Here is a 72,089-nt window from a genome sequence, read left to right as displayed (position 1 = left end):
TGCAACAATCCTTTGAAAGTTTTAGCAATTTATTTTCTCCTTCCCTTCTTGAAAACGCAATTGAAATCGGAACTGGAGTCCCCTTTCCAGTTCCATAGCTGAGCGCTGGTGGCCCACTGGAAAAGATGAAGGCTTTACTTCGTCAGCCATGTGTTTATGGAACACTAGCGCTTTCCCTAGATCTTCTGGTCGATAATCTCAAACATGGAGGATGCTTCTGATTCTTCACGAGGGGTTGCTCCATTAATTAATAATGTAGCTCTCCCAGGCTCTTCGCCCTCTCTTCCTGTATCAGTGACAGGCTGTAAAAGTCATCCAGTAGCCAATAAAAAGGTAGAAGCGAGAAGCGAAAAGCTCCTCCCCACTGCTCTTCCTCCTTCAGAGCGGAAAGTAGCTCAGAAACTTCCCGGGAGCGCGGAGAGGCGGGGAAGTGCCGGCGGGACGCGATCCCCGCCCGGAGCCCGGCAGTGGCGGCGCGAGCGGCGGCGGCCGGGAGACTCCGGGGCGGGGCGGGCCGGGCCCTCGCGGCGTTCCTCCTGGGAAGGTGCGGCGGCGGGCAAGTGCTAGCAGGTGAGGGGCTCGCCGGCCGGCGTCCCGGGGAACCGGGAACAAAGCGCGGCGTCGCCCCGGGGTCCGTGGCCGCCTAGCTCCGGAGCGCCTAGCTCCGAGCACGTTGCGAGTCCCCGGACCCGCGATGCGGCGCTGGAGGTGGGGGGTGGGGAGCCGCCGCACCGCCCGCCGCGGGGCGTCCGCCCCATTGTGAGGCGCCCGCAGGGCGCGCCGGGGCCGCGGCCGCCCAACCGACTAGGCACCCCGGCGGCGGGGAGGACCGGACTCGTCTGTCACACAAAAGGCAGCCGGAGCCGCTCCGGCGCTCCCCGACCTTACCGGCTTTCCTTTCCCTCCAATTTGCTAGGGACGCGGGCGGACGCGCGCAGCCGGGAGATGCTGCTGCTTCACCGAAAGCCGTTCGTGAGGCAGAAGCCGCCGGGGGACCTGCGGCTGGACGAGGAAGTTTTCTACCGTAAAGTCACCAAGGAGATCTTCCGCCACTAAGAGTAAGGCCGGCCGCGGCGCGGGCGCACGGGCAGCAGGGACGGCCTTTTGTCTGTCCGTTTCTTTCTCTCCGGGGGCCTGTGATGGATGGCCCGGCCGCCCCTACCCAGTGTGCCTAGACCGCGTGGGGCGGCTGGCGGCGGGGTCCGCCGAGGCGGGCGAGCACTCAGAGCCGCTGCGCATGCCTGGCAGGGCGGCTAGTGTTTTGATTATTATGTGATGTGAAAATGTTTCTTTCAGGTCCAATCTATTTGGCGTTCTGTAGATTTCTTATACATTTATAGCCACCTCTATTTAAGGGTAGGAAAGCTTTCTTCTAAAATTGTGTTGAAGATATTTTCTGGCCTTTTGAACTGGGAATCTTCACCCTCCCCTGTTCCTATCATTCTTAGGCTTGATCTTTTCTTGTTGTCTAGAATTTCCTGAACATTTTAGGTTAGGAGCTTTTTAAACTTTGTATTTTCTTTGAACAATGTGTCAAGATGTTTTCTGCTATCTTTCAAACCTGGGAGACAGGCAGGTTCTTGACTTCTGGGGCAGGATCTACCCCAGTTGCAGATAGAGTTTCAAACAAGAAGGATTGTGCCCCTGGTTAAGACCAATCTCTTGTATCCCTGTGTCCTGCAGACCTCCTGGGAGACAGGCAGGTTGTGGGGTGCAGAAGGGTGTCTTCCCACCAATATGTCCCAGAGAAGCAGAGTGGGAAGAAGATAGAATTCAGCAGGATAGGTAGGCCCCATGTAAGCTGTGTTGTGTAGTTGTCCAGCAGGCACTGATATTTGGGCCGAAGCCTCACTCATGTCCTCGGTTTACTACAGACCTCCTGGGAGGCATACAGGTTATAGGGTGTCACAGGGTATTGATCTGCTTATCTGGCCCAAGTATAGGAGAGGTAGACCAGAACATAGGTGCCAGCCAGAAGCCAGAAACAGTATGCCCAGGACCTGAGTGGCCACAATTGACAAGATCTCAGAGGAATTTATTTCCAGTCAACCCACAATGATGACACTCTTCATTAAATCAGAGAATTCAACAGATACAAGGGACATAGCACCCAACCAACCAATGCAACATTAAGTATCAGCACCTAGAAGTATAATCAGTCAAAAGCCAGATGCCTAGAACCCAGCCTCCCCCCAAAAATCAGTAACAGCTGTGATAATTATGTTCCCATCATAGTAAAGGAAGCCCACTGCAGTAGACTCTGAGAAATGCAATATAGCTAAAACACACAAGAAATACTTCAGAATAGTATCATGAATATATAAGAAACAAAAAGATCTCCTATAATCCTAGAAAATAAGATGGCAAGAGAAAAGCACAAGAACCCAATCAATGGAAACCAAAACAACCTGGCAGTATCAGAACCCAGTTCTTCCACAACAGCAATTATTGGATTTCCCAAAATACCAGAAAAGCAAGATTTAGACTTAAAATCATAATTCATGATGATGATTGAGATCTTCGAGGTGCAAATGAATAACTCTCTTAAATAATTACAGGAGAACCAGGATAAATCACTGAAAGAACTGCAAGAAAACACAACCAAACAGGTGAAGGAATTGAAAAAGGAAATAGAAACAAAGAAATCACAAAAGGAGACAACCCTGGATATAAAAAACCTAAGAAAGACATCAGGAGTCATAGATGCAAACATCACCAACAGACTACAAGCGAAGGAAGACAGGATCCCAGGGGCAGATGACAACATAGAAAACATAGACAAAATAGTCTGAGAAGATTCAAAAACCAAAAAGCTCCTGAGAACTAGATGGCCATGAACATACAAGAAGTCTATAGAACTCCAAATAGATTGGACCAGAAAAGAAATTCTTCCCGACACATAATAGTAAAAACACAAAAGGTTCAAAATAAAGAAAGAATAATAAAAGCAGTAAGCAAAGAAGGACAAGTAACATATGAAGGCAGACTAATCAGAATTATACCATATTCACAACAGAGAGACAATGAAACTAGAAGATCCTGGACAGACGTCTTACAGACCCTAAGAGAACACAAATGCCAGCCCAGGTTACTATATCCAGCAAAACTCTGAATTACCATAGATGGAGAGACCAAGATATTCCAGGAAAACCAAAATTTACAAAATATATGCCCACAAATCCAGCTCTACAAAGGCTAACACATGGAAAATACAGCGCAAAGAGGGAAACTACACCCTAGGAAAAGCAAGAAAATAATCATGCAAGAAAACCAAAGAAGAAAAGCACACAAAAATAAGTCAACCTCTAACAACAAAAATAATAGGAAACAACAGTCACTATTCCTTAATATCTCTTAACATCACTGGACTCAATCCCCCCCAAAAAAGACACAGACTATCAGACTGGATACATAAAGAGGATCTAGCATTTTGCTGCATAGAGGAAACCCATCTCAGACACAAAGACAGAGACTACCTCAGAGTAAAAGGCTAGGAAAAAAAAAAAAAAACTTCCAAGCAAATGGGCCTAAAAAACAAGCTAGAATAGCAATGCTAATATTGAATAAGATAGATTTTCAACCAAAAGTTATCAAAGGGGTCAGGAAGGACACTTTTTACTCATCATAGGAAAACTCTATCAAAATGAATTCTCAATCCTAAGCATGTATACTCCAAATAAAAGAGTACCCACAATCATAAAAGAAACCCTACTAAAACTCATAGCATATGTTACACCAAACACAATGATAGTGACAGACTTCAACACTCCACTCTTATCAATAGACAGATCATGGAAGCAGAAACTAAACAGACACAGTGAAACTAGCAGAGGTTATGATACAATTGAAATTAAGATACATCTACAAAACATTTCATCCAAAAACAAAAGAATATATCTTCTTCCCAGCACCTCAGGGTACCTTCTTTAAAACTGACCATATATTCGGTCACAAAACAAGCCTCAACAGATATAAGAAGATGGAAATACTCCCATGTATCCTATACGATCACAATGGACTAATGCTGGATTTTTAATAACAAGGACAACAAATCCCACATACACATGGAAGCTGAACAATGCACTACTCAATGATAACTTGGTCAATTGTGACATATTCACACAATGGAGTACTACTCATCTATCAGAAACAATGACTTTATGAAATTCCTAGGAAAATGGATGCATCTAGAGAATATCATCCTGAGTGAGGTAACCCAGCCACAAAAGAACAGACATAATATACAGTCACTGATAATTGGATACTAGCCCCAGAAAGCTCTGAACACCCCAGAAACAACTCACAGGTCATATGAAGCTAAAAAACAAAACAAAACAAAACAAAAGAACCAAAGTCCAAAAGTGAAATCCTCAGTCCTTCTTAGAAAAAAATAAATAAATGTATAGCACTTTCTCAGAGTGTGGTACACCTGAACCTTAAATCATTAATAATTCAAGAGCTAAGAATATAGCCTTGTGGCAATTTTTGGTGTTCCAAAAATCATGTTTAATCTATACACACCAAGAAAACTCTGTTTCCATGTTACTTTCTGTTCTACATGTACTTTTTGCTTATGGTAACTAGTAAGATTTCAATGCATACTATCAAACCTCTAAAAGAATTAAGTACTGACAAAAATATATTGATATAGTTTTATGCCATAATGATTTTAAAAATCTGTACATGTATCTCTTTTTAAATAAATTTGTAAGAAAAAAAAGATTAAAAAATACCTTCATGATTTTACTGTACAGTTCTGTATTAACACAGCAAAGGCTATATAATAGGATTCTAAAACTTTCAAGAGGAATAAAGAGGAATTCTTTAAAAAGGATAGTTAGAATTCTTTCAAAGAAAATTAATAGTTCTTTTTGCCAAAAGGACTGCTGTGAATGTAAGGCAAAAATACAGCCAACAATTGATCATAATCTATATAATTATCTGTTATTAACTAATTGCTTCTCCTATATTTTCTGCAAAACCCTTTGCCTCTCAGTTAACTGCAGAGGGGACTAGGATTTGCATCTCTAGAGAACAACCCAGGGAGTTTTGAGACCTCCTGTGGTGATCTTAAGGCAAGGTTTCAGTCAGTTAACATCTGACTACATTTGAAAATCATATTAAGTAAATTATCTTTATGAATTTTCTATGCCACAATCTGACTAGGATGATTGATAATCCAATTATTTGGATCATTTTCTGAAGCAACAACCACTCCCCAAAATTATAAGTCTCATTGTAAGAGCAAAAACTCCAGCTAACAAAGTATCTACAACAGTAAACATTGAGGATTCTAAGTCCCAACTTCCTGCCATTGAAGCAGCAGCAAAACAATAAAAGACCATCAGCCATTCCCTGAGGCAAAATTTTCAAAGACATCTATACCCTCAAGGGCTTTCTAAACCATAAGAGCACATACCAAAAGCTAGCCCTTACAATCATGAAGATGTAAAGGAATAATATAAAAACAATCTTTTAAATCTATAAATTTTTTGGAAAGTCATCTGAAGCAGTAAACCAGACTGTAATGTTCTCCTAAGTTCCACAGCCTCATCACCCCTTCGAAAGCCTGCAACAATCTCTATCTATTTGATGTTTTTCCTTAATTGCAAGTATGTGAGTCAAAATTCTGAGCCTGTGATCAAACTGCAAACTGCAATCAATGGAACACCATCAGTTTAACCATAATTTTTACAGTTTTTTTTGTAACATTAGAGCATAATCACAATTTTGGAAAAGCAAAACCAATTTTTTAACAGTTCAAATGATCTATTTTTTTATAAAATCAATACCAAGTTTACTACTTTCATGCCACAAAGTTCGACTGCAATTTTTATGTATGAATGCATGACAAAGGAGCTTTTAATACCTCATTATTTTAAATTGTATCTTTTAAGTCTGTTTTCTAGAAGAAGAATTACATAAAATATTATCTCAAGTTTGGGATATGTATAGAAAACCATTTCCCTAGGTTGGTTCATGCCATGTGTTGTCTAGGATGACTCCAACCAAGTTAGTAGTTTTAAACAAACTTTAGTTACCAATGTTACACATTTCTAATTATATCCAATTGCTTATAAACTAATAATCTACAACCAAGATATTCAGAGCATATTTATTTATACCTTTTAAAACCAGTTAAAACAAACATGAAGTGACCACAAGTCTTATATATTTAAACCAGATAAAATTCTCACTTTTTCTAGCTTCAATTTCAAGAAAGGAGTACCCTGTCATGTGCTGAGCTCAGTAAACACAGTTTGAGAATTTTTTTCTAGGAAAAACAGCCATCATCTCTAAACTGAGAAGCTGCTGGCACCTTTACAAGTGACATTCAGCTCTCAGCAGGTCTCTCTAGCTGAGCTAGACTACTAACTTCAGGTGCAGGGCTCTAAAGGCCTGCTTTTTATTTTCACATTTTATTATTACCCTTTTAGACACGAGTTAAAACTAATTCAAGAGGTGAGCAACCAACAGATAATGTTTTAACCATTTTTCTTTTGAACATGAAGCATGAGCCATACTCAAGCAACAAAAACACTGACAAAAAATTGATACTGTACATTTATCTTTGTTTTGTAAAATAAAGTCGTTTAAAAAAATTGATACACATGGACAGCTTGGCACCATGTGACCAACAACACATAAGAGAGAGAGAAGAGAACTAGATGTGTTAAAGGGACTCTGATTTTCTTTAAGGGACCCAGAACCAGAACCAGACATTTCTCCAGTGGGAGCCAGTCCTGACCTCCTGCTCCCCCTAGAACTCTGCAATAGTTTATGATTATTTTCCTTCTCTTTCACCATACCATCACAGACAAGGGACAAGACTGTTTTTCTGAGACCCATTTTCTCTCTCTCTTCTCCAATTAAACTACCTCTAATCTGTTTACAAAGACTTAAAAACATCTATGAGAAATATCTTGGTTCCTCTAAATCTTTAGCATAGCACATACACAAAAACATTTTACCATTACCTTTTTTTTACACTTTTGATTAAGCTCAATCACTAGTTGATCTACCAACTGTGGATTTCATTTCCAATACACCCCAATTTCTTTACGTGCTGGTCAGCCTTTGGGGTGATCCTTCAGGGTATCCTCTCTTTCCTGAATCTCGGTGGATCCTCGCTTGCACCACAAACAGCTACTCCAAATTGGGTGAAGGCCTAAGGATTTAAAAGAAAGACATGACTTGATTATTCCGTGTTACCAGAAATGCTGCTTTACTTCATTTGTGTCTTTCCTTGAAATACAGCTCTTAAGATATACACTTACAAAGGCAGTATGCAAATTTCCTAGCTGCTTGGTGGAATTGACACCCCCTGGGGTGAGTCTGTAGCATCTGGCAGTAAAAACAAAAAGAACACAGATGTGGATCAGCTTGTGACTGGGCCCATCTAAACTTGAATGGAGAGCTTGTCCTATTCCCAAAGTCTAGGCACAGGAACAGGCAGTTCAGCTAACCCTTAGCTGATGGGGGGTGGGTATGTCTCCCAACACCCACCTTCAGGAGCTGCTCACCTCCCTGGCAGAAGTAGTCCTACAGAACAGATAAAACTAGATCTATTGTTTCTACAGCTGGGGGGGGGGGTCACTTTCAATTCTGATAGGACCTTTGATCATCCTATGTTTGCTCCTAAAGTTCAGTCTTTGCATTTTGAATCGCTTAGTTGCTTTCATCAAGGAACACCTTAACACTGTGTATATAATGCTGCTCAAACAACAGTATGAGGCTGGAGAGCAAGAGGATCTTTGATTTAAAGATTGAAATAGTGGCCTAGAAAAGGAGGGGGAATTAAGGAAGTGGCAGTGAGAAATGCTCTATCCCCCACCCATGTGGAAACAATGGCCCAGTGCTCCTACCCTTCTTTGGCTTAAGTAACTTCCTTGAGCAAACAATTCCCAGGAGAATTGTAAAACGTGCTGACTGATAGCCATCTGACCCTCTAGAGAGTCCCAGTTAGGGTCCTCATGCATATGCTCACTAACCAACAGGTTTTTGTCAATGAATTTAAATTATAGCCTTGCTGATGTAACCTATGCCCCTAAAAAGTATAAAAACTGCTGTAACAGCCTTTTAGGGTCACCTCTGTCTCGTTTACAAGGTGACTCCATTGCATTAGAATTATTAAATTTCTTGCTTATTGAATTTATCTCAGTCTCTGTGTCTCTCTGTGTGTGGATGTCCTGGACTCTGGGCCCTTCAGGAACAACACTAGTAACATCAAAAACGCGTGAGAAAGTTTCCTTATCATGGTAGGCTAGTCAGAAGTTACCTAAGGATTAACATCCCCTCTAGGCTTTAATATTTTACCCAGGCCTTAAGAACTGAGAAAAATCCAGAGAATCTTAAATACATACTTTTAAAAATGTGCTCCAAAAATTAGAAAATTTAAAAGAAATGGATAATTTTCTTGACAGTTACCACTTACCAAAGTTAAATCAAGATTAGTTAAGCAATTTCAGCATACCTATAATGCTTACTGAAATAGAAGCAATAAGTAAAATTCTCTCAACTACAAATAAAAGCCCACAGGGAGATAAATGTTTTTAGTGCAGAATTCAAGTAAACATCCACAAAAGAAACAATGCCAGTGTTCAAGCTATTTCACCAAACAGAAATAGAAGGAACACTGTCTAATTATTTTATGAGACCACAGTTACTGTGATTCCTAAATCACATATAAATTCAACAACACCAAAAAAAGAGAACTACAAATCAATTCCCCTAATAAACATAAAAAATTCTCCTTAAAACACTCTCAAATCAAATCCACAAATACATTAAAAACATTATCTACCATGATCAAGTAGGCTTAATCTTAGAAATGCAGGGATAATTCAACACAAGACAACCCTTACATATTTCTCCACTGTCTCTCCTCTACCTCTACCAGACTCCAGAACCATACAGCCTTCCTTCCTAAGGAAACCAATCTCCTGCATCCTCTCTTCTACTTCCATCAGACTCCTGAACCACACTTGTAAGCTGTCCTTCCCCTACCCATCTTCCCTGTTGGCTGAAACTTCTGAGCCAAGCCAGATTGCTCTGAGATGCCTGTTGTCCCAGGGTGACCTCAATTCCCCCACTGCTTCTCCACTAGACTCCTAAACCATACAGGTAAGCTTGCCTTCCTCCACCCACTTTTCTTGCTTTCTGAGTTCTCTGGGCCAGCAAAACTTCCCTGAGCAGCCTGCCATCCCAGGGGGACCCTTATTCTGCTACATCTCCTTCACCTCCATGAGATTCCTGAACCATGCAGTTAAGTTTCTTCCCTAACCCATCTTGCCTGCTGGCTGAGCCTACTTGGGTCAACCCAAGCTGCCCTGATCAGCTTGCCATTCCAGGAGAATGTCCATTCTCCCACTGCCCCTACCCCAACTTTCATCAGTCTCAGACTCCTCAATCATATAAGTTAACTTCCCTTTTCCTATTCATCTATCCAGTTCTGAGTGAAACCCATACTCCTTCAGATCCGCACTACCACCTGACCTGAAGCCATGGTAGATTTGGAAGCCAGCCCTTCTTGCCCCACAGCCTTTCTGTCTCACAAGAGGTCTGTAACTAGGAATAGAGATGAGACTGTTCCCCCATTCCCCGCTGCTCAATCCACACACCATCTGGAAGCAATACAGAGGCCAGCAGACTTGGAATTTATACCTTCTGCCTGAGCCCCATTGTCCTTCTGGTCTGCATGTCCAACTGAACCCAAGGCCAATGAACTTGATGTGCCTGCCCCTGGACACCAAACCCAGCCTGTCTTTCAGGATGTCTGTCCTAACCAGGGACACAAATACAGAGGGGCGAAGGAGGCTTGCTCTAACCAGGTACAAAGGAGGCCTGCTTTAACCATAGTTCACAGCTCTACCTGCTTCTAAGGAGGAAAAACCTCCAGTCAAAGTTAAATCAAGATCAGGTAAACCATCTAAATATTCCTATAACCCTTAAGGAAATAGAAACAGTCATTAAAACCTCCCAAATCCTTAGTACTTATACATCTTTCAGAATACATGTTCACATGTTCATTACAAGTTCACTTGAAAATCAAATAAAAATAAATGGAAATAGTGTATAACAGACAGTGTTTCCATGCATATCCATTAGGAGTAACTATCTGGCTAAACATCTATCATCTGGCTCAGCTCCACAGGGTCACAGATGGTTTAAAACCATAACTAAGTTATTAGCGAAGTTTTGTATAGATAAACCCAGTCGATATTTTATCTTCATCCTTGCGCCTATAATAAATAGTTAGTTCTGTTTTTATGACCTTGGTTAATTGTTTTACAACTTCTTGGAATGTGCTCTGAGTAGGAAAAAGTCTAGTTACTATTTAAGAGCAATTATCTGGTAACACTTGGGAGACTGGCAAAGTTCTTATTGCAGTTTTGACTATAAAAAAAAGGACCTAATAGCAGTCCCACTATCAAAGAGCTTAATAATCACTGATATAATTTTAGGAATTTTTAATAGAATCATACAGAATCATTGTTAAGACTTAAAAAGTCATCTATTTTTCTGTACAGCATCACTACAAGACAGTACATCTTTATGGATCTGCAGAGATCTGCTCCAAAGGGGTGTTGGGGTGTTCTATCACTTAATGATTGTTATATACGTTTAATAATGACAGAAAAAGCATATTAATATATGATATATATAATTAAAGATATAAAATTGATTGTATATTTATATATATAATATCTTATACAATTTTTTAATTGAACAACTTTATTTTAAAAAACAATCACAAATGTACAGATTTTAAGCATTTTTGCATAAAAGTAGAGAAATACATTTTTGTCAGTACTTGGTTTTTTTTTAAAGGTTTGATAGTGTGCATTAAGATCTTACTAGTTACAATGATCCTAAAGTACATGTAAAACAGGATGTAACATGGTATTTGTCAAAGTTTTCTTGGTGTGTAAAGATTAAGCATAATGGTTTTTCATTTTCTTTTTTTTTTCCTTTTTTTTTTTTGTTGAACTTCATATAGTCTGTGAGTTGTTTCTGGGGTGTTCAGAGCTTTCTGGGGTTAGTATCCAATTATCAGTGACTGCATATTATGTCTGTTCTTTTGTGACTGGGTTATCTCACTCAGGATGATATTCTCTAGATGCAATTTTAATTTAATATATTAGCTTCATATTTGCCTTACTGGTTCTTCTCTGGTTGAACTAATTTTTATAGTGGGATGTTAAACTAGGCCAGAAACATCTCATATAAAATAATATAAGCCTGATAGATATTTTATGTCTACAAAAGACAAGTACAACAAAAGAATTCATACATAAACCCAAGATGAAGGAATTTATTAACTGAAATAATGTACTAGTAAACTAAAATAACATTTAATAGAAAGATAATATTTTTATTTTATTTTATTTTTTGAGCTTCATATAGTCTGTGAGTTGTCTTCTTGGGTATTCAGAGCTTTCTGAGGCTAGTATCTAATTATCAGTGACTCAGGATGATATTCTCTAGGTACATCCATTTTATTTTTTTAGGAATTTAATAAAGTCATTGTTTCTAATAGCTGAGTAGTATTCCATTGTGTATACCACAATTTATGTATCCATTCATCTACTGAAGGATGTCTGGGTTCTTTCCAGATTCTGGCTATTATAAGTAAGGCTGCCATGAACATTGTGTTGCATGTGTCCTTATTGTATGTTGGAGCATTTCTGGGTGATATGCCCAGAAGTGGAATAACTGAATCTTCAGGTAGTACTATGTCCAGTTTTCTGAGGAATCGCCAGACTGATTTCCAGAGTGGTTGTATCAGTTTACAACCCCACCAGCAGTGGAGGAGTGTTCCTCTTTCTCCACATTCTCACCAGCATCTGCTGTCATCTGAGTTTTTGACCTTATCCATTCTGACAGGTGTGAGGTAGAATCTCAGGGCTGTTTTGATTTGCATTTCCCAGATGACTAGGGATGTTGAGCATTTCCTTAAGTACTTCTCAGCCATTTGATATTCCTCAATTGAGAATTCTTTGTTTAGCTCTGTATCCCATTTTTTAAAATAGGATTGTTTGAGTCTCTAGAGTCTAACTTCTTGAGTTTTTTTATATATTGGATACTAGACCTCTATCAGATGCATGCTTGGTAAAGATCTTTTCCCAATCTTTTGGTTGTCATTTTCTTTTCTTAACAGTGCCCTTACCCTTACAGAAACTTTGCAATTTCATTAAGTCCCATTTATCGATTCTTGATCTTAGAGCACAAGCCATTGGTGTTCTGTTCAGGAAAACTTCCCCTGTGACTATGTGTTTTAAGGTTTTCTCTACTTACTCTTCCAATAGTTTCAGTGTACTTGGTTTACACTGAAGATGCACTTGCACTTGAGCTTTGTACAAGGAGATAAGAAAAAATCTATTTTCATTCTTCTGCATACTGAATGCCAGTCGAGCCAACACCATTTGTTGAAGAAGCTGCCTTTTCTCCATTGAAGGTTGAAAGCTTATTTGTCAAAAATCAAGTGAACATTTGTGTGGGAGTTCATTTCTGGATTTTCTATTCTGTTCCATTGATCAACATGCCTATCTCTGTACCAGTACCATGCAGTTTTTAACACAATTGCTTTGTAATATAGCTTGAGGTCAGGGATGGTGAGTCCCCCAGAAGATTTTTTGTTGTTGAGAATATATTTTGATATTCTAGGTTTATTGTTATTTCAGATGAATCTGCAAATTGCTCTTTCCAACTCTATGAAGAATTGAGTTGGAATTTTGATGGGGATTGCATTGAATATGTAGATTGCTTTTGGTAAGATGGCCATTTTTACAATGTTGATCCTTCAGGTCCATGAGCATGGGAGATCGTTCCATTTTCTGAGATATTCTTCAATTTCCTTCTTCAGAGATTTGAAGTTCTTGTTATACAGGTCCTTCACTTGCTTAGTTAGGGTCAAACCAAAGAATTTCATGTCAATTGTGGCTATTGTAAAGGGTATCTTTTTCCTACTTTCTTTCTCAGCATGTTTGTCTTTTGAGGAAGGCTACTGATTTGAGTTTATTTAATATCCTGCTACTTTGATGAAGTTGTTTATCAGCTATAAAAGTTCTCTGGTGGAATTTTTGAGGTCACTTACATATACTATCATGTTATCTGCAAATAATGATATTTTTACTTCTTCCTTTCCGATTTTTATCCCTTTGATTTCCTTTTGCTGACTAATTGCTCTATCCAGGACTTCCAATACTATGTTGAATAGGTAGGGGGAGAGTGGGCAGCCTTGTCTAGTCCCTGATTTTAGTGGGATTGCTTCAAGTTTCTCACTCTTTTATTTGATGTTGGCTATGGGTTTGCTGTATATTGCTTTTATTATGTTTAGGTATGGGCCTATGGATTCCTGTTCTTTCTAAGACTTTTAACATGAAGGGGTGTTGAATTTTGTCAAATGCATTCTCGACACTGAGTGAGATAATTATGTGTGTTTTTATTTTTTTTTTTTTGAGTTTGTTTATATGGTGTATTATGTTGATGGATTTCCGTATATTAAACCATCCCTGCATCCCAGGGATGAAGCTTACTTGATCATGGTGAATGATCGTTTTGATGTGTTCTTGGATTCGCTTTGCAAGAATTTTATTGAGTATTTTTGCATCAGTGTTCAGAAGGGATTTTAGTCTGAAGTTCTCTTTCCTTATAGGGTTTTTGTGGTTTAGGAATAAGAGTAATTGTGGCTTTGAAGAGCGAGTTGGGTAGTTTTCCATCTGACGCTATTTTGTGGAATAGTTTGTAGAATATTGGTATATGATCATCAATAAATGTCTGATAGAATTCTGCACTGAATCCATCTGGTCCAGGTCCAGGGTTATTTTTTTTTTTGTTTTTGTTTTTTTGTTTGTTTTTTTGTTTGTTTGGGAGACTTTTGATTGCTGCTTTTAATTCTTTAGGTGTTATGGAATTGTTTAGATGGTTTATCTGGTCCTGATTTAACTTTGGTATCTGTTATCTGTCTAGAAATTTATCCATTTCCTCCAGATTTTCCAGTTTTATTGAGTATAAGCTTTTGTAGTAGGATCTGATGATTTCGTCAGATTCCTCTTTTTCTGTTTCCCCTTTCATTTCTGATTTTGTTAATTTGGATACTCTCTCTTTGCCTTCTAGTTAGTCTAGATAAGGGTTTATTGATCTTGTTAATTTTCTCAGAGAAGCAGCTTCTGGTTTTGTTGATTATTTGTATGGTTATTTTTGTTTCTATTTAGTCAATTTCTGCTCTGAGTTTGATTATTTCCTGCTGTCTACTCCTCTTGGGTGTATCTGCTGTTTTTGTTCTAGAGCTTTCAGCTGTGCTGTAAAGTTGTTAGTGTATGCTCTCTCCAGTTTCTTTTTGGAAGAGCTCAGTGCTGTGAGTTTTTCTCTCAGTATTTCACAACTGGGTATGTTTTGCTTTCATTTTCATTAAATTCTAGAAAATCCTTATTTTTTTTCCTTTATTTCTTCTTTGACCATGGTATTGTTGAGTAGAGCATTTTTCAGTTTCCATGTGTATGTGGCCTTTTTGTTGTCTTTGTTATTATTAAAGACCAGCCTTAGTCCATGGTGATCTGATAGGATGCATGGGAATATTTCAATCTTCTTATATCTATTGAGACCTGTTTTGTGACTGACTATATGGTCAATTTTGGAAAAGATGCCATGAGGTGCTGAAAAGAAGGTGTATTCTTTTGTTTTAGGATGAAATGTTCTGTAGTTATCTATTAATTCCAGTTGTTAATTAATGCCTTTATATGCTACTCTGCTAGTTTCACTATGTCCTTGTTCAGTTGCTGCTTCCATGATTTGTCCATTGATGAGAGTGAGTTGTTGAAGTCCCCCACTACTATTGTTTGTGGTGCAATGTATGTTTTGAGCTTTAGTAGGATTTCTTTTGTGAGTATGGGTGCTCTTGAATTTGGAGCATATGTTTAGGATTTAGAATATATCCTAATAGATTTTCTTTGTAATAAAAAGTGTCCTTACTTATCTTTTTTGATAACTTTTGGTTGAAGGTATACTTTTTTCGATATTAGAATGGCTACTCAAGCCTTGTTTCTTGGGGACATTTTATTGGAACGTTTTTTCCCAGCCTTTAACTCTGAGGTATTGTCTGTCTTTGTCTCTGAGATGAGTTTCCTTTATGCAGCAAAATGCTGGATTCTGTTTATGTATTTAGTCTGAAAGTCTATGTCTCTTTATTGGGGGAACTGAGTCCATTTATGTTAACAGATATTAAGGAGTAGTGATTGTTGCTTCCTGCTATTTTTGCTGTTAGAGGTAGAATTATGTCTGTGTGTCTTTCTTCTTTTGGTTTTCTTGCTTAGTTATTTTCTTGCTTTTTCTAAGGTTTAGTTCCTCTCCTTGTGTTGGATTTTCCATCTATTATTCTTTGTAGGGCTGATTTGTGGTCAGATATTGTGAAAATTTAGTTTTGTCCTGGAATATCTTGGTCTCTTCATCTATGGTAATTGAGATTTTTGGTGGGTATAGCAGCCTGAAATGACATTTGTGTTCTCTTATGGTCTGTATGTTGTCTGTCCAAGGTCTTCTAGCTTTCATAGTCTCTGTTGAGATTTGGGTGTAATTCTGATTGTTTTGCCTTTATATGCTACATGACCTTTTCCCCTTACTGTTTTTAGTATTATTTCTATGTTTTGAACATTTGATGTTCTGACTATTATGTGTCGGGAAGAATTTCTTTCTGGTCCAATCTATTTGGAGTTCTATAGGCCTCTTTTATACTCATGGTCATCTCATTCTTAAGGGTAGGGAAGTTTTCTTCTATGACTTTGTTGAAGATATTTACTGTGCCTTTTAGTTGATATTCTTTGTCCTGTTCTATTCCTATTATCCTGAGGTTTGGTCTTCTCATTGTGTCCTGGATCTCCTGGATATTTTAGGTTAGAAGCTTTTTGGTTTTTGCATCTTCTCTAAAGGTTTTATTTATGTTTTCAGTGTTGTCTTTGGCACCTGAGATTCTCTCTTTCATCTCTTGTAGTCTGTTGGTGATGCTTGCATCTGTGACTCCTGAATTCTTTCTTAGGTTTTCCATCTCCAAGGTTGTCTTTTTTTGTGTTTTCTTTATTGTTTGTATTTCTATTTTCAATTCTTTCATCTCTTGGATTGTGTTTTTTCTGTGGTTCTTTGAGTGATTTTTTGTTTCCTCCTAACTCCAAGTTGCAAAACATGGATATTATATAAACAAATGTATTACTTGTTCACTTTTTCAAATAATTCTATGATGCCAGTGAATGTTCTATTAAATTTCTGTAAAGTCTGATAGTAAAAGAGCTTAAACCAGACTCATTATGTCTTTTTTATTATGATTTCTATGAGATATGTCTGTATCTCACTCAGTTGTTTCATCATGGGGTTTCAGATAAAAGTAAATAATACCTCTGATATGGAAAAGGCATAATAGCTCTCCCTAGTTAATGCACTTCCAACATATCTAATGATAAATACTAGATTGATATATCCAGAAATCTGGAAATTATTTTAGATATTAATAATATATTTCATTCATTTCTTGATAATCTAGACATTCATTTTCTTAATCCTTGCATATAATTACATGTCTTTTTTTTTTATATATACTTCTATTGTTCTCAAGTATCTTCAAGTATTCATCTTGCTTTTTCTGATTGCTTGTTTGCATTATATTAGGAGACATTTGGCCCTTTAGTGCTGTATCTGAGGCCTTTTTAAAATTTTCACTGTGTGCCACTTTACCAAATCTAGCAGAATATCTTCACGACAACTAATGGACATACATTCTTCTTCAAAAGGAAAAAAATGATGTCATGGTTTATTTGGGGCAATGTGAAATTGAAGAAATCTTATCCTAATGTAAAATTTAAATGATGATTTTTCTTTCTCTTCCTTTCTTATCAATTTCCCAATCAATGTCTAATGAAATAGCTGTTACTAGGGAAATTTATTATGTTACATATTTTACATACATGTAAATCAAAAATTACAATTTTATCTCTGAGTTAAGTGTGAATATTAATATATATTTAATTTTGAAGAGGGTTTTAGAGGAATAGGTGTACGCACACATGGAATAAGTCTGACCAAGAAAGAAAATAGCTGTTGTCAATGAAAATATTAAATCAGAACATATGTAGCACTTGGGGTCCAATTTTCACCTGAGTCATCCTGTAGTTTTATTGCCTAAAAGAAGTACACTAGCCTTCCATTTTCCATCTTTACCCAGAGCTGATATATCCCACAATTCTTTGTCTCCAAATCCTGCTGGAAAATAGCCAGAAGTGCTAACATACCTGAGAACAAAAGTGGGACCACCACTTCTGCTCTGAGGGACCCACCCAGAGCCCCTCAGAAAGCAGGAACATAGGAGCAGCCTTGGAAGGGATTTTTTTTTCCATTTTATTAGTCAGCAGGAGCCAAAACTGTTCCTCAGCTCTCCATACCCACATACTGCCAGGTGAGAGGTGGTCTCCCAGGTGTGCTGACACACATAAGAGGAGTTGAGACCACCACTTCTACTTAAATATCCAGCCCAAGAGGGACCAGGCCAGAGCCCTCAGGACACAGGGACCAAGAAACAGCCAGGGACAGGATCCCTTTGGTTTCTGTATATGCCCTAGTGCTGACCCTGAGCCACAGCTCTCCATAACCAAATATATCCTGGAGAGAACTGATCTCCAAGGAGTGCTGACAAACAGGCTTATAGGATGGAAAAGCTACAGTCAGAGAAATCAAGACCAACTGACACCAGAGATAACCAGATGGTGAGAGGCAAAAACATAAGCAACAGAAACCAAGGTTACTTGGCATCACCAGAACCCAGTTCTCCAAATACAGGAAGCCGTGGATATTCCAACACACTGGAAAAGCGAGATTCTGATTTAAAATCACATATTATGATAATGGTAGAGGACATTAAGGAGGACATAAATCACTCCCTTAAAGAAATACAGGAGACCACAGGTAAACAGGTAGAAGCCTTTAAATAGGAAACACAAAAATCCCTCAGAGAATGACAGGAAAAAAACCAAACAGGAGAAGGAATTGAACAAACCATACAGGTTCTAAAAATGGAAATAAAATCAATAAAAGAATCACAAAAGGAGACAAACATGGAGATAGAAAACCTAGGGAAAAGATCTGGAGTCAGACACATAAGCATCACCAAGAGAATACAAGAAGTACAGGTATCTCAGGTTCAGAAGATACAATAGAAAACAATGATGCAACAGGCAAAAAAATGCAAAATACAAAAAGCTCCCAACATAAAACATCCAGGAAATCCAGTACATAATGAGAAGATGAAACCTATGGATAATATGTATAGAAGAGAGCAAAGATTTCCAAGTAAAAAGGAGGGCCAGTAAATATCTTTAACAAAATTGTAGAAGAAAACTTTTCTAGCCTAAAGAAAGAGATGCTACAAGCAGCCTACAGAATTTCAAATAGATTGGCCCAGAAAAAACATTTCTCCAGACATATAATAGTCAAAACACCAAATGCACAAAACAAAACAAGAACAACAAAAGAATATTCAAAGAAGTAGGGTTTTCTGTAATTCTTTAATGGATGTTTGCTTTTAAACTTTAAGGGTGTCTACCTGTCTACCTGTGTTCTCTATTTCTTTAAGGGGGTTATTTATGCCCTTTCTCAAGTCCTCTATCATCATCATAAGTTGTGATTTTAAAACACAGACTAATAGGCTGGATATGTAAACAGGACCCAAAATTTGGTGGCATACAAGAAACACAACTCAGTGACAAAGACAGAAAATACCTCAGAGTAAAAGGCTGAAAAAAAATTTTCCAAGCAAATGGTCCACACACAATAATAGTTAGAGATATCAACACCCCACACTTATCAATGGACAGATCATGAAAACAGAAACTAAGCAGAGACACAGTGAAAGTAACAGATGGTATGAAGCAAATGAATTTAATAGATGTCTATAGAACCTTTCATTCTAAAACAAAAAAACATACCTTCTTCCCAGCAACTCATAGTACCTTCCCCCAAAATGACCATATAATCAAATCATAAAACAGGACTCAACAGTTATGAGAATATTAAAACAATCCCATGCATCCTATTAGATCACTATGGACAAAGGCTGGTTTTTAACAACAACCACAACAACAACAACAACAACAACAAACCAATAGAAATACCACATAGACATAGAAGCTGGAAAACCCACTAATCAATGACATCTTGGTCAAGGAAGAAATGAAGAAAATGAAGACTTTTTAGAATTTAATGAAAATGAAGGTACAACACACCCAAACTTATGAGACACAAAGAAAGCAGTGATAAGAGGAAAAATCCTGGCTCTGGGTACCTCCAAAAAGAAACTAGAGACAGCATATACTAGCAGCTTGACAGCACATCTGAAACTTCTAGCAAAGAAAGAAGCAGATGTATCCAAGAAGAGTAGAGAGCAGGAAATAAACTCAGGGCTGAAATCAACCAAGAAGAAACTAAAAGAACTATAGAATAAATCAACAAAACCAGGAACCGGTTCTTTAAGAAAATCAAGATAGATAAGCCTTTAGCTACACTAACCAGAGGACACAAAGAATGGAGTATCCAAATTAACAAAATTAGAAATTAAAAGGGAGACATAACAACAGAAAATGAGGAAGTTTAAAATAATTACCAGAACTTACTACACTAGCCTATATACAACAAAACTGGAAAATCTGGATGAAATGGAAATTTTTCTAAACAGATACCCCAAACCAATGTTAAATCAGGATCAAATAAACCATCTTAACAGTCCCACAATCCTTAAAGAAATAGAAGCAGTCATTAAAATTTCCAACCAACAAAATCCTAGGAACTGTTGGGTTTAATGAAGAATTAGTAAAGAATTCTATCAGGCCTTCATAGAAGGCCTAACACCAAACAGAAGAAACACTACCCAATTTATTCTTCAAAGACAGAAATATGTGTTTACCTAAACCACACAAAGACCCTACAAAGAAAGAGAACTTCAGACCAATTTTCCTTGTGTATATTGATGCAAAAATACTCAATAAAATTCTTGCAAACCTACTCCAAATAAACATCAGAGCAGTCATTCACCATGATCAAGGAGGCTTCATCAAAAGGATGCAAGGATGGTTCAATATACAGAAATCCATCAATTTATTCCACTATATAAACATACTCTAAGAGGAGAACAAAAGAAATGAGAAGAGGTCAGTAAGAATGAAATATCTAGGAGTGTAGCCATCACAAGAGAACCAAGAGGGTAAGAGGAGGCCCTAGTAGTGGAGACAGCCACAAGGCAAGAGAACCAAGAAGGCATGTAGACAAAATGGCTGAGTCATAAAGGGATCAGCATCAGGAGGAAGGAAGAAATTTCTGCTCTTGGGCTGAAAGGTTCCCAAAGAGGATGAGGGTGAAAGTAATTTTTTAAAAAAATTCGAGTAGTATTCCATTGTATAAATGTACCAGATTTTAAATCCATTCTTCAGTTAAGGGACATCTAGGCTGTTTTCTGTGTTTGGCTATTATAAATTTTAAAGCCACAATGAACATGATTGAGCCATTTTAGGTTTTTGTCAAATTCTTTTTCTGCATCTATTGACATGATCATTTTTTTTTTCTCTTGGAGTCCACTTGTTTTATTTTGCTTATTGGTTTAGTTGCATATTTTGAGATAATGCAAAACAGTTACCCAACCAAAAGCTTAGTTTGAAATGATCATTAAGTGTATCTGTACCACATTTCTACTATCCACTTGTCACTTGTAGAATATATAGTTTGTTTCAATTTCTTAGCCATTGTGTAGAGTAGCATGTATTTGTGGAGAAGGATAATGAGTCTTTTGGGCATATGCCAAGGAGCGGTATAGTCTAGTAGATATGTTTGTCCTTCAGAATACTATTTAATGCATATATCTACAATGATCTCACCAGTCAGCAATTCCATGAGTGAGGATTCCCATTACTCAACATCCCACAACTCAGTATTCCATTGTTGGTTGTTTTGTTAATATTTTCCATTCTAACTGGGCTATGACAGATGGACTCTTAATGTTTTGATTTGCACATATCTAATAACTGAGACAATGACTACTTTGTGAGTTATTTTTTAATATTTCTCAACATTTGAGATCTCTGTTCCAAGTCCTTTTAATTAATCTGTTTATTTATTTATTAGATTGTAATTATAGTATTTGTCTCTTATCTTTCCTCCCTATAAACTTCCTTTATAACCCCCTAACTGTCCTCCATATTCATAAGACCAATTTTTTAATGTGTGATTTGGGTCTTTTTCATTTATTTTAAAAGTTCTTTACATATTAGGAATATTACTCTTTGAGCTTCCCCTTTACCTAGCTAAGTATTTGCTTAGCTACCCCATAACCTTAAATATATTTTTATTATATATGTTTTACTTACATTTCAAATGTTATCCTCTTTCCCCATTTCTCCTAAATTACTTTTATGAAATGCTATACAGTATTAATTTTGGGCAAATGAAGTTCTATTGAAAAATGTCTTTCCATTGTGGGATATTCACCAGAGAAGACTGCTCACACATGTATTTGGCATTTAAGCTAATGGAAAGTCTTCATTCTCCACTGGTAACCACACAGGGTCTTTAGGTTCTGATGTGCAAGGGACAGGAGAGATAATCAGAGTGTAAAAAAATCTCATAAAACTTAATTGACTACCATAGATAATAAGGTTGTAATAGTGCTTCACAGTCTATTCTTCACAGTCTAGGATATCCATATTTTTAGCTGTATCTGCAAGTATCAATACTATGGTTCAACCAACTAGAACTTCGACATATTGATGATATCACAGCATGTCAGGTGACTTTACTTAAAAAGTGACATGAGGTTCCAGGATTTGTTTGCTTTTATTGATTTCAGTGTACTCTAACCAGAGGGCTCAATGTTCCTTGGTCAAAGGTAAAATATCCCATGGGCCCTTGCCCAGAATGGGATGTACTGTAATCTCATTGAATCAAATGGGTAACATTTAAGGGTTCAGTCGTAAGAGGAAGAAAACTACCAAAGCTTTGGAAAAGAGAAATATCCTAGACCTTGTTGGACAGAAGGGGAATATCCCTATTTGCTTTTGTAGAGGAGGATAGTCCAGGCATTGCACATCTCTAATTCTTCAGAGAAATCTGTAAAATTATTTTTTTTCAGTAAAATACAATTTATTTCTTTTTTGACCACTTTATTTAAAAAAACAAAGATAAATGTACAAAATTTAAGCATTTTTGCATAAAAGTATACAAATACATATTTGTCAGTGCTTTTTTTTAAAGGTTTGATAGTGTGCATTAAGATCTTACTCGTTACAATGAGCATAAAGTACATGTAAAATAGGATGTAACCTGGAATTAGTCAAAGTTTTCTTGATGTGTAAGGGTTAAGCATAATGGTTTTTTCTTTTCTTTTTCTTTTCTTGAACTTCATATAGTCTGTGAGTTGTTTCTGGGGTGTTCAGAGCTTTCTGGGGTTAGTATCCAATTATCAGTGACTGTTCTTTTGTGACTAGGTAACCTCACTCAGGATGATATTCTCTAGATGCATCCATTTTTAAAAGAATTTTGTAAAGTCATTGTTTCTGATAGCTGAGTAGTACTCCATTGTGTAAATGTACCACAATTTTTGTATCCATTCATCTACTGAAGGACATCTGGGTTCTTTCCAGCTTCTGGCTATTATAAATAGAGCTGCAATGAACATTGTGGTGCATGTGTCTTTGTTGTATGTTGGAGCTTCTCTGGGGTATATGCCCAGAAGTGGAATAACTGGGTCTTCAGGTAGTATTATATCCAATTTTCTGAGGAATCACCAGACTGATTTCCAGAGTGGTTGTACCAGTTTACAACTCCACCAACAGTGGAGAAGTGTTCCTCTTTCTCCACATCCTTGCCAGCATCTGCTGTCATCTGAATTTTTGATCTTGGCTAATCTGACTGGTGTGAGGTGGAATCTCAGGGTTGTTTTGATTTGCATTTCCCTGATGACTAATGATGTAGGGGAAATCTGTAAAATTCTTATCTCAGAGTACACTATTGGAGCTTGACTGCAATCTGAGGTTTCTTCTGACAGGTTGGTCAAAGTCCCTGAATTTGTTCCCTCCTTAAACTTACAGTAAGCCACACAGATATGAAAGTAGAAAATAGTTCAAATACAGATGGTCTTGGATCTTGGATCCAAGATGCGTTTTTTTTTAATTGACTATGAATTTGAATTCAGAGTTCTCTGCCTTTCCTTCCTTCCTTCCTTCCTTCCTTCCTTCCTTCCTTCCTTCCTTCCTTCCTTCCTTCCTTCTTTCCTTCCGTCCTTCCTTCTTCCCACCTTTTTCTTTATTTATTCCTCTCTTTCCCCCTCTCTTCTTTCCCCCTTTCTTTCTTTCTTTCTTTCTTTCTTTCTTTCTTTCTTTCTTTTTTTCTTTCTTTCTTTCTTTCTTTCTTTTCTTTCTGAGAGGGGATATTAAGGTGTATTTCTAGCCAATACAGTAATACAGTCTGAGAGAGAAGCACTTATATTTCTTAGTGGTATGGTAGACCTGAGTCAGCCATGAATAGAAAGAATACCCTTTGTGTTCTTAGTCAGAAGAGGATGAGTGTTAGAGAAAAACTCAGGGGGAACATAATCAGTTCTATAGCTTGCTTCATCAGAGAGGCACATTCCACACTCTTCATGCAAACATAAGACAACTAAAGTATTTTTATTCAAAGACAGTATGTTAGAGCAGTTCTCCACTTTTGCATATCATTAAATCAGGGGCTACTATGGTTAAAGGAAATAAGTCGAAGGACCTCTTCAAAATATATTTATTCAGGATGTCAGCCCTTTTGTAGTTGTGCATTATTTTATTTCTAAGGGGGCATATCTAAGAATTGATAGAGGTATTAACTGGAGGTAGGAATTTTTCTGGTTCTAGAATTATAGGTCTGGATACCCATTGTGACATCAGAAATTCTACTGCACATTGATTCTGAAAAGCCTGTATTGGTGGCCTTCTTGGGACCTTGAGGAGGTCTGAATTCATTTGCTTATCAATCATATATTTCAAGATCCTTTTAGAAATTGAGGGTCTGTCTGACACCCTTGTTCTGAAGTGGTAAGTGTGAAGTCCAATTGGGCAATTAGCAAATGTCTCTTGTTTCCTGATTCTTAAAGGAATGGTGTGCCTATGATTCACTGAACACTGGGAGTATCTGACACATTTTACGTTGGGGAGATACATCTTAAAATGAAATTCTCTTTAGTTCTTGGAGAAATTTCTGAGGCACACTGTTTCTAGATAGATAAGATTAAAGCCAATTAGGATATTAAGGAAGATCTGATGATTCTTGGTTCTGAATAGAAAGACTGATCTTGTCCCATATAGTAGTTTGGAAGATTTGTGGCTCTGAAGAAGTAGGTGTTAACCAATCTTGAGAATGACTGGAGTGCATTTGGCTTCCTGGTTTAGACAGAGTATTCCTGAGGTTGCCTTGAACTATTGATAATGATTTGAGCTTCACTTTGGCTTTTGGAAAGTCTGAGTATTTATGGTTTGGAAGGAATCTGGGACCAGATTGTCAGAAACACAAATTGGAGGATCCTTGAACAAAATTTGAATGTTTGAGGTATCCACAATCAGAAATTATTAAGGATCAATCTTTATAAGCAGAAAGTTTAATATTTATGTTGGGGAAAGCATCTCATGTGTAGCAGGAGAAGATTAAGAGTCAATTTGGTGTGTAAAGATTAAACACACCAAGAAAACTTTGACTATTGCCATGTTACTTTTTGTTGTATATTCACTATGCTTAATGTAACTAGTAAGTTTTCGATGCATACTATGAAACCTTTAAAAAAATCAACTACTGACAAAAATATATTTATATAGTTTTATGTAAAATGCTTTTAAAATCTGTACATTTATCTTTGTTTTTTAAAATAAAGTTGTTTAATTAAAAAAAGTTAATTTGGGAAGTAGAGAAGGCTTGAACATTTATTAACCAGTTTTCATGGGAATGTAGAACATTTATATCATGTAGGCCAGGCAGGCATCAGTGTAATAAATCTCCAACATGCTAAAAGGTTGTTCACAGCTAGATCTCCTGATTGATCAGCTGCATATATCTGAACATGAAAGACATGGCTTCTTCATTTCTTCTGACCAATTTCAGGCATATTTCCTGGGATTAGGGCTTTGCTGGCTACTCTTAGGCTCTAGGAACACAGGTACAAGGTTCCTGTTCTTTGGACAGAGCTTAGTTTATCAGAATAAGAAGAACTCGGTGCACCTTAGGTAGAGAGGAGTTGATTTGTTACCCATTAGGTCAGATAAAGTAGGTCTAGGTCCACACTCATTAGAAGAAGAACATATAATCCTGCATGAGGAAATAATTTATAGCATGTCTTTCTAGCCATATATTGTGAGCTATTCTTAATGAGAAGGAGAATACCTCTCATGATTTTAGTCAGAGGGCCCTAATAATTCCTTAGATGTGCATCTGAGGCAGCTAGAAGTGGAATGCATATCTTTGACAGATGGTTGATGAGACGAAAAAGTTCTAAACTCCCGTTGTTCATTTGGGCCACAAGATGGGAAAACATAAGGGTGGATTGCAGATTGAAAGAACTGAAACTACTATGGTAAGAGAGTGTATGACCCAGGCTCCTCTTCTGAGATAGGCTGCTTTAGTGGTTCCATTTGGCAGGCTGGTAAGATCTTGTGCCTCCTTGGGAAAAAAAGGTAATAAGAGGCATGATTAGAGGAAAAACTTCTGGGCTCTTTTGGCACAAGGAGCATCTCTGAAGTCCAGTTGGTTAATAGGATATTTAAAGGACCTTTTTTTTTTAGCCTGAAACATTGTGAGGCTGCCCCAAACAAGGAGGCATATCTAATGTCCTTTTGTTAGGACTGGGGGAGCCTAAGGCCACATTGCTTAGACTGAGAAGGTCTGATAACTCCTTTAAGGGAGAGGATAAAACTAAAGCTTTCCATTGTCAGTGGTGTCCTTTGGAGACTGTATGGGAATTAATGTGAATATTTGTGACCTCCTATGACAGAATGGAGTGGGGGACCAATGATCATACTGGAAGGATCTGCCTCTCCTTGGTAAAAGATGAAAGATTTTAGGTCTCCTACTTGGGATATTATATGTCTCAATTTTCTTTAGATAACAGGGAAGGACTTGATACTCTCTTTTGCAATTGGAACACTTGAGTCCCCATGGCAGAGGAAGCAAAGCCTTACCCTTCTTTTGTGCTAATGGAAGGCTTCTCTTCCTCTTGGACAAAAAAAATGTATGCTTTGAGTTCTCCTCAGTAGAAACATGGTGGCAGATATTCTCTTAGGACTATGTTGAAGGTTTGACACTTCCATAGGTACTGTATTCATCTGGAGATACCTTAATGCCTTCTTTATTGCAGTAGAAATTTTTATGGCTCCTTGATTTAAGGGAGCATTCCTCAGTATACTCCTGATAGAAGTAGTATGTCTGGGCTTCCCATGAGAAGAGTGGGAATGCATGAGACTCTCTTCATGAGAGAAAGTCATTCCAATGCCCTCTTCTGCTCGTCTGTAGAGATAGAAGATGCTATATTTTAGGAAGTAGCTTTTGGTTTTTTAGTTTTTGAAAGATAAAGAAATTCCATGTCCTCTTTTTAACAAAGAGGATTATTTGTAACCTCCATGTTCCGAATGGGAATTTCAGGTGTCTGCTTGGTCAAAAAGGGACTTTTTCAATTTGGTTGTCATAGATTAAGAACATCTATTGGTATCTTGGGGAGATGAGTAAAATCTGGGCCCCTTTTCATGAGAGATCCTGAGAATCTGTGGCCTCCTTTGGCAGAATCAGAAGTAGTGAGACTCCTCCTGGTCTCCGTTTTAATCCTTGAACTCATTTTGGCAGATCTGGAAACACTTCTCCTCATTTTGTAAGAATGGTAAAATTTTCAGACCTTATCTACTGATGACACAGTATTGAGGCCAGGTTGATCTGAAAGGGCGTGTCTTGATTTTGTTTTCTACAATTTAGAACGTCTGGTGCCACATTGTGGAGAGAGAGAACATATGAGAACTTATTTGTAGGTGGTACTAGATCACAAGCCTGATTTTGATGAGTTGTGGGGTGAGGCACTCCTTGGAGGATTAAAGGTAAGACTTGAGTTCATTTTAGGCCTACATGGAGGATATGAGCGTACTTTGGGCAGAAGGGATAAAATTTAAGACATTAAGTTCTAAAGGAATATTTGATATCCCTTTCAAGAAATTGGATAAGCATGAAAAAAATTCTAGAGTACTTGCAACAGATTTGGAAGTTTTGTAAACATCTTGGCCAATGGGTCTTATGTCTCTATGGCAAATTGGGAAGGAATTAGATTTCACTTTATACGAGCCTGAATTCCTAGAATATATTCAGCAGATGGTGAAGGTTTTCTAGTACCTGTAGCAGAGGATGGTGTTTCTAGAGCACCTTGGGAAGAACCTGACATTCCTATAATTCCCTCTGAAACTGACATAATTCCAAGATTCCCTGGAGCAAATGATGAATATGCTAAAGCCTCTGTGCTAAAGAATTTCCTAGATTCACATGGGAAGATGTGGATATTTCTGAACACCCTTGAAAATGTTTTGGCTGTCCTAGATATTCTTTCTGCCCAGTGGGTGGCATCATTTTTAAATGGATAGTGTATGTATTTACATTTCAAATGTTATTCCTTTTCTCCATCCTCTCCTATCCCATTTCCCTTACCCCTGCATTTATGAAGATGCTATTACTCTCACTCACCCACTCCTACCTAAACACCCTGGCATTCACCTACACTGGGGAAATGAGGACCTACACTTCAGAGGACCAAAGCCTTTTCCTCCTATTGATGCCACCCTCTGCTACGTATGCACACATTGGTTCCCCCATGTGTATTCTTGTGAGGTAGTGAAGTTTCAAGAGACACTGGTTACATATAGACAATTTGGATACACCTGCCCTGATAATAAAGAGTCCAATATCCTGAAACAGATTAAATATGTCCCAATGAATTTGAAAATTGGAGAGTGTATTGGAGAGATCTTGATGATCCTTGAATCTGTGTCATAACCACAATGATATACAGCACCATTGGCAAAATACTGAAATACCCAGAGTTTCTGGGAGAGATGGCTAAGTTCCTAGAGCCCCTGAGAAATATTCTGAAGAAGTGAATTATCTTGGGGAGAAAGTAAAACTTCTGATGTCTTTGGGGTTCACTGGAAATCTAGATACACCAGAGAATAAGGCTCACGTTTTAGAATACCTCACACGGCTGATAAATTTTCCAGAGTTTGCTGAATAGTAGATGTTTGTAGAGTAACTTGGGAAGATGGCAAGTTTGAAGTATAGCTTTGGCAGAAAGAGGCGGAGAGAGAGAGAGAGAGAGAGAGAGAGAGAGAGAGAGAGAGAGAGAGAGAGAGAGAGAGAGAGAGAGAGAGAGAGAGAGAGAGAACAACTTAAAACTTCTGGGACAAATGGGAGCTTTATTATTGGCCCAACTTGATCATAAGAAGGGCCTAGCACTTTATGGGAAGATGAGGACATTTCTAGAGCCTCATGAGAAAATAGTGAATGTCCTAGATACTTTTGTGTTGATGGTGACTGTCCCATAGCTTCTTGGGTAGAAGAAGAATTTTTTTCATACCCTCCTGAGGTGGTGACTGTCCTAAAGTCACTTCTTTATTTGAAGTAATTTTATGTCCTGCTTGATGTTATAGAGAATATTCCAGGTACCTGGTGCAGATAACATAGGTCCTAGAGCATGTTGGAAAAATATAGAGTATTTCAAGGAAATTTGTAGAGTGGCTAAAGACACTATAGAATTATATAAAGATGTAGAGTCCAAAATTGTTTTTGAGGGAGTAGTGAAAGGCCTCTAGCATCTTTAAAAGCAAAATCAAAATGTTCTGGAGCCCCTGAGGCAGATAGCATATTTGTTAAAGATGCTGAGATAGAAAGATCAGATTTGAAACCCCCTTAGGCAGATGGTAATACTTTTAATTTGCTCTGGGAAAATTGAAAAGATCTCTGAGATTCCAGGCAAGGAGACCTGAGTCCTATCTCATCCTGGGAATGTGGAAAAAGTTTTATCTGGGAAAATTTTCACAGCCCCTTAGGCAAGTGTTGATGTTTGTAGAATACCTTGTGCATACAGGGTAGGTCTCAGAGACAATGAGACAGGTTGATATACTTCTAAATTCATTTGGATATAAGGACAAGATCCTAGGCTCACTGTAACAGATGGTAACATATATAAATCTGGTGGTCAAGCATTGAAAATTCCTGAGTTGAAATGTGTACAGGTAAAATCTTCCAGATTGTCCAGTGAAGACAGACAGTATCCTCCAGGTTCTTGGACAGATAACAAAATCTCAGAATGCACGTGAACAGATAAGAGGGTTGCAAATGACCCCAGAAAATATAATACAGGTGCTAGATTCCCTTGTACAGATAAAGAAATTACAATGTGAATTTTGGAAGAAGGCATAGTTTCTGAAGAATCTGAAGTAAATGGATCTGTTTCTTGGACACTGTGGGTAGACTTCAAAATTTGGGTGTTCATTGGCAAGAAGCAGAAGGTCCTAGTTTACCTTGTATAGGTATAGGTAGATTGAAAATTCCTTCTATTAAAAGGAAGGAACAAAATGTGGTTGGAAAGATAATTAAGAAATAACTTGGGCAAATATTGAAATTTCTAAGGTGGCATGATCAGATATCACATGTCCCGGTGTAATTGTTGAAGTTTTTCTTGCATCTGGTGCAGATAGTTAATATCCTGGAGCACCATGGGGAAATGACAAAGGGTCTAGAGATCCTTGGCCAGTTAACTTATCAGAGACCCTTGGGCAGATTTTTAATTTCCTGCCATTCTTTGAGCAAGATATGTATATCTGTGAAACACTTGACTAGATGGTGAATATGCTACTGTACACTGTGTAGAAATAGACTGCATCCCTGTACTTTGTTCATGTAGGAAAGGAGTAGAAAACCCTTGGAAAGATGGAGAATTTACTAGAGACCTTTGAGTAGATTTAAGAATATATATGGGTCCTTATTTAGATAGACAGAGACCTACAGCTAATTGAGCAGGGTGTAAAGATGGTTGAATTACTTCTTCTGAGGAAGAAAGTCTCAGAGATTCAGGAGAATCTTCTGAACTTTTTTATATATCCATCATGACTGGTCTTAGATAGGAAATATTAGACTCCTGGACTGATTACAAAGGCTCTAGATACTCTTGGTGAGATGAAAAGTTGCTGCACTTTCTTAAGTAAAAGATGAATGTGTACCAGATTATAGAGGGGATGCTGGCAAAGCCCTTATAGTGGCTGAAACTGGATAAGAAAAGTCCACATTATCCTTCACACATGGCAAGTTCACCATAGTACTCTGGCTGTTTCTGTTGTCCCCAAAGTCCTATGGAATATGTTGAAGGTCCTGGAACTCTTTGGTTAAAGAACAAAAAAAGCACACATAGACAAAATTTCTTCTGCAGCCCTGGATAGTTCTTTGGCCTTCTAAGAAGATTACAAAGGTCCTAGCATCCCTGGAGTAGAAAGCATGCTACTGGGCACCTAATTCAAATGTGAAATATCCTGTGTCTGTTGGTGAAAACCTAAAGGATTCTTGAGATTTCCAGATAGATAAGAAAGGTCCAGTAACTCTTTGGAAAGACAGTGAACACTTTGCAGCTTGTTGGACAGATGGATAACATCTCATGGATCTCTGGGAATAAGTTGGACTTTTCAAAGTCTGTTGACCAGATGATACAGCTTCTCCAGTTCCTTGTTTAGATGTAAACATTTTTAACTATTTATTTATTTTATGCATATGAGTATACTGTAGCTCTATTCAGACACACACAAGAGGTCATCAGTTCTCATTATAGATGATTATGAGCTACTCTGTGGTTACTGAAAATTGTACTCTGGTCTTCCAGAAGAGCAGTCAGTCCTCTTTACCTCCAGAGTCATTTCTCCAGCTCTCTAGGTGTTGACAAGTTTTAGAGACCCTTGGGTAGATTGGGAGTGCCCCAGAATCCCTTAGGAAGATAACCAATATCCTAAAGTTCTTTGTGTAGACAAAGAAAAATCCCAGAGGTCCCTTATCAGAGGGAAAGTTGCAAAGAGTACCTGAATATTTGGAGAAGACTCCAGACATCATATATTGGGGAAAAAAACTTCCTACTGTTTGATTTGTAAACACAGAGTGTCCCTGAATTGCTTGTGCAGATATGAAATGTGCGCCCATGGTCCTGAACAGATGGAGAATCCTAGAGACACTTGTTGAGATTTGGCTATTTTTTGGAGTCTCTTCTGATAGGGAAAATCCCAGAGCCTCTTGATCATATCAAGAAGATGGTAGAGTCACTTGAGAAGAAGAATAACCCAAATGCCTTTCAAGATATCAGGAAGTGATTGAATTCACTCTTGTAGATGGAGAACTTTTGTGATTCTGAAACTGCTGAGGAAGGAGCTGTATGCAGTAGAGTCCCCTCAACAGATCAATGCCTGTGTTGAGAGGCACCTGGGATAATTACAAAAGTGCTAGATACACTTGACTAGAAGGGAATGTGGTTACACCTCCATGGGTAGAAGATAAATGTCTTCCAAGTCCTGGAAGGGATGATGTCAAAACACCTGTAGTCCCTGGAGCAGATTGAGAACATTCCATATCATCCCTCACAGATGTCAAATGACACAAGGTACTCTAGGTGTGTTTATATTGTCCCCCAAACCCTGTCCAATATGTTGAAGGTTCTAAAGAACTTTGGTTAGATAACAAACTACCTTTAAAAGAATTCCTTCTGAAACTTGGCAAGTTCGTTTGGTCGCTGACAGGGTATCAAGTTCCTAGAACCCTGGAGCATAAAGAGGATGTCCTGACCATATTCTGCATACTCTGCTGTAGACCTTAATGAGTCTTGAATTTTCTGCCTAGATAGGAATGGTCCAGTAGCTCTTGAGGAAGATAATGATGGTTGTACAGTATGTTGCGCAGATGGAGAAAATCTTAGAACTGCCTAGCAAGAAGTTGGATGTTTCAAAAAAAATTGAGCAAAGGAAATAATTTATGCAGCACCATGTTACAATGTGGACAGTTTTAGATACCCTTGGACAGATCAGGAATATTGTAAAGCCCTCTCTGATGATGATCAAGATCCTCCAGTTCTCTGTGGAGATAAAGATATTCTCAGAGGCCTTTAATCAGATGGCAAAGATGCTCTGAGAACCTGGGTATTTTCTGTAGATCCCAGAGGTTCTGTTATTGATGGCAAATGTCCTACTCTCTGTTATACAGACATGGATAATCCTAGTGTAAGGCTTGAACAGAAACAAAATGTCCTCCAGTGCCCTGACCAGATGGGGAAGATCATAAGTTTCTTGTTTAGATTTTTAACACTTTATGGGTCCCTTTTGCTTATAGGCAAGTTCCAACATCCCCTTTAATAGACAGATTTGATGTGATGCAGAAAGACCCAAATATTTACTAAGAGGTATTAATATTAAAGATCCTGAAGCAGTTTGAGAAGATTTCACACCTTACCATGCACATGGCCAATGCCCCCAAGGTACTCTGGGTGTGTTTGTCTTATCCCAATGCCCCTGTGTTATTTACTGAAGGTTCTAGATAAATTTGGATGGATGACAAAGAATTCTGTACAGGAAAATTTCCCTTTGCAGCTTTGGAAAGTTCCTTGGGTCCCTGAGAAGGTAGCTGCTAGAGCTTCTAGAGTAGGTAGGGGATACCTCTGAGCACCTGGTACAGATGAGCAATGTTCTGAATACCCTGCTGAAGATAAAATAAAATCACTTAGTATCCTTATTAGATGGAAAGGTTTGAGTATTCCTTGGGGAGGATTATGAACATTCTACAGTTTATTGGACAGACTGAGAAAACTTCAGACTCCTGAGAGGGAGTTGGGTGTTTCTAATACTTTTGAACAGATGACACAGTTATTACAGTTTTTTGTTTGGATGTATACAGTTTCATAGACCCTGTGGCAGATAGGGAAGTTACTGGAAGCCCTCGTGCAGATGACAAATATCCTAAAAATTTTTGTGCAAGTAAGGAAAATAACAGAGATACTTGGGCAGATAGAAAAGTTCCTAGATTCTAGTGGTCATTTTCTTTGTAGCTAGAGTCACTGAGGTAGAAGTTAAATGTTCATCAGTTCCCTGTGCTGTCTCAAAGTGATATAAGATGCTTTGGGGCATGTGGCAGTATCCCTGTGGTCCTTGGCACACATGGAGACATACCCAAAGTATAAGAGACAGAAGGAAAATAATGTTCTATGTACTGTGCACACTTGATGTTCCCAGAATCTTTTGGGAAGATGATGACTGCTGGGGAGACTGTTAAATTATATGGTGATGGGCCCAGTGTTTCCTGAGTAAATACGCTATGTCTGATAGATAGAAAATATGCTGGATGACTTGAGACTAATAAGACTCCTGAGATCCTTCTTCATATAGTGAATGTCCTGTAGGCCCTGAGAGAAATGGCAAAGGGCCTGTAGTTTCTTGGCCAGATGGGGAAGTATCCTGAGATTCTACTCTGCATGCTACATGCCCCAGCTTCTTTCTGAAAGATTTCCTGTGTTTTGAGACCACGAGGAATGAGCCTAAATTGTCAGTGTCTCCTGGACAGCGTTCTAAAGTTCTAAAGGCCTTTGTGTACATTTTAGAGTTGATAGGGACCCTGTGGGAGTTAGGGAAGGTTTGTGAGAGCCAAGTGCAGATATGAAAGCTTCACAGTCCCCGAGGAAAATAATACTGTTGTTTTGTTTTGATTTCACTCCTTGGGAAGATGAAAAAATTAAGGAGATGGTAAATGTTTCAAAGTGTCTTGCATAGATATATTATATATAGAATATAATTCAGAAGCCTTCTGAAAGAATTAAAATTTTCATAGGTCCTTGTTCTGATGGCAAATTTTCCAGAGTCCTAGTTTCATTGGAGGGCAGTTCCCATAGCCACTCTAAGAGACAAAGAATGTTTCTCAGCCCCTTATTAGATAGTAGTATTCCTGATACCTATGAGAAATGGAGTTGGCACTAGGGCCCCTGTATTACATGATGATGTTCTTACTGTGCCCTGTACTGATTTAAACTGTCCCAGACTATCTGATCAAAATTTTGTCCATTTTCCTTGATCAGATACCAAAAGTTCCAAGGTCCACTGTGCCAGTGGTGGCATTTCAAGAGTTCTTGCTAAAGACAAATGCCCCAGGGTAGATGGCAAATGATACCGATTCTATTCAGAAGGCATGTAAAATTGCAGTTGCCCTTGATTTGTAGGCAAAAATTGTTAAGCCTGTGGAGTAGATGGAGTATATATAACTGGTGGGGACTGTGAATCTTTTAAACCTTCTTTTTCAGATAGCATAAACTTTTGGGATCTTTGGAAAGTTGAGGAAGATTCAAAAGCCTCTGAGACAAAAGATAAAATTGGAGCAGAATGGCTAGTTCCTTTGACTCCTGTGTCAGACAGAGAAATTTCTCCATCTTCTCTCATGTTTGGCAAATGCTCAAATTTTCTGTGTTCTGATTTGATGGTTCCAAAACCCCTAGAGAAGATACCAAAATTCTTAGTTCCCCTTGGATAGATAGTGAAGGTTTCAACATTTCCCTATTCTGCTATGGATAGTTCAACAGATATTTCAGCAGTTTGCAAATGACCTAGGATATGTATTGTAAAATGGGCCCGGTTGTAACACACCTGGCACACTTGGTGCATTTTCAGCAACCCTCTAAAGGTGGCAGTGGTCTTTGAATGGCTCTGTTAAGTACTTAAGGTCTCTGAGGTCCTGAGGTAGACATTGCATGTTGGTGAGGACACTGGATTAATATTTGAATAATCCTGTAAAGCAAAATGAGAATTCACTGGGCTTTTGGGAGATGATACATTTTCTACTCTCTCTTTTTTTTTTTTGAGGACCTTTGTACTTTTACAGAAAGGGTAGAAAGCATACATTGTCATCCTTGATAATCTGTCAGTGAATCCATAATCCCTTGTCCAGATAAGGAATTTTCTAAAGACTTTTGACCAAAGGCCATAAATACTTGAGTTCTTATTTGAGAGAAAGTGTACTTCACAACCTTTAAGGCATATTCTGAATATTCTGGTGTCTCATTTGCTAATGAGGAACAACATTCTGTATGCCCTGGAGCAAATGTCAAAGCACCTGGAGTCCCTCAGAATAGATTGTGAAGGTGTCAAAGTTCTGAGTCTTTCCTTGTCATCTTGGCCAGGTTTCAAATTCCATAGTGAAGATGATGAAAGTCTGGAGCCTCTTGGGTGGATAGTAAAAGACCCAGAGACCCCAATGCAGTTATGAGAATATCTGCATACTCTGTTAAAGATAATATATGTTTAAGAGTCCATCAGTGGAACCCATAGGGAGGATTCCAGACCACCCATGGCAGTAAAATTTTCTAGAGCCTTAGAGTTATATGGCAAAGATTCAGGAGCCTTTAGAGCTGATATAAAACAACAGTGATTTCCCTGGTCAGTTGGAGAAAGTTTAGAACTCATACACTAGGTAGCAAATGTTCTAAAGCACTTTGGCCACATGGAAAATGTCTTACAGTCACTCAGAAAAAGCAGGGTTCTTCAGAGCCATTTCAGACACTTTCAAATGTTGTATAGTTCCTTGTTTTATGGTTTGCAGTTTTCAGACTATTTGAGCTAACATAGAAAGTACCTCAACCCCTTGAACAGATAGCAAATATCTCAGACTTCATGTGCAGGTAAGGAAACTCCCACGGGATCCTGGTCAGCAGCATAAGTCTTGGATACCCTGAGGTATTTGTCAAATGTACTGGAAACCCTTGAGGATGTAAGTATGTTGCCATATCCACTTCCACAGATGACAATGCCCCTTGTAACCAATGGGAACACATGGAATCTGCCATGTAACCTGGACCAGAGAGAAAGTGTACTATAGTTATCTGTGTAGATGTGAACAATTCTAAAGTCTCTTAGGCAGATAAGAATTGTTTTCACAGCCACTTGGTTAGGGCCAACATACCACCCTTCCTTCTGAAACTGATGGATTTCCCTGCTGCCATTGGGTAGATGCCATCTTATTTATAGTCCTTGACCCATACTGAGATAAATCTAGAAAATCGTGAACATTGGACAAATATGATGGAGTTTCCTGATGCCAAGTAAAAAGGTCTAGAGGCTTTGGAGCCTTTGATTAGAGTCAAAAAGCCACACAGCCTGATGGAAAAATTTCTAGAACTTCAGGTCCAGATAGCAAAGGTCCTAGTATGTCTTGTGCAGATTAAGAAGTCCCACTTTGCTTGGTAAAGTTAACAAAGTTGCTCAAAGCCTTTGAGTAGTTGGCAAAGAACCAGCAATAAATACTTTGTGTAGTTATGGAATAATACAAATATTTTTGCAAAGACATCAAAGTTCCTTTGACATAGGTAAGAATGAAAAAGTTTCCAGAGACACCTTTTTAGAGGGGACATTTCCTAAAATCCCTTGTGCTAATGGGGAAGTTCTGGACCTCTAAGTAGGTGGAGCAAATGTGCTGAATACCTCAATTAAGATGGAAAATATTCCTGACCCCCTTGAGCAGATAAAAAATGTTCTATTGTTACTTGCCTAGACTGGAAAGCTCACAGACCCTTGGGAAGTTTCGAGACATAGTTGCTTAGATGTTGGATATACTAGGGACCTAAAGGTCAATACTCTACAGCAAATGCTATGTGCTGAAAAAAATTTCAGTGCTTTGGAAAACATGGAATTTGTTAGATCCTCTTGAGCTAATGGCACAAGTCCTAAATATTTTTTGCAGATGTGGTCTTTTCCTCAAGACTTGGGCAGATAGTGAAGATTTTGTAACACTGAAGTTTTATTTGGAAAATGACAAATCAGCATGACCATGAAGAAAATATTCTGAAGCCCTTCAGAGAGCTGAAGAATTTCCTGAAGCTTTGGAAAATATTCTGATCTTACTAGACCCTTTGGGGATAGACAGAAAAGGCCCTTGAGCCCGTTGGGAAATATGCAGTGTCCATCAGGCCCTTAGGTAAATTGTTCTACAGTCACTTGGTCATATGTAAAACTTTCCAAAGCCACTTGGACAAATGTAAAAGGTGTGAGAATCCCCGGAGTAGTAGTTGGAGCTGTTGATGTTTCTTTGGTAGCAGAAGACCATGTAGACTCCTCTTCACAGAAGAGCTAAGGCTGAAACTGTCTTTCTCAGATGGGTGAGGTTTGAAGTCTCCCTCCTCAGAAGGATCAACACTCAATCTTGTTTTTTTTCTGTTGGGTCTTTGTGTGGTATAGTGATCATAATAACTTTGGCTTCACAGAATAAATTAGTAACTGTGACTTATGTTTCTATTTTTGTGGATTAGTTTGATGAATATTGGAATTAGGTCTTCTTTGAAAGTCTGGTAGGAGTCTGCACTAAAGCCATCTGGCCCTGGCCTTTTGCTTTTGTTCTTGTTAGGAGGTTTTTAATGACTGCTTTTATTTCTTTGGGGGATATGGACTGTTTATGCTGTTTATCTCATCTTGATTTAACTTTGGTACATGGTTTTTGTCTAGAAAATCATCCATTTCATCTAGATTTTCATGTCTTGTTCAGAATAGGCTTTTATAGTAAGTTCTGAGGAGTTTTTGAAATTTTTAAGTTTCTGTTGTTCTGTCTCCCATTTCATTTCTGATGTTGTTAATTTGTATACTATCTCTGTGCCCTCTAGTAAATTTGGCTATGTATTTATCTTGTTGATTTTCTCAAGTTATACATGGGACTATTTAAATGTCTTGTATCTGTTGAGGCTTGTTTTGTGGCTGACTATATGGTCAATTTTGGAGGAGGTTCCATGATGCGCTGAGAAGAAGTTATATTCTCTCGTTTTGCTGTGAAATGTTCTGTAAATATTTGTTAAATCCATTTGCTTCATAACTGCTGTTTCACTGTGTGTATGTATAATTTCTGTTTCAATGCCCTGTCTAATGGTGAGATTGGATTGTTCAAGTAGCCCACTATTACTGTGTGAGATTCAATGTGTATTTCAAGCTCTAGTAATGTTCTTTACAAATAATGATGCCCTTGAGTTTGCGGCACAGATATTAAGAACTGAGACTTCTTCTTGGTACATGTTTTCCTTTGATGATTATAAAGTATCCTTCCAACCTTGTTTGATAACTTTTGGTTGGCAGTTTATTTTATTGGATAATTGAGTGGCTACTCAAGCTTGTTTCTTGGGACCATTGTTTTGAAATTTTTTCCAGCCCTTTACTTCAAGGTAGTGACTGTATTTTTCACTGACATGTGTTTATTATATGCAGCAAAATTCTGGATCCTCTTTATGTATACAGTCTGGTAGTCTGTGTCTTTTTTATTGTGGAATTGATATTACAGACAGATGATTGTTAGTTCCTGTTATTTTCATTGTTGGAGGTGGTATTGTGTGTGTGTGTGTGTGTGTGTGTGTGTGTGTTGTGATTCTCTTCTTTTGGTTTTGTTGTGAGATGTTTAATTTCTCCTGTTTACTTGAGTTTAGTTACCCTCCTTGGATTGGCATTTTCCTTCCAGCATCCTCTGTATGGCTGGATTAATAAAAAAGACATTGTTTAAATCTATTTTTTGTCATGATGTATTTTTGTTTCTTCTCTCCATATTGTGATTGAGAGTTTTGCCAGGTATAGAACCCTTGGGTTGGCATTTGTGTTCTCTTAGAGTCTGGATGACATCTGTTCAGGATCTTCTGCTTTTAGTGTCTGTTGAGAAGTTTGTTATAATTCTGATTGGTCTGCTTTAATATGTTACTTGGCCCCTTTCTCTTATAGCTTTTAATATTCTTTCTTTGGTCTGTGAATTTATCTTTTGACTATTATGTGATGAGAGGGTTTTCTTTTCTGGTATAATTTAGTTGGTGTTCTGTAAGCTTTTTTTTTTTTTTTTTTTACATTTATGGTCATCTCTGTCTTTAGTTTGGGGAAGTTTTATTCTATGATCTTGTAGAAGATATTTTCTGGATCTTTGAACTGGGAATCTTCAGTATCTTTTGTTCCTATCATTATTAGGTTTGATCTTTTCATCGTGTCCTGAATATCCTGGATGTTTTATGTTAGGGACTTTTTGCACTTTGTATTTACTTTGACTGTTGAGTCAATATCTTTTATGCCTGAGATTCCCTTTTTTATCTCTTGTATCCTGTTGTTCATACTTGCATCTTTAACTCCTGATCTGTTTCCTAGGTTACCCATTTCCAGAGTTACACATATTTGTGATTTGTTTATGCTTTCTATTTCCATTTTTCTGTCTTTGCCCAATTCCTTCACCTGTTTGACTGTGGGGTTTTTTTTTTAAGGGCTTCTACCTGTTTGCCTGTGGGTTTTTTTTTTTTTTTTTTAACCTCTTTACAGGAGTTCTTTATATCCGCTTTAAAGGCATCTATCATCTTAATGAGATAGGATTTTAGATCAGAATCTTGCTTTTCATGTGTGTTAGGTCATGAAAGGCTTGCAGTGGTGGAAGTACTGGCTTCTGATGGTACCAAGTTATATTGGCTTCTTTCTGTAGCTTATCTTCTTGGACTAGCCTCTCACCATATGGTTATGTCTGGTGGTAACTAACCTGGGCATCTTGGACTGGAGCCTTTCCCACTTTGGCAGCAGGTAGAGCTCTGTGATCTGTGTTAAAGCAGGCCTCCTCAGGGGCAGGCAATAATGTCTCTTGTTAGGGACGCCTCCTATAACCCTGGTTAGAGCAGGCATCTTCCCTCCTGGGAGACAGTATGTGGGGTGTGGGAGCACTGATCTTCCCTGGGCACAGTTGCAGACAGAAAGAAAATGGGCTCTGGTAGGTAGAGCAGATAGGTGTCACATCCACTGGGCTCTGTGGAAGTCCCATCTAGGGCAGATTTTTTGTTTGTGTTTGTTTTGTTTGGTTTGGTTTGGTCGGTTCTACCCGAAGTCTCTGAGACATCATGTATCCAGATCCTGACCATCTTGGCAGTGTGGGACATGGGCTCACTCTTATATCTTGGGTTTGAATTTAGACTAGTCATTGGGTGACCACTCCCATGATTTCTAAGATACCATTGTCTCAAAATATCTTGAACAAGTTGTGAGCCATAGGTTTTGTGGCTGTCTTGGTATAGCAGATTCAACTTTGGGAGCCTAACCTGGTTACAGAAGATAGCTGGTTCAGGCTCCATACCCTCCATCATTAGGAGTCTAAGCTAACATTACCATCATATGTTCCAGGAAATTTCCACTGTACTAGATTTTAAAACATCTCCCTAAATACTCAATATGCTAGTGTCTCCCCCATACTCTTCCTCCTTCACTCGCTCCCCCACCTGATCCCTTCTGTTCCAATTACCAAATGGTTGGAGTCCATCCATAAAATTTACTCTTCTCACAGAGATACATGGGTCCCCCATAGACCGCTCTTCTTTATTTAACTTGACTTGGACAATGATGTGTAGTGTGATTATCCTTTACTTTACAGCTAATATCCACTTATAAATAAGTATATATTATGATATTCTTTTTGGGCAAAAGTTTCCTCATTACCAGTGGTTTTCTATAGTCCCATTTTTGACTCTAATTTTATGATGCCATTTTTATAAGAGCTAAGTAATACTGCGGTGTGTAGATGTACCATATTTTCTGTATCCATTTTGATTGAATGAAATCTAGGTTGATTCCAGTTATTACTCATGATTAACAAAGCTACTATAAACATAGCTGAGCAAATGTCCTTATGATAGGATGGGGTGTCCTTTGGATATACAGCTAAGAGTGATATAGCTGGATCTTGAGGTAGACAGACTCACCATTTTATGAGGAACCTTCATATTAATTTTCATAGTGGCTTTAAATTTTGCATTCCCCTTGCTCCACATTGTGTTCCCCTTGATCCACATTCTTGACAGCATAAACTGTAATTTGTTTGATTGATATTAGCCAGACTGACAAGTATAAGATGGAATCTTAAAGTAATCTTGATTTGCATTTACCTGATGGCTAAAACTGTTGCACATTTTGTTAAGTATTATTTCTCAGACATTTGAGAATGTTCTAATGAAAAATTTTTCTTAAATCTGTACCCCATTTCTTTTTTTAATTACTCTTTTCTCTCTCTTAAAACTTTATTTTTTAAAAACTGGAGGGGCCATAGGTTCCCTTTTTGATGACCTTTGGTTAATTGTTTTACAACCCCTTAGAATGTGCTCTGAGTAGGAGAAAGTCTGGTTACAATCTAAGAGCAGTTAACTGGTGTTACTTGGGAGACTGGCAGAGTTCTCATTGCAGTTTTGGCTCTCAGAACTGACCTAATGGCAGTCTCACTATAATAGAGCTTAACAATCAGTTATAAGTTTAGAAATTCTTATAGGATCATTCTTAAGACTTAAGTTATTTATATGTCTATATAGCATCATTACAAGACAGTACATCTTCATAGATCTGCAGAGATCTATTCCAAAGGGGTATGTTATAATTTGATGATTGTTATATGTGTTTAATAATAACGGGAAAAGCCTATTAATAGCAGGGATCTTTCCTAAAATGAATCCCTTACAGCCTCGCTGAATAAGGACGAACCAGTCGCAGACTATATAATAATTCGAGGCTGACCATCTCAGGATGATCACGGGCTAGTTATTAGGTTGTTCCATTATGGCTCCGACAATTTCCTACTTTCTCCTTTTTTTTTTTTTTTTGGATTCTGTGTATCAATCCATTCAAGACTATATTCTATTCAAGACATGGTTTCATGAGTTTTGTAACTTTCACTATTTATAGTCTTCTATAAAGTTAATTTTACTTCTTTTCCTTTCAGAATAAAAGCAATGAGAATATAAACTATGCTATATATGTACTGCCATGTCATAGTTTGCTAAACAATGTGAATCTCATAAGAGATTTGTTTGAGAGTTATATCAATAAGAGCATAACATGGAATGAGAAGTTGAATTTATTAAATTACTAATTTAAAAAAAATTATAATAATAGATTCCCTTTTATTCCTTCCACCTCAAGACATGAACATAGATTACGAGCAAGGATTTGGAGCCCCCTGTCTAAAATGCAAAGAGAACTGTACAGGGTTTGAACTACACTACTGGAAGAAAATATGCCGTAACTGCAAATGTGGTCAAGAAGAGCATGGCATACACCTGAGCAATGATGAGAACAGGAAAGTGGTGAGATTCTTTGAAGACACCAAGTACACCACCCTGACTGCCAAGCTGAAATCAGATGAAACTCCCACGGACAGAAACAATGTTACGATAACGACCAATCCTGTTGATGCCGTGATACCCTCTATCAACACTGTAGCCTATGAATGGGCTCTCCCAGTTTCAGAGGAGGCACAGTACCTACAAAACCAGCTGAAGAGGCAGCTCCCTGAACACGACCAGGACCCTTCTCAGTGCTATGAGTTGTCTCCCAAAGAGGTGAAGGAGATGGAGAAGTTTGTGAAGAAATATAAGACCGAGGCTCTAGGAGTGGGAGACATAAAGCTTCCCTCTGAGATGAATGCTCAACGTTACAAGGCACACAACCCTACCGGAATCAGAAACACCCTAGGAGCAGTGGATTCCAAGAATGAGTTTGTGGAGCCTAAGAAGACCCAATATTCCTGTTACTGCTGCAAACAGACCGTAAAGGAAGGAGACCCAGCCATCTTTGCTGAAAGGGCAGGCTATGATAAACTCTGGCACCCGACTTGTTTTAACTGCAGCACCTGTGGGGAACTCCTGGTCCAAATGATTTACTTCTGGAAGAATGGGAAGCTATACTGTGGCAGACATTACTGCGAGAGTGAGAAGCCCCGCTGTGCTGGTTGTGATGAGCTCATATTCAGCAATGAATATACCCAAGCAGAAAACAAGAATTGGCATCTGAAACACTTCTGCTGCTTTGATTGCAACAACATTTTGGCAGGAAATATATATGTGATGGTCAGTGACAATCCTGTATGCAAGCCCTGCTACATAAAGAATTATGCTGTGGTGTGTCAAGGATGCCACAATCCCATCGACCCGGAAGAGCAGAGAGTGGTGTACAATAACTTCAGCTGGCATGCGTCCACAGAGTGCTTCCTATGCTCCTGCTGCAGCAAGTGTATTATCAAGAAGGAGTTTATACCTGTAGAAGAGATGGTTTTCTGTTCTGTGGAGTGTAAGAAGATGGTGTCCTAAAATATGTGTACCAAGTAGTATGGATCCACAGCTGTCTACAGTGGCCTGCATCTCATGATGAATTTCAATTTCAAATAAAAGAATAAACAAACTACATAGAAAATCAGATAGTTTTGTCCATTTTTTTGTCTTTTCTTGGACACTTCTTTATTTTCATTTCAAATGTTATCCCGTTTCCAGGTCTTGCCCCCAGAAACCTTCTGTCCTCTCCCCTTCTCCCTGCTTCTTTGAGGGTGCTACTACCTTCTGCATTCCTGTCCTTGCATTCTCCTACACAGGGGCATTAAGCCTTTGAAGGACCAAGGGCCTCTTCTCCCATTGATGTCTGACAAGGCCTTCTTCTGCTACATATGTGGCTTAAGGCATAGGTTCCTCCAGGTGTACTCTTTGGTTGGTGGTTTAGTTATTGGGAGCTCTGGGGGATTTAGTTAGTTGATATTGTTGTCTTTCCTGTGGGGTTACAAACACCCTCAGCTTCTTCAGTCCTTTCTCTAACCCCTCCTTTGGGAAATCCGATTTCAGTCCCATGGTTGGCTGAAGGCTTCCATATCTACTTGTCAGGATCTGGGAGAACCTGGGACATAGATATATCAGGTTTCTGTTAGCACACACTTCTTGGCATCAGCAATAGTGACTGGGTTTAGTTACTGTATATGGGATGGTTCCCCAGGTGGAGCAGTCTCTGGATGACCCTTCTTTAAGGCTCTACTCCATACTTCATCTTCATATTTCTTCTTGTGAGTATTTTGTTCCCACTTCTAAGAGAACTGAAGCATCCACACATTTGTTTTCCATTTTCTTGAGCTTCACGTGGTATGTAAATTGTACCTTGTGTGTGTATTCTGAGCTTTTGGGCTAATATCCACTCATCAGTGAGTGCATACCATGGGTGTTCTTTTGTGACTGAGTTACCTCATTCAGTATGATATTTTTTAGTTCCATCCATTTGCCTAAGAATTTCATAAACTTGTTGTTTTTAATAGCCAAATAGTAGTCCATCATGAAAATGTACCACATTTTCTGTATCCATTCCTCTGTTGAAGGACATCTGGGTTCTTTCCAGCTTCTGGCTATTATAAATAAGACTGCTATGAATATAGTAGAACATGTGTCTTTGTTATATGTTGGAGCATCTTTTGGGGATATGCCCAAGAGTGGTATAGCTGGGTCCTTAGGTAGTACTATGTCCATTTTTCTGAGGAACCACCAGACTGATTTCCAGAGTGGTTGTATCAGTTTACAACCCCACCAACAGTGGAGAAGTGTTCCTCTTTCTCTGTATCCTCGCCAGCATCTGCTGTCACCTGAGTTTTTGATCTTAGCCATACTGACTGGTATGAGGTAGAATCTCAGGGTTGTTTTGATTTACATTTTCCTGATGACTAGGGATGTTGAGCATTTTTTTAGGTTCTTCTTAGCCATTTGGTGCTTCCCAGTTGAGAATTTTTTGTTTAGCTATGTAACCCATTTTTCTAGCATTATTTGATTCTCTGAAGTCTACCTTCTTTAGTTCTTTGTATATATTGAATATTAACCCTCTATTAGATGTAGGATTGGTAAAGATCTTTTTCTAATCTGTTGGTTGTTGTTTTGTTCTATTGAAAATGTCCCTTGCCTTAAGAAAACTTTTCTTTTTTCTTTTTTTTCCTGATGTTTATTCGATATAGTGAAAAACAATTGCTTCATTATAGTGTTTACACTATGTACAGTGATTCTACTAGAATTTCAGTGTAGTAATTTTTACTTATCATTTTGTTGTATATGGTAATTCAGTCATTCAACACATTAAGCCTAAATATGAAATGTATTATATTTCCAAAGGTAAACAAGTAAACTAGAAGAATTAAACTAGGCAACAGTTTGTATTCAGAAAGGTTTGGTCTGTACTTAGGTTCTTGGTTTTGGTTTTAACTTCCTTTTGATTCTTCAGAAGCACCATGAACATGAACCAGCTAACGTCAATGAAGCGACAAGGCTGATGGCTCAGCTGTAATACAGTGACAGTATATCACATTCCTCTAGAGATCAATAAATTCCATGTTTCATACAACTTTATTTTTTTTTAATCTTGTTAATATACAGGCATTGGCACATTTTCAAAATAAACTACATAAACAGATCTTTCTTACACTGTAGGAAAGTGGAATATCAGAAGTCAACAAACTGAGAGAATTAAAGTCCTGTAACAGAAGGCACTTCACAAATCTGTTAACTCAACAGTGACATTCTTCACTTTATACATGGCAGTGAATGTCTGAAGGATACACAGAAACAGCTTTGCGTCAGGAAAAACAGGCAAATAAGGGATCTTCTGGACAATGTTTCCTTGTGACGAACAGAAACCTGCTGTAACTGTCTGCTGAGGGGAGGAAGCTGCAGATTCAGCACTGAATGAAACTAATCACTGGAGAGGCATGCTGGTGGACAGTTAATCACCCCCACCAATCCCCAAGCAGTCAGAGCCCTTTCAAGTTTTGTGAAGTAAAAAGATGTTAGGAAGAACATCTTAGAATCAGTGAACTAAAAGGTGTTACATTCATAATTTTTAATACTTGGGTTATTAAGAATTCTAAAATGTTACAGTTAGGGGTAGATAACAGTCCTAAGTTTCCATGGCATTTAATAATTTAGTATCTGAACATCAAACAGATCACAAACTCCTTCATTATCATCTAAATTAAAGTTGTAGTCATCTGCTGGGGTCGGAGAAAGCCGTAAGAGAGGAAACACATCAGAAGACATCAGTTCATCAATCATATCTCCACTGATTGATCCTGAAGATATTTCTGGAGCTGGTGTCTGCTGGAAATTCGGGCTTCGTTCAGAAACATGCTGCTCAGGCAGGTTTTGAGCAGCCATGGTGGATTTCTGTGGAGTCATTGAAGTTGAAGACTGGGAGGAAAGCTGTGTGATGTCATCAGGTGGGGGGACAGGAAAAACCACTGGCTTAGATGAACTGGACTCTATTTATAAGTAGCACATGGGCAGGTCCTGAGTGAATCTTCAGATTTATCTGGTATTTCTTTTGTCCATTCTGTCCCATTTCTGGAATAGGGACTTCCAGCTGTGTACCAGAAGGTCCCTGAATGGCCAACAGTGTATCACCATTAAAGCAACTGCAGATGTCTTCGTGAGTTACATAAGAAAATCTGGTGTTAATGGAGTCTTCCATCACATTTCTGATGCTTTGCTGTAGCCACAACTTCTGCTGGTCAAGTTCTCTTTCCTTCAATTTTAGATCTTCAATTACAGCTTTAAGGCATCTTAATCTATCTATAACTTCTTTAGTATTACATCCAGCACCTACACCCTTCCACTGGATACTGTTCTTTGCTTTCTTTTTTAGTATTAGATCAATTCCCTCTAAGACGTTGGTGATATCATAAATTCTTCGCTTTTGCCTCACAGCCAAAGTATCTGCAGCCTGGAACGTGAACAGAACAGGAATTTTCAGAGCAACAGACACTCACACTACTTAACAGTTCAGTGATTAGGCGCTTTGAGATCCAGGACGCCATCCTGCGCCTCCTGCAGCAAAGACAGGAACTTGGTGGTGAGCAACCCCAGGCTCTTCTGCTGGCTGCTGTCCCCTGCGAGCTCCGCGGACCGCTGCGAGGATGGTGCCCCAGGCAGCGACGGAGGCTGGGCCTGGGCCTGCAGCGTGGGCTGAGCAGAGCTCCGGGGCTCTGCCACCGCCGCGGCCCTGAGGTCCGCTGGCCGGGAGCTGCTCAGCCGCCGGCAGAGGAGGTGCGGTGACTCCGCTCCAGGCCCGCGGCGCCCTTCCTGTCCCCCAGTCCCTGGAGCTGGGAAGCTCACCCACGGCCCCACAGACAGCATCGCACCACTGAACACGCGGACTCACACGAGCGACAAGGGCCACTAGGGCGGGCCTGAGTTTAAATGGCAGCAGGAAAACTTTTCAATTTCATGAGGTCCCACTTGTCTATTGTTGATCTTAGAGCTTGAGCCATTGGTGTTCTGTTCAGGAAAATTTCCCCTATGCCTATGTGTTCTAAGATCTTCCCCACTTTCTGTTCTATTAGTTTCAGGGCACCTGGTTTTACGTGGAGGTCTTTGATCCACTTGAACTTGAGCTTTGCACACATAGATAAGAAGGGATCAATTTGCATTCTTCTGCATGCTGACTGCCAGTTGAACCAGCACCATTTGTTGAAAATTCTGTCTTTTTTCTATTGGATGTTTTTATTTTTTATTTTTTATTTTTTAAATGACATTATTTTGCAAAACAAAGATAAATGTACAGATTTTAAACATTTTTTTGCTTAAAATTATACATTTTTGTCAGTACTGTTTTTTCAGACATTAAAATAAATTTTACATAAAACCATGTGAATATATTTTTTAGTCAGTACTTGATTATTTTCAAGGGCTTGAGAGTATGCATTGAAAACCTACTAGTTGCAATAAGCGTAAAGTACATGCAAAACAAAACGCAACATGGAAATAGTCAAAGTCTTCTTGTTTTGTGAATATATGTATATTTTTTTGTTTTCTTTATTTCTTGGACTTCATACAGTCTGTGAGTTGTTTCTGGGGGAGTGCAAGCCTCTGGGGTTAGCATCCCACTATCAGTGACTGCATATTATGTCTGTTCTTTTGTGACTGGGTTATCTCACACAGGATGATATTCTCTAGATGCAGCCATTTTCTTAAGAATTTGGTTAAGTCATTGTTTCTGGTGGCTGAGTAGTATTCCATTGTGTATATGTACCATAATTTTTGTATCCATCCGTCTTCTGAAGGACATCTGGGTTCCTTCCAGCTTCTGGCTATTATAAATAGAGCCGCTATGAACATTGTGGTGCATATATCTTTGTTGTGTATTAAAGTGTCTCTGGGGTATATGCCCAGAAGTGGAATAGCTGGGTCTTCAGGTAGTACTATATCCAATTTTCTGAGGTATCGCCAGACAGATTTCCAGAGTGGTTGTATTAGCTTGCAACCCCACCAAGAGTGGAGAAGTGTTCCTCTTTCTCCGCAGCCTCGCCAGCATCTGCTGTCATCTGAGTTTTGGATCTTGGCCAATCTGACTGGTGTGAGGTGGAATCTTAGGGTTGTTTTGATTTGCATTTCCCTGATGGCTAAGGATGTCGAGCACTTCCTCAGATGTTTTTCGGTCATTCGGTGTTCCTCAACTGAAAATGATTTGTTTAGCTCTGTACCCCATTTTTTAATAGGGTTATTTGATTCTCTGGTGTCTAGCTTTTTGAGTTCCTTGTACACCTTGGATATTAGGCCTCTATCTGATGTGGTGTTGGTAAAGATCTTTTCCCATTCTGTTGGTTGCCGTTTTGTTTTCTTGACGATGTCCTTAGCCTTACAGAAACTTTGCAATCTCATTAAGTCCCATTTGTTAATCTTTGACCTTAGAGCTTGAGCCATTGGTGTTTTGTTCAGGAAATTTTCTCCTGTGCCTATGTGTTCTAAGGTTTTCCCTACTTTCTCATCTAATACTTTCAGTGTATCTGGTTTAATGTGGAGATCTTTAATCCACTTACACTTGAGCTTTGTACAAGGATATAAGAACGGGTCTATTTTCATTCTTTTGCATGCTGAGTGCCAGTTGGACCAGCACCATTTGTTGAATAGGCTGTCCTTTTTCCATTGAATGTTTACTGCTCCTTTGTCAAAAATCAGGTGACCATATACATGAGGGCTCATTTCTGGATCTTCTATTCTATTCCATTGATCCATGTGCCTATTTCTGTACCAGTACCATGCAGTTTTGAGCACAATTGCCTTGTAATATAGCTTGAGGTCAGGGATAGTGATTCCCGCAGATGATATTTTTTGTTGTTGAGGATGGATTTCGCTATTCTAGGTCTTTTGTTATTCCATATGAAATTGCACATTGATCTTTCCAATTCCATGAAGAACTGGGTTGGAATTTTGATGGGGATTGCAATGAATCTGTAGATTGCTTTTGGTAGGATGGCCATTTTTAAGATGTTGATCTTTGCAATCCATGAGCATGGGAGATCTTTCCATTTTCTGAGATCCTCCTCAATTTCTTTCTTTAGAGGTTTGAAGTTCTTGTCATACAGGTCCTTCACTTGCTTAGTTAGAGTCACACCAATGTATTTCATAGTTTTTGTAACTATTGTGAAGGGTACCTTTTTTCTAATTTTTTTCTCCACATGTTTGTCCTTTGAGTATAGGAAGGCTACTGATTTGTTTGAGTTAATTTTGTATCCGGCCACTTTGCTGAACTTGTTTATCAGCTGTAGGAGTTCTCTGGTGGAATTTTTGGGGTCACTCAAGTACACTATCATGTCATCGGCAAAGAGTGATGTTTTTATCTCTTCCTTTCCGATTTGTATCCCCTTGATCTCCTTTTGCTGTCTAATTGCTCCAGCCAGGACTTCCAGTACTATGTTGAATAGGTAGGAGGAGAGTGGGCAGCCTTGTCGAGTCCCTGATTTAAGTGGGATTGCTTCAAGTTTCTCGCCATTTAGTTTGATGTTGGCTGTTGGTTTGCTGTATATTGCTTTTATTATGTTTAAATATGGGCCTTGGATTCCTGTTCTTTCCAGGACTTTTAACATGAAGGAGTGTTGGATTTTGTCGAATGCTTTCTCAGCATCTAGTGAGATGACCATGTGATTTTGGTCTTTAAGTTTGTTTATATGGTGGATTACATTGATGGATTTCCTTATGTTAAACCATCCCTGCATCCCAGGGATGAAGCCTACTTGGTCATGATGAATGATGGTTTTGATGTGTTCTTGGATTCGGTTTGCAAGGATTTTGTTGAGTATTTTTGCATCAATGTTCATAAGTGAGATTGGTCTGAAGTTCTCTTTCCTTGTAGGGTCTTTGTGTGGTTTAGGTATGAGGGTTATTGTAGCCTCAAAAAATGAGTTGGGTAATATTCCATCTGATTCTATCTTTTGGAATAGTTTGGCGAATATTGGTGTTATATCCCCAATAAATGTCTGATAAAATTCTGCATTGAACCCGTCTGGACCTGGGCTTTTTTTGGTTGGGAGGCTTTTGATGACTTCTTCTATTTCTTTAGGTGTTATAGGGTTATTTAGATGGTTTACTTGGTCCTGGTTAAACTTTGGGACCTTGTATCTGTCTAGGAATTTGTCCATTTCCTCCAGATTTTCCAATTTTGTGGAGTATAAGTTTTTGTAGTAGGATCTGATGATTTCTTGAATTTCCTTAGTTTCAGTTGTTATGTCACCACTTTCCTTTCTTATTTTGTTAATTTGGATACTCTCTCTTTGCCCTTTAGTTAGTCTGGCTAGGGGTTTATCAATCTTGTTGATTTTCTCAAAGAACCAACTCTTTGTTTTGTTGATTTTTTCAATGGTTCTTTTTGTTTCTATTTGGTCTATTTCTGCCCTAATTTTGATTATTTCTTGCCGTCTACTCTTTTTGGGTATATCTGCTTCCTTTTGTTCTAGGGCTTTTAGCTGTGCTGTCAGGTTGCTGATGTGAGCTCTCTCCAGTTTCTTTTTGGAAGCACTTAGGGCTATGAGTTTTCCTCTCAATACTGCTTTCATTGCATCCCATAGGTTTGGGTATGTTGTGTTATCGTTTTCATTGAATTCTAGAAAGTCCTTAATTTCTTTCTTTATTTCTTCTTTGACCCTGCTATCCTTTAACAGAGGGTTGTTTAGTTTCCATGTGTATGTGGGCTTTTTGTTGCCTTTGTTGTTGTTAAAGACCAGCCTTAGGCCATGGTGATCTGAGAGGATGCATGGGAGTATTTCAATCTTCTTATATCGATGGAGGCTCGTTCTGTGTCCAATTATGTGGTCAATTTTCGAGAAGGTGCCATGTGGTGGTGAGAAGAAGGTGTATTCTTTTACTTTAGGATAGTATGTTTTGTATATATCTATTAATTCTAGTTGGTTCAAAGTCTCTGCTAGTTTTGCAGTGTCCTTGTTCAGTTTCTGTTTCCCTGATCTGTCCATTGGAGAGAGTGGGGTATTAAAGTCTCCCACTATTATTGTGTGGGGTGAAATGTATTTTTTGAGCTTTAGTAGAGTTTCTTTTATGAATGTGGGTGATTTTTTATTTGGAGCATATATGTTAAGGATTGAGAGTTCCTCCTGACAGATTTCCCCGGTAATGAGTAAAAAGTGTCCTTCTTTATCTTTTTTGATAACTTTTGGTTGAAAATTTACTTTATTAGATATTAGAATAGCCACTCCAGCTTGCTTCTTGGAGCTGTTTCTTGGAAGTTTTTTTCCCACCCTTTTACTCTGAGATAGTGTCTGTCTCTGTCTCTGAGATGAGTTTCCTGCATGCAGCAAAAGGCTGGATTTTGTTTATGTATCCAGTCTGATAGTCTATGTCTCTTTATTGGGGAGTTGAGACCATTTATGTTAATAGATATCAAGGAATAATTGTTTCTGTTTCCTGCCATTTTTGCTTTTTTGGGTTGAGTTGTGTCTGTGTTTTTTTATTCTTTTAGTTTTCTTGTTTAGGAGTTTTCTTGTTTTTACTAGGCTGTATTTTCCCTCCTTGTATTGGGTTTTCCACCTATAATTCGTTGTAGTGCTGGGTTTGTGGTCAGATATTGTGTGAATTTTGATTTGTCTTGAAATATTTTTGTCTCTCCATCGATGGTGATTGACAGTTTTGCTGGGTATAGCAGCTTGGGCTGGCACTTGTGCTCTCTTAAGGAGTGCATGATGTCTGTCCAGGCTCTTCTAGCTTTCATAGTCTCTGTTGAGAAATCGGGTGTGAGTCTGATTGGTCTGCCTTTATATGTTACCTGACCTTTTTCCCTTACTGCTTTTAGTATTCTTTCTTTACTTTGGGCACTTGATGTTTTTACTATTATGTGTCGGGAGGTATTTCTTTTCTGGTCCAACCTATTTGGAGTTCTGAAGGCTTCTTTTATGCTCGTGGTCATCTCATTCTTGAGGGTAGGGAAGTTTTCTTCTGTGATTTTGTTGAAGATATTTACTGTGCCTCTTAGTTGATACTCTTCTCCCTCTTCTCTTCCTATTATCCTTAGGTTCGGTCTTCTCATTGTGTCTTGTATTTCCTGGACATTTTGGGTTAGGAGCTTTTTGTTTTTTGCATCCTCTCTGGCTGTTTTGTCTATGTTTGCAATGTTGTCTTCTGCCCCCAAGATTCTCTCCTCGATCTCTTGTAATCTGTTGGAAATGTTTGCTTCTGTGACTCCTGATTTCTTTTTTTGGTGTTTTGACTCTAGGGTTATCTCTTTTAGCGTTTTCTTTATTGTGTCAATTTCTGTTTTAATTTCCCTCTTCCATTCCTTTATTTCTTTGGTTCTGTTTTCCTCTCGTTCTTTGAGTTCTTTGAGTGTTTTTCTTGTTTCTTCTTTAAAAGCTTCTGAATCTTTTTGCTTTTCCTCCCTTTCTTGTTTAAGTAACTCTATCAGCGTCTTGAGGCATGATTTCAGGTCTGTGTCTTCCTTTTCTGGAGTGTTTGGAATTCCGATGTTTGCTACTATTGGAGAGCTGGGTTCTGGTGTTGCTAGATTGTCTTGGTTTCCTTGGGATATACTCTTTCTCTTTCCTCTTGCCATTTTATTGTCAGTAATATGTTCTTGCCTTTCCCTTGTATCTGGTCTGTGTCCCTGGTACACTTTCCGTGTGCACTCCGCAGAGATCTCTCTACTCCCCGGCAGCCCAGGTTCTGGGTGGCAGCTGGGCCAGGCTCCGCTCTGCGTCCTGAAGTCGCCTCCGGTTGGAAACAGATGTTCCTAAGATCTGTTCCTGGTCACAGATGCTCAGCCTCTCCGAGCCACTTTTCCGGCTGGCAGGTGGGCCAGGCTCCGCTCTGCGTCCTGAAGTCGTCTCCGGGTGGGAACAGAAGTTCCTAAGATCTGTTCCCGGTCACTGGATCTGGGAGGATAGGGCAGGTCAGGGCAGGGGGTGCCCTTTCCGTGTGCACTCCACAGAGATCCCTCTGCTCCCCAGCAGCCTAGGTCTCCCACTCACCAGTTGCTCAGCCTGTACAAGCCGCCTTTCCGGCTGGCTGTTGGGCCAGGCTCCGCTCTGCGTCCTGAAGTCGTCTCCTCTATTGGATGTTTTAAGCTTTTTTTTCTTAAAAATAAGGTAACCATAAGTTTGTGGTTTTATTTCTGGGTCTTTAATTCTATTCCATTGATCTACATGACTGTTTCTGTACCAATACCATACTTATCACTTTTTTTTTCATACTTATCACTTTTGCTCTGTATTATAGCTTATGGTTAAGGATGGTGGTTCCTTCTGAAGTTTGCTTATTGTTAAGAATAGTTTTTCTATCTTGGGCTTTCTGTTATTCCAAATGAATTTGCAAATTGTTCATTCTATGAAGAATTCATTTGAAATTCTGATGGGGATTGCATTGAATTTATACCTTGCTTTCAGCAAGATGGCCATTTTCACTAATCCTGCCAATTTATGAGCATGGGTGATCTTTCCATCTTCTGAGATTTTCTTCAATTTCTATCTTCAGGACTTGACGTTCTTATCATACAGATCTTTCACTTGCTTGGTTCTAGTCATACCAACGTATTTCATATTGTTTGTGACTTCTCACTTCCCTAATTTCTTTCTTATCCTGTATATCTTTTGAGTGAAGGAAGGCTACTGATTTGTTTGAGTTAATTTCATACTCAGCCACATTGCTGAAGTTGTTTATCTGCTTTAGGAATTCTAAAATTAAGAATTTTGTGTGTCTTAAATTTAAATGGTTCCTTTGAGCACATGATTTATAAAATGATGTCAGCTCAGTGAATTTCTTCTGGCAGACAGCATTTGTGCATAATGGGAATTCCAGTGCCCAAGCCTTTTCATCACCTGGTTGAGGCAGAGATGTCTCTTTCTTACTACATGTATCTCTATTACTTTACGTGTGTGTGTGTGTGTGTGTGTGTGTGTGTGTGTGTTGTCATCTAGCGACCTCCATCTGTGACATTGAATATTTTATACCTATGTGGTTAGAACAATTTGTGCACTTTGTTCTTAGAGATAGTTTTTTGTTTTTTGTTTCTGTTTTGTTTCATTTTGTTTTTTGTACAGAACATATAAGTAGGGCATTCACTTAGTTTTGTTGAAATTCAAATGATATAGGTTTTATACACAGGGAATTATAAATCCTACTGATGTCTCCTGTCTTCCATGCTTTGACTCCATTTTTTGCATGACTTATTGTTACATTATGAATACCATTTTGTTCTTTCTCTGAACTTGTGGTCTTCTTTGCTTGTGTGCTCCTATATAAGCACATTCCTACCAGTGATGCCTAACTTCCATTAAAGGCAACTTGTATCTGAGCCCCTCACCCAGGTTGCATCAAGATTTACTGACTCTTCAACTGTATTTAGAATATATTGGCTCTCCTATACATTAGGATATATAATTTCATATAATAAAATTTATATATTTTAGCATATATAATTCTATATGCTAAATATGACTATGTCTCAAAGTCTCTGGGGCCCTGTGTGGACAAAAGTTCCTAGGTTGCTGGGATGAATTCCTGACTATACTGATACCACTTGTTGGCACCAGCTTGCCCTTAATTTATTCCATGGTTGCCTCTGTGATGTTGACATTGTGAGGTCCTTCCCTTTTACTGTAATTAAAACATTAGGGGCCCCATTACACCTTGTCACATCTCAGCTTTGTATGTTGCTTGAAATAAGAGAAGCCCTTTTATATGTTCAGAATATTCAGTCTGTCTGAAGCCAGTTAGGAAAGGCAGACACTTTCCCACTGTAGCCAGACAAGGCAACCATATTGGGAACCCCAAACTACTATACAGGGTATAGCTTTAGGGAGATCCGAGCCTCTGCTCCCCAATGGTTTATTGTTAGTTTGTTTTTGTTTGTAGTTGTTTTATTTCTTTTCTTCTTTTTTCTTCTTTTTTCTTTTTTTTGTTTCTTTTCCGTTTTGGTTTTGAGACAGAGTTTAACAATATAGCCTTGGTTGTCCTGGAAGTCCAAGCTAACATAGAACTTAGAGACCTCAGTGTCTCTTCCTCCTTGGTGTTGAGATTAAAGGCATGAGCCACCACCACACAGTTCAAATGTTAGTTTTTCATTTATTCACTAGTTCATTCATTAATTCCCTTTATATGTAAACCAGAGGCTTTCTCCCTCCTCTCCTCTCAGTCCCACCCTTAAAACTTCTTCCTTCACTAACCCATCCTCTTATCTTCAGAGTAGGGAAGCTCCCTTGAGTCTCCCACTGCTCTGGGACAGCTAGTCCCAGAAAAACTAAACACATACTCTCCCACTGAGGTCCAACCAGGAAGTCCAGCCAGAGGAAGGGAATTTCTTTCAATTATTGAAATTATTATATAATTATGTTGTTTCTTTCTTCGATTTTCTTCTTTCAGACCCTCCCATATATTCCTCCTTGCTCTCTCTATACTAATCAGGACTCACCAGTATGATAGTTTAAACATGAGATGAACAAGGACAGAATATATGGCAAAGTAAACAGAGAAAACCCATGAGGGCTCAACCCTACACAAAACCTACTGGGAACTATAGAATGTTAAGATTGGAAGCAATACCTTACCCAAGGAAGAGCAAACAGATTACTTAGCAATTATTATTATTATTTCTTTTGTTGGGGTTATAATAAAACCACACCATTTTCCTCTATCCGGTGTAATATTAAATAAATCCTCTTCTATCTAGATTTGAAGCCATTAGTGAACCTAGTAACAGCTGAGGTAGGTGCTTATGTTCCCCATGGCAGAAGCTCACATTTTTTATGTTTTATGGCCTCTAGCAGTTGGGGTGTGGTGTGGATCCACAGTGTTAACACACCCTGGGCAGGCCTGGCAACCATGGGTATCACTCTGCATTTCAGGAGTCAAGATGACAGCTGAGGATCCTGTACCAAAGCCCAAGTCACAGTGTTCCCACTGCAAGAAGATCTGATTTCAGCCCCTGGGTCCAGTGCCCATGCTTTCGTATCTGAGGCTTCTGATCTCTACTCCGGAAAGGCATGGGGTTCCTTAAGGATAGTTATATAATATGGTTCCTGTCCCTTGAGAGAACTTAGTACTCCCAGTAATAAGGAAATGTGGACCAAATGGGGTCTTTGTTTCCCAAGCTGAGTCATCTGATTAATTTGAAAGGCCCATATCTTGCCATTATTGACCAAGATACTAGAGTAGCCATCATTGGGTCTAGAAGGTAATGGGTTAGGGTGTTTTGCTCAGTAGTGGGAACAAGTAGTATGTGATGATGCATTATTATGAAAATGTCTCTTATATCCCAGTTCTAAGGTTCTAGGTTAAATCAGCAGAATAGCATGTTGCTCAGGTAGACTCTACATCTGAATAAAAGGCCCCATGGAACCCAAATTCATCCCTAACCCTAAAATTATACAGAATTTGATAACTACTACTAAACAAAGTTTATGATTTGGCTTATCTGTAACACCAGTTATAAAACTACAAATAATTGAAGTGATAGAGGTTCCCAATATGATGACGCATTACCACATATCCTTCATTTAGGTGTCAAAATCAAAAACATGATTCCACATGCAGATACTGAGCTCAGTTGACTTTTCTTAATAAAGTTTACATTACAGTTTTCACCAGATTATAAAAAAATCAGAGACACAGTAGTTGATGTTTCTAAATGGCATGCCCAGTCTCCAATTTTAAATAGTCAAGGGGTTCATGGCAAAGGTAATGTCCCCACCAAAGTACAAAAAAAAAATTGTGTGCAAGTTTTCAAAGCCTAGCTGCCATTTTCAACCATATATCTCATCCTTATCTTTCTCTCTTTGGAGTAGAAGCTCCTGACTCAATGGAGTTGTGAAATCTCTGTTCCAGAATATGCGTTCTCTAGGAGCTACTGAAAAACAGCTAGCAAATGTTCTTAAATTGAAGGGTTTCTTGTTTCAGCACACTAGTGACCAATTAAGGGATGATTTAAGCTGATTGCATCTTCAAGAACAACTTCAGGAAGATCATATAGAGCCACACTTAAGTATGTGGAACACACCTATCTCCTGTATTCCTGAGTCTGGTAAATGGTTTCTATATTCTCCCCCTGTCAGCACTCATCCCCATTATTTGATGCTCTTCAGCCTGGAGTTTCTGCTCCTGTCATGGTCACTAAAAACTGCCATATTATTGTTATTGATTTACAGGATGAGATTACTATTCTTTTAGATCCTAGTGATAAACGTGTGCTTTTTCAAGGCCTATTTTCAATAATCAGGCACTGACACATGACTTTCAAAGTGCATCCCCAAGGAATGATCAACAGCCGCACCTTCTGCAAAAGCTGGGTAATACATCAGTATGCCCTAAAAGACAAAAATATACCCACATAGAATAGCAAAATGCAATTATTTGAATGAGGTAATGATTTTTGAGAACCCAAAACTCACCAGTATCATATTATGAAAATTATATGTGAATGCATTTCTTCAGTGTAATTTAAACAAGAGTGAGCCCAGATTGAATTCTTTATTTCTCTCCCTCTACATCTTCCATTGTTTCTGTCACTCTGTTGCATGAATATGGGTCTGTATAGCTGAATGCAAGCTTGTGAATATGTATTTCTCTGACTCTGTGTCTGTCTTTGTACGTATCTGTGTGTCTGAAAGTAACAAATGTGCTTTCTCTCTTTCACTCACTTTATTACTCTCTCATTAATCAGCACAGAAAGCATCATATGGGTAAGGAATTAAGGATACTTTAGAGAAATATTTAATAGAGATTTATAAGTGAATAAGGCACTGACTCCAACTGATCTAGATTAAAAAACAATATTACATCGCTTTTTTTGGCTAAGACCAAGTGAAAAACAATATCGAAAATACCATTGTTTTTTTCATGCACTAGCTGGATGTTGTATTTACTATTTGTTGTATTCACTTTATAAAACAGATTTTGTTCTGTTTACCATTTTCAGAATATGATTATCATAACACACACATGTATAAACACATGCATTACACTCTGGGTCAGATGCATGAATGAATATATTTTAAAATAACAGCTATGCCTTAGGTCAGATTATAATGGTAGATTATTTGAGAAATTCAAGGCAAGTAAAGTTGCCATTACTTTTTTGGTCTCTTTAATAGGTTATAGAAAGTGCTCTCCCTGTCTCTCTGTCTCTTTGTCTCTGTCTCTCTCTGTGTCTCTGTGTCTCTGTCTCTCTCTGTCTCTCTGTCCCTGTCTCTTTCTCACCCCCACTCTTTCTCTCCTCATTGAACTACACAGAAAGCATCGTATGTAGAAGTTTGTGATATCAGCATCTTTGCATGTATTCCTAGACCCAAACAAAGGTATGTGACAGGTCACAAAGGACACAGAAAATCTGAGAGTGGAATTGTGGGCTGGAGAGAAGAGATTGTCACATAGATTTTGAGGTAGCTCATTATTGGCTATGTGCAGAAGATGGGTTCGGGGGGACCTAAGCCAGGGGCTTGTCAGGCATGGGGCAGGTGGAATGTTTTTCCTTTTGCTATGTTGTCTTTCCCACATCAGACTTTTCAGTAAAGTTTGAGAATGAATACTGCTTTTCCCTGGTGGTCGCTGGTTTGAAAGACATGCAGCAGCATCAGCCAGGACACAGATGGCTGTGTGCCTGAAGACCAAGGCCTGCGCAGATGGAAAGAAGAATCAAAGGTATTGGCGGATATTTGTATCTCCTATCATACTCCTGGCTCCTAGTCATACCACTCCCTGGGCCAAACATATTTAAACTATGACATTTGAGTCCCTGACCCCCATGGCCTTGTTCAAACACACGAGTCTATGGGCGCCATACCTAGCCATAACATAGTAAAAAATATATTTCGTTCAACTTCCAATGTCCCCATAGGTTATAGCAGTCTCAACAATGTTAAAAGTTCAGCATCCAACTTTCTTCCATGATACATCCAATCACTGTAATTAACTGTAATGTAATTTAGATATAAAAACCATACATTACATACATATGATCTCCCTCCAAAATTCAGAAACATTTAGAAAAAATTATCATGGCTTTATGTGCCTGATATTTATCTACTTGCTTATTAACTGTTTATCATCGTTTTAGGCACACATGTATGAAAATGTAAGGAGCAGGAGAGGAGGGGTTATTGTCTGTTTTGTTTTTTGCATTTTGTCATTGCTCTCAAATGAGGATTGCTGGATCATAGTTGATAAATAAATAAATATTTTACTATATTAATTTACTTTAAAACATACTCTGTAATATGCCATATTTGTTTCTTCCTGGTAAATGGAATTTTTTAAATATCAAGTGAAGTATCTTCTGGATTTAACTGACAAATATAAATTTTGGGGATCTAAAAATCTTCCTTTGTCCTTACATTTAAAATATCCTTTGCTGAAGAACACTTCTATATTCTGTTCTTTACTTGCAAACAACAACATGGCTCACTGGGAGGATGTGCCTGCTGCCAAGACTGAGGTTCTGAATTGATCCTTAAAACTCACATGTTGGAAAAAAACCTGACTTCCACAGTTTGTAGTCTCACCTGCAGATGCTATCTGGGACACACAAGTGCACCCCTAAACACAGATAAATGATAAAAAAAGATATGATCCCTTTTTTAAAATTGAAAGAACTAGTCTTAATTCTATGTAATTAATTTGAAAGGTACGGAATTAAAAATATTAGATTAAAAAGAAGAACAAAATCCCTTGTAGATCTCACTGCTATGTTCTATTAGTGAGAAAGTTCCAGAAATATAACAGAGCACTGAAGAATTTTCTTTGAATAATCCTGAAGCAGTAAAACAATAATTAGTTAGCTAGTTGAAGTTTATTGTTTTTTCATATTTACAGCTCCATATGATCTTTAAATCCTCTTATTTTTTATGTTTTTAGTTTGAGATGGCTAATATCTAGTCTTCAGTGGGGAAATCGATTATGCAAATACACATGTGAGCAAATGTTTCCCAGCCCAGTGATGTTTAGTTTAAACGATGATTTATGTATACTTCATTTACTTTTTTGCTGAATTACTCACCTCTTGAGCATCCAATAGTATCAAAACTTGTGTAGGTTAAACTTCACTGTCAAATTGGTAAGATTTTATATTAATATGTAAATAAATCTTTGAGCATATTTATGAAGGATTATCTTGATTAGGTTAATTGAGGAGAGAAGAGCCATTAGCTTTAGCTGTCTCTATGTATATTTCCTTCCATGACTTTCTTTCCTCCCTGTCTCTGTTGGATCTTCCCATTCCCCTTTTATTCATCCATAACTATTTCATTTTCCCTTCCTAGGGAGACTCGTTCCTCCACTCTAGTCTCTTACTGTATAATGATCTTTTGCTGTTATATAGATTGTTGCTTGTTATCAGTGACTTCTCAACTAACCCAGGTTATTTGTTTTTCTGGGTCTGTATTAATTTTGGAACATGGTACTAGAATGGATCTGTGTAAGAAGATACCTGAGACCTTGTGATAAAACTCCAAGTAAACAATAGTCTTGTCATTTCTGTTTCTCCATAACATGGACAGTTCTTGAAATGTGCTCTTTGTTCCCATCCCAGGTATAGTGGGTAGAAGTAAATTCACTTTAGATTTTTCATTACAACTGGCTACTATTTGTTAACATACATTTAGGAAAAAATGTTTTGCTATGTGTGGCTTGTCCTTGTGTTTGTATACTTTACCCGGGTGATTCTTCTTAACCTGCTGAGTATAAACTGTTTGGTACTATGAATAAAGCTGTGTTATTTGTCCTTCTTTTTAAGTGTTTTGTGTATTTTTTATATTATCTTTCTATGAGATGTGATATTGGAAAAATCCTGCTGCTTTGCCAAAATTATTGTGGTGCTATTTTTCATATTGTGTTGGATTGATTGGTAAACACTGCTTACATTTTTATTACTTTTAATTTTTTTATAGTCCAGGCATTACCTGCCTCCAAGTCCACCTTCCCACTATTCCTCATCCAATTTCTCCTTTTCCCACCCCCACCTCCATCTCCAAGAGAATATCTCCACTTGCTAACCCCCTGCCCACCCCACACCAGGCCTTGATACTTCTTGGGGCCTCAAGTCTCTCAAGGGTCTTCTTCTTTCACTGAGGGGAGACTAGGCAGTATTCTGCTATATATGTGTGTGTGTGTGTGTGTGTGTGTGTGTATGTGTGTATATATATATATATATATATATATATATATATATATATCTTCAGGGCCTCAGACCAGCTAGTTTTTGCTGCCTGGTTGTTGGCTCAGTGTCTGAGAGATCTCAGGGGTCCAGGTTAGTTGAGACTACTTGTCCTTCTATGGGGTATCCGTGTTCCTTCATGTCTTCCAGCCTTTCCCTAATTCAACCACAGGTGTCCCCAAATTCAGCCAATGGCTGGGTATAAGTATCTGTCTCTGTCTTAATCAACTGCTTGCTTGGCCTCTTAGTGGAGAACCACATTAGGCTCCTTTCTGTAAGCATACCATAGTATCATCAGTAGTAGTATCAGGCCTTGGGGCCTCTCCTTGAGATGGGTCTGAAGTTGAACTGATCACTTTCCCTCAGTCTCTTCTACATTTTTGTCCCTGAAGTTTTTTTAGACAGGAAAAAGTCTTTTTATTTATTTATTTATTTATTTTTTTTACTGCTTCTGCTTTTATTGATGAGCCACAGTCCAGCTGATATGGGTAGTTTTGCTTCCCTAATAGTTTAGCTTGAAAGGCAATTAATAAAATCTTGCCAGGTCCAACCTATGTGCCCCACCCTGTTCCTTTCCAACCAATGACATGTGACTACACATATGCTCTTGGATCAGAACACCCTCGGGCCTCCCACCATGCTTGCAATTGCTGCCATGCACAGATGGTACAATCTGGTTGCTTCTGTATCGATCTCCTGCACTGATAACATATGTCACTAGTTACAACAGGCTAGGACAAAGGTCCTCAAGGACTACATAAGGAGATTATGAAACAAAAGATCCCAAGATGACTGGGGATGCAGTGCTTGCCTAGTATGCACAAGCCCCTGGATTTGATGTCTAGCACTAACACCCAACAATAATAAACCACACAACAGAAACATTCCACCTCATTTTGGGAAGTGTTGGCAAGAGGGTCTGTCATTCTGTCATCCTTTGCTACACAGTGAGTTTGAGGCTGGTCTGGACATCAGACCACTTCCCAGAAACAAACCAAACCAAAAAAAAAAAAAAATCAATTTAAGAAGCAGACAAATCTGAGTTAAGGGAAGATTGCTCTTCATAGCCAGTTCTGGGGTAATCAGTTTAATACTACCAAACTACAAAAATCCCAAACACATACATTTCAGCGCCAACTGAGAAAAAAAAAAAACCCATGAGGTTAGGCACAGTGGCACATGATTTTAGTCCCAATCCTGGGAGACAATTTAGGAGGATTTTAAAAAAATATGTGCATGGGTGTTTTATCTGTGCACCGCCATGTGCCTGCCTAGATAGTACCCAGGGAATCAAGAAGAGAACACCATTCAAGGTTCTCCAAAGAGGAACAGTTAGCCATCCCTCCAGCTCCTGAAGAAAAAAAAAAAAAAAAAAAAAAAAAAAAAAAAAAAAAAAGCCCATTTGCCCATGAATTCTGGACTAGCCTAAGCAACACAGCCAGACCTTCCTTAAAAACAAAACATAGATAACACACTACCAAAGGGGCAGGGGCAGTCTTGGGAGTAGTCGCTGGCAATCAGATGTCTTTGTAGCCCCATCCATGAACAGAACTAATGTATGGGCAGGGTACACTGTGGTGCACTAGTGCTGATGCAGGAGTCAGGGCCAGACTGGGCATATGGAAGTCTTATTTCCAAGAGCTAAAAGCCCATTTTTGTTCTGTTTTTGCAGTGCTGGAAATGCAAGCCATGAACCCAGGCATGCTAGGCAAATGCTCTACCCTTGAAATACATCCCCAGCTTCAATAGCTACACAAGCACAGGTTGCTTACTAGTAGATCTGTCCGAGAAAAACATAAGGTCAAATGTTTCATGTTTGAGAGCAGTCCTTCAGCTCTCGAAGACGAGAAGCTCCAATTAGCTTCGGCTAACAGGACTTGGCACAAAATCGCAATGAGGGTCATTTATCTCTATCCATCTCACCAACTGCACCATCCGTAGCCAACAGTTTGCTTGTGCCCGGTGACCAGGGGGCAGCTTAGGTTTCATCTGGAAACATCGGACTGAACCAATGAATCAGCCTCACTCAACGCTAGTTAATCCTTTTGCTCCTTCTGTCACACCTGCTCCTCCCACAGCGCCTGGTCCACCTGATCATCAGTGAGTATGATTGGCTTGTACTTCTCCTCGAACAGCCTCTCATTGGCCTTGGAGTTCAGCTGGTGACGCCCGACGACGCGGAGATGCCCAGGCAGGTGGAGAAACTCGTCGTCGTTGATGTCGCAATCATGCGTGCGGTTCTCCAGGATCCACCAGCGGCCCACGAACCCCACATCGAGGACCCGGCTGGGGAAGTCGACCCAGCGTGGCTGCAGGTGGCGGCAGCGGGACTGGTAGAGGCTGGCCTGGGCATCGAAGGGCGCTTCGTAAACCAGCGAGCAGAACCCCAGGTTCACGTGCCGCAGCCTCCCGCGGCCCCTTAGCCACAGCAGGCTCTGTAAGAACGCTTCCGAGTGGCGGTTGCGCGTGGCGCCAGGGCGCAGCACACAGCAGCGCCACTGAGCAGCCCCACCTACAGGGCCACGCGGCCCGGTCGAGCTCGCGCTGCTGCCACCGCGTGTCTAGGCATGCCTCGGCGTAATCCCGAAGCAGCGCGCGGGCCCAGGTGCCCAGTCGCGTCCACAACCCTGGCTTAACCGCCAACGTCGTGGCACCACTTGCCTGTCCTCCTGCTTCACTGCGCCCACTGGACCAGTGTCTCTTAAGAGCAGCTGTCACCATCATTTTCCGGCGGTTCCTCGGCCGAGTGGAAACGCATAATGTCGGAATGAAAAGGGCTGGAGGGTAGATCGACAGGAAAAATTTTGAGTCAGAGATTTTGACTGTGGAATAACAACCCCATTCCTCTACTTGATGTTCTGTCTTTCTACTGGTGGTAGACTCTACAAGTTTTCTAGAACACTATTCAGCTATTAAAAATGAGGATGTCATGAGTTTTGCAGGCAAATGAATGGAACTAAAATGTATCATCTTGAGTGATGTAACTCAGACCCAAAAGGACATGCATTCTATGTACTCACTAATAAATTGATATTAGCACCCCCAAAGTACAAAATACCTATGATAAAATCTATAGAACTCAGTAAGGTTAACAAGCAGAAGGACTCAAGTGAGGATGCTTCAGTCCCAGTTTGGAAGGAGAAGAAAGCAATTAAGGGAGGTAAAGGGTGGGAGGGGCCTTAGTGGGATAGGGGAGAAAGGAGAAAAGAGAAACTTGATTACATATAGGAGGGAGAAACAGGGGAGATGTCCTGAGAGCCAACAGAATGAATGGAATTATGCAACCGTCAGGAGCCATCATAGGACAAGCAGAAGGTAATCTTCCTGAGATGACAGCCTTTGATTAACCTCTACAACAGAACTCAAGTAGGCAAGACCCAGGAAAAAATCATTTTAGGAAAGATTCCTGCTATTAGTATGCTTTTCCTATTATTATTAAACATATATGACAATCACTAGGTATTAGCCCACCATGTTGAGCAGATTTCTGCAGAACTATGAAGATGGTCACTGGTAGTGATATTATATAAACATATAAATAACTTCTTAATTCTTACTGATGATCCTAAAAGAATTCATAAAATTATGGCAGTATTTATTAAGCTCTTTTATACTGAGACTGCTATTAGATCTTTTATTGACAGTCAAAACAGCAATGAGAAATTTCTCAGTCTCATAAGTACCACCAGTTAATTATTTCTAGATAGTAACCAGACTTTATACTACTCATTCCAAGAGATTGTAAAAATGCTAACCAAAGATCATAAAAAGGAACTAGGTATTTATTATAGGTGCCAAGGCAGAAGATAAAATATTGACTGAGTTTATCCATACAATACTTCACTAATAACTTATGTTTTTAACTCTTAGTAAACCTTTGGAGCTGTGACAGGTGATGAATGTTTAGCCAGATAATTACTCCTCATGAATATGCATGTAAATATTCTCTGTTGTAAACTTCTATACCAATTTATGATATGATTTAATGTGTAAACTTGTGATGAATTTTTAACATATGATCATGTATTCTGAAAGATATGTAAGTGCTAAGGACAAAAAGAAGAGTCAGAATTGAGCTGAGGAGAATTTATTTGGACAGAATACTTAGACAAAGAGATGAAGAATTTTTCCTTATTCCCTGTTTTCATTCATTCTATTTACTCTTTTTTTAGAGAGTTTTCATAGGAAACTTTTTACAACTTAGTAGTAAACACTATAATCACTTTTGAAAGTGTCCTTTTCCTTCCTGTGACTTATACTAGCAGACTGCAAGTTCACTCTTATGGGAGCATTTTGAAAAAAAAATGTATTTAACTAAGAAAGTAAAAGTACCAAAGGTATAGTTCAAAGATAAAAAGGTACCAGGAAGTAGAATGGAGCTTAATCCTGTGTTCAAGGATATTAAATAGATTTAAGTGAGTGGTGACATTGGGGCATGTTCTCATTCAGCTACGCTTATTGTTTGTTTTTTGCAGTTGACCAATGGATAGATATATCATGGTAGGCATTATTGGTGCCTGGTTATTGTTCTCATTTGGACAAAGAGATATAATTGTATGCCAAATTGACAAGGGATTATTGTGTTGTCTATTCTCAGTAGTCAACCTGACTACATCTGGAATGAACTTCAATTTATAAATAGAGGGCTCATCTGTGATCCAGGTCATGGGGCTGGAAAAAAACAGTCTTTTTGTACAAATTTAAATGTGGAATGACAAAATTTTGATCCAGATCTTGAAGCAGCAGAGTGACCATGGAAAGCTTAATTACAGAAATGGTGGTATTGAGTTTACTCCTAGGAGACAGAGGCAAGCCAGTTTCTGAGTTCCAGGTCAGCCTGGACGCAAGTTCTAGGTTTAAAAAAAGTTTAGGTACAGGCATGATAGTATGCAATTTAACCTCTGAAGTCAGGTTTGTGGTACATGCAGATCTCTGAGCTCAAGGTCAGTATGCAGAGGAAGTTCTATTGACAGCCAAATTTTGGTAGTAAGGAAACCATTGAGGACAGGAAGCTAGTGTAAATGCAACTGAACTAGGGGACCAAGTTCTATCCCCATGAAGTAGATCTTGGCAGCTTCAAGCATGTTCCTCTGGCTTTAGAGTCAAAAATAGAAGTTACTGGAACAAATGCTGCGGGTTAGCTGGAGCTAAACAATAGCCAGGGATTAAGAAGAGACTAACATAACTGAGGTAAAATCTTCTGAGAAGTGTATGCTGAGAGCCTTTATGTATCTTTTTTATTTTATTTTATTTTATTGGTCAAATGGGACTAAGGAAGTGTTTGTAAAGGTAAATATCAAAGGTATACATTATCATTATTCATAGAATCCATAACATAGTAAGAAAATTGTTTTATTCCACTCAGCTGTATCTCTTCTGCATTGTATAGTAATAAAAAGACCACCTTATCTCTGTCGCACAAAGGCATTAATCAAGAATGCCTTATCCTTTCAACCTAATGTGTATAACACATATACCTAGGGCAGCAATGATATTTGAAAATTAGTCAGCTTGCATCCCACCAACTTCAAGTATGAGAGACCAAAGGGGATGTGAAAGGACATAAAGAGACAGGACATCATAAAGAGGACAATGGGCTGGTTTAGGAGGGCTCTTTGTCATTCTGCCTCTGGATGACATCCACTGTTGGCTGCACCTTGCATACTGTTCTGCACTTTATACATATAAATTTTGATGAAGTAGAAGATTGTCTGAAAACATAAGTGCTGTATTAGACTCTTATCCCTATTAAGTTGTATCTATCTGTTTATTGGGGAGGCTCTGAAGCTTTATATTATCATCTGTAATCAGGTACCATTATAATTTCTCATAGGTTCCAACAAATCAGTTTTGAATGAGAAAAAAACCGGATGCCTTATCCTATTTTTATTAACACAGACTATAATTATTATCACTATAGTTGTATGAGCCACAAGTTTAAAAAGGTATTACTAAAAAAAAAAAAAAAAACAAAAAATCAAAAATTGTTCCATTTAAGATGAACCTCATAATAAAGTACCAAATAAACCTCAAACATAAAATACTAAATATTACATCGAACACAGCAAAGTAGCAAATTTAAATATTTACCCCAGAACACAGTAGAGATAATAATAGAACACATTCAAAATCATAGCAAATTGTATTTTTTTTGCTCCAAATATGATTGTACATTTAGTCAAAAATACAACTGTACAAGTCTATATTCACTACAAAATTATACCGTTATCTACAATTATTAAAATTCAATATTTTTAAAACCTCTTATATTTTCTCTTTTTTTGTCATTCTTAAAATTGTGGTATATTTACACAATGGAGTACTACTCAGCTATCAGAAACAATGACTTTATGAAATTATTAAGAAAATGGCTGCATCTAGAGAATATCATCCTGAGTGAGGTAACCCAGTCACAAAAGAACAGACCTAATATAGTTACTGATAATTGGATACTAGCCCCAGAAAGCTCTGAACACCCCAGAAACAACTCACAGATCATATGAAGTTCAAAAAAGAAAGGCCAAAAAGCAGAAGCCTCAGTCCTTCTTAGAAAAAAAGAAAACAACAAGTGTATAGTTCCCATTCAGAGTGGGGTACACCTAGACCTTAAATCATTAATAACTCAAGAGCTAAGAAGATAGCCTTGTGGCACTTTTTGGTAGTTAAAAGTCATTATGTTTAATCTATACACGCCAAGAAAACTTTGATTATTTCCATGTTACGTTTTGTTTTACATGTACTTTATGCTTATTATGGTAACTAGTAAGATTTCAGTGCATACTATCAAACCTTTAAAAAAGTCAAGTACTGACAAAATATATTCATATAGTTTAATGCCATAATGCTTTTAAAAAATCTGTACATGTATCTCTCTTTTTAAAATGAAGTTGTAAACATTTTATTTGATATCTTTTTATTTACATTTCAAATGTTACCCCCCCTTTATTCTACTCCCCTCTCCATCCCCTTGCTTCTATGAAGGTGCTCCCTTTTGTAACCACCCACTCCCACCTCAGCACCTCATTCCCCTACACTGGGTAAATGAACCTTCATTGGAACAAAGACCTCTCCTCCCACTGATGCTACACAATGCCATTCTCCCCTACATATGCAACCGGAGCCATGTGTACTCACTGGTTGGTGTTTTAGTTCCTAGGAAGTCTGGAGAGTTTGGCTGACTGATAATGTTGTTCTTCCCATGTGGTTGCAAACTCCTTCAGCTCCTTCAGTCCTTTCTCTAGCACCTTCATTGGGGTCCCATTCTCAGTCCAATGGTTAGCACTTCTTGGCATTAGCAAGAGTGAGTGGGTATGGTGGCTGCTTATGGGATAGATCCCCAGGTGAGGCAGTCCCTGGATGATTTTGTCTTCAATCCCTGCTTCTCTATTTGTCCCTGTATTTCCTTCTGTGGCTGTTTTGTTCTTCTAAGAAGGACTGAGGCGTCCACATTCTGCTCTTCCTTCTTTTTGAGCTTCATAAGATCCGTGAATTGTTTCTTGGGTATTCTGAGACTTTGGGGCTAGTATCTGCTTATCATTGAGTGTGTACCATGTTTGTTCTTTTGTAACTAGGTTACCTCACTTAGGATGATATTTTATAGTTTCATCCATTTGCATAAATTTTTCATGTAGTCATTGTTTTTTAATAGCTGAATAGTACTCCATTGTATAAATGTACCACATATTCTGTATCCATTCCTCCGTTGAAGGACATCCGGGTTCTTTCCAGTTTCTGGCTATTATAAATAAGGCTGCTATGAACATAGTGGAGCATGTGTCCTTATTATGTGTTGGAGCATCTCTTGGGTATATGCCCAGAAGTTATATAGCTGGGTCCTCAGATAGTATTATGTCCAATTTTCTGAGGAATCGCCAGTCTGATTTCCAGAATGGTTGTACCAGCTTGCAATTACCCCAAAAATGTAGGAGTGTTTTTCTTTCTTCATATCCTCACCAGCATCTGCTATCACCTGAGTTTTTGATCTTAGCCATTCTAACTGATGTGAGGTGGAATCTCAGGGTTGTTTTGATTTACATTTTCCTGATGTCTAGGGCTTTTAAACACTTCTTTAGGTGTTTTTCAGCCATTTGATATTCCTCAGTTGATAATTCTTTGTTTAATTCTGTACCGCATTTTAATAGGATTATTTAATTCTCTGGAGTCTAACTTCTTGAGTTCTTTGTATACATTGGATATTAGCCCTCTATTGGATGTAGGATTGGTAAAGATCTGTTGGCCATTTTTTCCTGATAAGAGTGTCCCTTGCCTTACAGAAGCTTTGCAATTTTATGAGGACCAATTTGTTGATTCTTGATCTTAGACCATAAGCCATTGGTGTTGTGTTCAATGATTTTCCCCTATGTTCATGTATTTGAGACTCTTCTTAACTTTCTCTTCTATTGTTTTGAGCATATCTGGTTTTATGTTCAGGTTCTTGGTCTACTTGAACTTGAGCATTGTCCAGGGTGATAAGAACGGGTCAATTTGCATTATTCTACATGCTGAACTTCAGTTGAACCAGCACAAATTGTTGAAAGTGCTGTCTTTTTTCCACTAGATGATTTTAGCTCCTTTGTCATAGTTCAAGTGACCATAAGTGTGTGGGTTCGTTTCTGGGTCTTCAATTCTATTTCATTGCTCTACCTGTCTCTGTACAAATACCATACAGTTTTTATCACCGTTGCGCTGTAATAAAGCTTGAGGTTAATGATGATGATTCCTCCAGAATTTCTTCTATTGTTGAAAATAGTTTTCACTATCTTGGGCTTTTTGTTATTCTAAATGAATTTGCAAATTTCTCCTTCTAACTGTATGAAGAAATGAATTACAATTTTGATCAGGAATGCATTGAATCTGTAGATTGCTTTTGGAAATATTGCCATTTTTTACTATATTAATCCTGACAATTCAAGAGAATGGGAGTGCTCCTTCTGCTTCTATTTTGTGAAATATTTTGGAAAGTATTGGTGTTCGGTTTTCTATGAATGTCTAGTAGAAATCTGAACTTAAACCCATCTGATCCTGATTTTTCTAGTTAGGAGACTTTTAATGACTGCTACTATTTCTTTAGAAATTTTGGGACAGAAATTGGAAGAATCCTGTCCTAGACTGTTCCTCAGTTCCTGCGTCCTGAGTGCTCCATGCAGGTTCCTCTTGGGCCAGGAATTTGAGCAGAAGTGGTGGTCTCACGTGTGCTCTTAGGTGTGTCAGCACTCCTGGGAGACAAACTTTCTCCCAGCTGGATCTGTGTGCAGAGAGCTGCTCTGAGCACAGACAGAAACTGGAAGGACTTATATTTTCTATTTATAGGTAGTAGAATATAATTATTGTATAGCACCTAAATTGTTAAAATGAAATCTGTCCATTTTTCTTAAGATTTTTTTATATTGAAAATAGATTATTCTCTTATATAGTACATTGTAACCACAATTTCCCTATTCACTCCTGGCCCTTTTCCACCTTCCCTTCACTCCCCTTCTATGTCCTCTTCAGAAAGTAACAGGCCTCCTACAGACAAAAATCATACAGGACAAAACAAGATACAACATGACTAGGAAGCCCTCATTATATCAATGCTGTATGAGATAACTCAGTAGAACTAAAATATCAAGAGCAGGAAAATGAATTAGAGATACAACCACTCCATCCTTAGAAGTCTCAAAACAAAACAAAACAAACAAAAATCAAGCTAACTGCCATAACATATAATCAGAGGACCTGGTGCAGACCCATGCAGGCCTTGCTTTTGCTGTTTTATTTTCTGAAAGTACATGTGAGCCCTTACTAGTTGATTGTGCCATGTTCTACTGGTGTCCTCCATCCCATTGTCAATATCAGTCTTTTGTGGAGTTCCCTATTCTCCCTATTCTTCAAGGGAGAATGCCAGAGGAAGCCACTCTGATGACAACTAGACAGGATACCTATCTAACAGAATAATGGAATATCATTAATAATAATTTTTTATCAAAACAGAGTTTATCTGAGTACTTTTGGATATCCTGTAACTCAGTCTGTATACTAGGCTGATCTTGACATCATAGAGGTCTACCTCCCTTTGCCCAATTTCATTGACTTCTTTTCTTCTCTTTTCTTTCCCCTTCTTTTTTCTCTTTCTCTTTATTTTGTCTTTTACTCTTTGATTATTTATTTCTTTAATTTTTATTTTTTGTTTTTTAAAAATTTTTGTGATTTCCACTTCAATTGAATTATGCCTTTGATAATTTTTGATGTCTATTTGACATTGTTTTAATGTTAAAGTTTCTTTGATCTAATTTTCAAACTACATAGATTTACATTGACTATGAATATTGCTTTTAAATTCTACGCCTAAAATTTTAATGTTTAAATATTTCAACTTAATGCCAATATTCTATATAATGCAAGGAAGGAAAGTATACCCAAGGTAAAGCAAAAACCAAAATATATATCACACAAGGAAACCAAAAGAAGAAAAGCACACAAACATAAGTCTACCTCTAACAAAAATAACAGGAAACAAAAATCACTATTTCCTTTTGTAACTCTCTTAACATCAATGGACTCAATTCTCCAATAAAAAGACATAGACTATCAGACTGGTTATGTAAACAGGATCCAGCAATTTACTGCATACAGGAAACTCATCTCAGAGACAAATACAGACACTACCTCAGAGTAAAAGGCTGGGAAAAAAGCCTTCCAAGCAAATGGGCTCAGGAAACAAGCTGGAGTAGCTATTCTTTATTTTTTAAGATTAAAGGACAGCTTTATTAAGAAAATGAAGATGACACAGAAATCTATCAGCGTAAT

At 38.5% G+C, this 72,089-nt stretch overlaps 1 protein-coding gene and 2 pseudogenes across 3 annotated transcripts; 1 reads left to right on the top strand and 2 right to left on the bottom strand.

Annotated features, from left to right (window-relative positions):
* Positions 1-42,016: 42,016 nt before the first annotated feature.
* Positions 42,017-43,180, top strand: LOC308415117 (testin-like; the record flags this gene model as incomplete). Its single annotated transcript, XM_080910184.1, has 1 exon — positions 42,017-43,180. The coding sequence occupies one exon, from the start codon at positions 42,017-42,019 to the stop codon at positions 43,178-43,180; it is 1,164 nt and encodes a 387-aa protein (XP_080766310.1).
* Positions 43,181-45,799: 2,619 nt separating this feature from the next.
* Positions 45,800-46,352, bottom strand: LOC308414723 (transcription factor E2F5-like; annotated as a pseudogene). The gene has a single exon. The product of its transcript is annotated as a transcription factor E2F5-like (transcript).
* A 16,934-nt stretch (positions 46,353-63,286) lies between these two features.
* Positions 63,287-64,022, bottom strand: LOC308415738 (mitochondrial import inner membrane translocase subunit Tim29-like; annotated as a pseudogene). The gene has a single exon. The product of its transcript is annotated as a mitochondrial import inner membrane translocase subunit Tim29-like (transcript).
* Positions 64,023-72,089: the final 8,067 nt, after the last annotated feature.

This window comes from Micromys minutus, assembly GCF_963924665.1.
Source record: "Micromys minutus genome assembly, chromosome: X".
NCBI lineage: Eukaryota > Metazoa > Chordata > Mammalia > Rodentia > Muridae > Micromys > Micromys minutus.
This window is presented reverse-complemented; position numbering and strand designations above follow the sequence as displayed.